This window comes from Apostichopus japonicus, chromosome 18, assembly GCF_037975245.1.
Source record: "Apostichopus japonicus isolate 1M-3 chromosome 18, ASM3797524v1, whole genome shotgun sequence".
Lineage (NCBI taxonomy): Eukaryota > Metazoa > Echinodermata > Holothuroidea > Aspidochirotida > Stichopodidae > Apostichopus > Apostichopus japonicus.
The window spans coordinates 12,149,708-12,221,796 of record NC_092578.1 but is presented as its reverse complement, the minus strand read 5'-3'; the positions used below and the strand labels follow the sequence as shown (position 1 = coordinate 12,221,796).

The 72,089-nt window shown below is 36.5% G+C and overlaps 1 protein-coding gene and 1 non-coding gene across 4 annotated transcripts; both read left to right on the top strand.

The window, feature by feature from the left end:
* Positions 1-6,356: 6,356 nt before the first annotated feature.
* Trnak-cuu (transfer RNA lysine (anticodon CUU)) lies at positions 6,357-6,429 on the top strand. The gene has a single exon. It is a non-coding gene; the product is annotated as a tRNA-Lys (tRNA).
* A 27,253-nt stretch (positions 6,430-33,682) lies between these two features.
* Positions 33,683-64,813, top strand: LOC139958876 (polycomb complex protein BMI-1-like). Of its 3 annotated transcripts, none has more exons than XM_071956282.1 (10): positions 33,683-34,070; positions 49,045-49,179; positions 51,839-51,935; positions 52,826-52,861; positions 54,159-54,214; positions 55,023-55,070; positions 57,865-58,076; positions 58,492-58,590; positions 59,533-59,622; positions 62,851-64,813. In XM_071956282.1, exons 2-10 carry the CDS (start codon positions 49,068-49,070, stop codon positions 63,385-63,387), a joined length of 1,287 nt encoding a protein of 428 aa, XP_071812383.1. In that variant the 5' UTR covers positions 33,683-34,070; positions 49,045-49,067; the 3' UTR covers positions 63,388-64,813. The 3 variants fall into 3 exon arrangements, with proteins under 3 accessions (XP_071812383.1, XP_071812382.1, XP_071812384.1); XM_071956281.1 differs by lacking the exon at positions 33,683-34,070 and adding an exon at positions 36,138-36,177; XM_071956283.1 differs by lacking the exons at positions 33,683-34,070; positions 49,045-49,179 and adding an exon at positions 49,262-49,323.
* The last annotated feature ends 7,276 nt before the right edge of the window (positions 64,814-72,089 follow it).

Here is a 72,089-nt window from a genome sequence, read left to right as displayed (position 1 = left end):
TATATATATATATATATATATATAATTATATAATTGAAATTGTAGTGAGTTGGAAAATCCAGATCCGTGAAAAACTTCCAGCCTCCACCGGGATTCGAACCCGGGCCTTCCGCTTTATACTTTATATGCGGACACCCTAACCACTAGGCTATGGACGCTGATTGTATGTCCAGAGGTTCGAAACCGGTAAGGAAGGTCCTAATTCCACTGTAAGCGTTTGTCACCTGCATGTATCGAACAATACTAGTTCTGTTTTGGTGACATATCTTCTATATATATGTATATATATATATATATATATATATATATATATATATATATATATATATATATATATATTTATATATATATTGGTAAACCTCATGTATTCTCTCTGTTTCATGTAAACAGTCGTAGCCTAAACAAAAACTTCAACTCAATAATTGACTTTCTTTCCCTTCTTAATCATGAGTTCTCAATAATTGGCTTCAGTGAGACGTGGTTAAGTGACCAAATATCACCTTTGTTACAAATAGATCAATATACTTTTATAGAAAGTCACAGGGATAGCAAGAGAGGTGGTGGTGTTGGTCTTTTTATATCGAATAATTATACGTTTGTAAAAAGGACTGACATATCTTTTTTCAATGAGGCGATAGAAAGCATTTTCATAGAAATAGCAATGAATAAGAATAATATAATCGTTGGAGTAGTCTATAGACCTCCACAGGGTTTGACATCTACATTCAATGAATATATAAATATTATACTCAATTTAATATCTAGTGAGAACAAACATGGTTATATCATGGGGGATTTTAATATTGATTTACTAAAAAATGGAACTTCTGACTTCATAAACACTGTGTTTTCAAACAATTTTTTTCCCTACAATTTCCAAGCCTACTCGAGTAAGTGGAACCGTGGCCTCACTTATTGACAATATATTCACCAACAATATTACTGATATCACGCCTGGCATACTACTAACGAATATAAGTGACCACTTCCCTGTTTTCATTCAAACTTCAGTAGAACAGAGTAAATCTGATTCTGGCTTCTACGCTAGGAACTATTCCGACAAGAATACTACGTATTTTAATAAAGTTCATCTTGCTACATTCGCTTATCGCTCTATTAATGGGTATAATCCGCCCACATGTAAAAATTTATTCACTGTTAATAGGGAAATCCATGATTATAATACAAGACAGGCTGGTCACACACATAGACTTTTTCCCCATAGTAACCTGGGTAAACAGAGTATACGTTATCGGGCAAACACTTGCTGGAATTATCTACTTAATCATCATGATCATATACAAAACGATTCTCAGTCACCACGTTCCTTTAAAAGTCAATTAAGCGAGGTTTACATAAGTGATTATTGATCCATATTACATTTTAGAAATCTTTGTTTGTTTATATCGTTAACTCTGATAACTTAATTATTTTCCTTCTTTAGGGAGTGGCTCTACTCGATAAGCCTTTCAGGTTTTTAGATCACTTCCTTTCTCTTTATACTCAATTTCATATCTGTAAACGTTTGTATGACATACAATGTACCGTATATTGAGAAAAAACAAATAAATGAAATGAAATGAATATTTATATATATATATATTTATATATTTATATATATATATATATGTATATATATATATTTATATATATATATATATATGTATATATATATAGATATGTAAATGAACACATCCATTATCATGTGAGCACGTATACAGTTGACTAGTTAGAAAACTATTGACTGCGTTTTTTCTGTGGCCAAAGATGTCGATAATCGATGGTGTTACACGGAAATATTCGGGCATTATGATGCTAAATAAAGAAAATCATTAGGCCTATATTAATATTAATGTCACATGGGAGGGGGGGCACTCTGCCCCCCTGCCCCCCTGCCCCCCCCCCCCGCCTCATACACCTATGCGTGTTATTACCCTTCCATATTGGTTACAATTATTGGGGAAGTCGTTACAATAATAATGATAATAATAATATCAGTTTAACCATTGAAAAAACACCTTACATTATTTTTCTTTCAGTAGGTGCCCGAAAAATTCTCAGCATATTGCCCGAATTTTCACAAAAATTTTTGATTGGGGGGCTGCAGCCCCCCCAGCCCCCCCCGTCCCTACGCCTATGGCATTACGCCGGCAATCTGCAAATATATAGCTTAGTGAAGTTGCAGAGGATTGAAACTATACATTTTGACATGATATTATCGCCAGCCTTGAAATAGAAGGTAGGTATGCAGATGGTAAAAGCATGAGTGATTCGATTCTTTTCTTCTTATTTCAACTACATATCGCATACTTTTGCTTAGTTTGTACATGATCAGTTACAATATATGTTAGGTGGTAACCCTGTCCATACTGTACATTGCGAATTGCTATCTCTCAGCCATCAACATACATTATATACATTACTCAATTATCATGCATAGCGCTTCTGCCCTGGCATATAGTCCGTGTACATATAGTATAACATAGAGCTATATATGTTACACGTCACATTAACATAAAGGTTCGCGTTCCTTGAATGATACCGTTACTACTCTCTGAATGAGTAAATTGCTTAATGCTTGACCGATTCTGCATTGTCGTTAAACATTGATCTACACACACTCTCTCTATATGTAGGCTATATAGCTATAAGCCATTGATTATTTACAGTATATATGGACATGCTATTAACAGAAGGGTTTTTAGTTTCAATTCATTTATCTTTGAAGCATACAAAGTAGGGTTTAACCTAAACGGTGTTATATTTAAAAAAGAAGCAGTGGTTACGAACGTCAACAATATCATTATTAGCGTTATTAAATTATATAGTTATTAGCGGACCTGACGTTTCGATCCTAACAGTTTCTACTTCAGGCTAACTGAAACGGAAACAAAGAAGACATTGAGCGGAGACCCATATGGACATACAGTTAAATTAGACAGATGAGCAATGCAAGAAACGCCTGGTCCTCTAATGTTAACATATTTCCCTATACACAGGCTTTTTGTAGTTTACAAAGTTGCTAACATTTTGTTTCTCCCATAAATAACTACACAGGGGCGAAAGAAATCGATGCTGTATACATTGATTTTTCTTTCTGTCCCTTGGTCCTTTATGAATTTAACAGGTATGTTGCTCAGTACTTTAACCATAGTTAATTTAGCCATTAAATTATTACATTAAAGATCATCGGTATTTCTCCAAGTTTGTTGAATAATAATAATAATAATAATAATAATAATAATAATAATAATAATAATAATAATAATAATAATAATAATAATAATAATAATAATAATAATAATCATAATAATAATAATCATAATAATAATAATAATAATAATAATAATAATATTAGTAATCATAATAATAATAATAATAATCATAATAATAATAATCATAATCATAATAATCATAATGATAATAATGATAATAATCATTATAATCATAATCATAATCATAATCATAATAACAATAATAAGAGTAAGGCAGGGATGCCCGCTAAGTCCTTATTTATTTATTCTTGCAGCGGAAGTTTGTGCATTAAAAATTCAAAATAACCACTATATAAGAGGGATCAAAATTAATAATAAGTAAGTCAGGATCATGCAATACGCTGATGACACAACTCTCTTTCTCGATAATAGAAGAAGCTCTTTAAAGGAGGCATTGAACATTCTTAATCAACTGAGACTAGCTTCCGGATTGACAATTAACTTAACCAAATCGAGTCTTTTCCCGCTAGGTCCGCTTGCCTCGCATTGTCCGACCTTTATTCAGGAGTTTAACATCAGATTCACTCTTGGGCCAGTAAAGTTATTAGGTATGTTCTTTACTGACAATGGAAATGATCTCGTCCGTTTGAATTATGTTCCTAAGCTTTCTCGTCTTAAAAAGTGTTTAAGTGTTTGGAAATGTAGGGATTTGACCCCGATCGGTCGTGATGTTTTGTTGTCAAAACATTTGCTTGGTCGCAGCTTGTTTATCTCTTTCAGGTCCTTCGAAATCCACCTTCCCACTTTACTAAGGAGATAGAAAGTATCATTTTTGATTTAATATGGGCGGGAAATCCTGAGAAAGTGAAATGCTCAGTCATGATTAATTCTGTCGGTGAGGGAGGGCTAAAGGTAACTCATATTTCTAGTTTGATAAACAGTCTTAAATGCACCTGGATTCAGCGGTACAACAGCGACCTATATGGGTTGTTGAAAGTTTTTTTCGACATTTACTTAAGATCTTACGGAAAAGAACTTATTTTCTACTCTAATTGATCAAAGAATGACATCATTAATATTTCAAATCCTTTCATTTACCAAATCGTTAGTGCGTGGTGTGAAATTTCTTTTATGAACCCGAATAGTAACTTTGGAAAACAAATTAACTGGAACATTTCCCACATACGTATTTACAATGATATTATTTTGTATAAGAATTTACTCTTGAAAAATGTTTATTATGTTGGGGATCTGTTTGATAATGACGGGAGACCTCTCCCGTTAGATTGTTTCAAGCGCAAATTCCATATTATGCGTTTTCCTTTCACCCTATATTGGGGTTTAATTGATAGTATCCCGAAAAGTTGGAGAGGGGCTGCTTGCGTTAGAAATAATATTGATAATGACAACAAACTTCTATTCAATGAAGTTCTAAAAGCCTCATCAGTCTCCCAACTAGTTTATAAGCGCCATTTGCGTCGTCTATCAGACATACCACCCGCCATTGAAAAGTGGAATGCGACCTTCACCAACTTAACCTACAAAGACTGGCATCGCTTCTTTCATATGCCGGTATTACACTGTCTCTGAAGCTAAAATCCAATTTTTCCAATTCAAATTTATTCATAGAATTGTTGCCACGAATAGGCTTCTTTCATTGATGGGTAAAAGTGATTCAGATCTTTGTACCTTTTGTAAAATTGAAACTGAGAATATTGAGCACCTATTTTGGAAATGTCCCATAACTGCCTCTTTTATTTTAGATGTTGAAAATATGTTTCTTAAGAAGCAGTTCTTTTTTTTTCAAAGCAGGATAGCTGTTTTGGTTATAACAACGGTAGGGGACATCCCTACAACGTTCTGATACTTCATATGAAATACTATATTTATGATTGCAAAAGGAATGAACGAAATCCATCAATCAATGAGTTTTTCTTTAAATTCATATTAAATTCATAATCAGTATTGAAAGGTTCAACTATTTAAGAACTTCCAGCTTTAGAAAACATAAAGCTACTTTTGTGGAGTTATGGCACGCCTTTTCCTTATGTCCTGATTTATTCAATTAAGCCATATCGATTCCGTTTCCTTTACCCTAGAATTTTGCTATATACTTGCACATGTAGTAGAGAAGTGGTGTTCCATGTACTATATATACTTACAAAACAAAAATTGAAGAAGTTATGTTACAAATCTAAAGCAAATTTCTGTTCGCATTGATGATAAACGATGAATAAACGGAGGAAAAAAAAAATAATAATAATAATAACAATAATAATAGTAATAATAATTATATTCAATACAGTTGTAGAAACTGTTCTCCTTTACACATGTTAAGCATCTAGCCTATAGGGCGGGCCTATTGTCGGTAAGTATCTCGAGTAAGGCCAAAACTAGTAAGGTCGGTAATTGTGATCGCTATAGCCTGAGCGTGAAATAATCTGGTTTGTTCACAATAATAGAACGATATGTACCATTATAACCGAAATATCATAACATCTATAGGCTATGATCTGCAAGTTATCTCTAGTCTACCGTAGCCCTAGACGAAAGAAGTGTAACCCCCCCTCCCCCCGCCCAACCCCCTAATCACCCATTCTTATTACTGTGATGGTACAGTCCAGTAAAGACATTACCGTAACACTCACTATACGCAGCGGCGAAATGACAATAATTATAACACACATAAAGGTGTACTATATACGCAATAAAACTAAAATGAAAGTCGTTATTGATTTTCAGATCCGACTCCCGCGTGTACCCTGTGTGAGAGTATGACTTCCATTGTCCGTAGATAGGATATATATTACAAAGGGCATACCTCCTCGACACGAGGGCATCTTGTTCTATTGTTGACATTTCCACTCAACACTCAGTACTAAGATACGCAGGGAGCTGCTACTACGTATCAAATCACCCACGTGGGTGTACATAGCGGTAAAGGTACACAGGAATTAGTCTGCATTTGTCAAATAATAACACAGCTATGATACTGACAAATGAGGCTAACACACCGTGGAAGTACTCACAAAGGTGAATTATCGTATACTTAATCTGTGGACTTTGAAACTCATTCTTAGAGTTAGTGCATAGATTTCTTTAAAGTAACAATTCAAATATTGCCGCTGATTTAAATCGTCTGCCCGGCTAGCTCAGTCGGTAGAGCATGAGACTCTTAATCTCAGGGTCGTGGGTTCGAGCCCCACGTTGGGCGCATAGTTTTTTTCCTTCTTCTTTTTGTAAACCACAGAGGCGTACGAAGTACTAAGCAGTAAATTGCCAAACTCGTTCCCTGATTGTACCCCAAACCAGTTCGAAACATTATCATTATTATGAATATTACCCTACTGCCATGATTCCGAAAGCAATTCACACACAGTAAAACTTGCCGGTATGGCTTATTCTGTGAAGAAACAGGAAGTAGCTTGAAGTAAATCATTCCGTTCTCGTAATGAAACGTACATTTTGTACGGTATCTTATAGCAACATGAAGAAGTATAGCGATGAAATAGATGACCATTGCGTTAGATTTTATCAAGCTGACCATAATATATTTCCCTCTAAGTCATCAAGTTTAGTTAAAACCTGATGGATTTAATCTAAACTATTTTGATCTGCTGACCTCCTTTTCTTCCTCCACAGCATGATTATTTAATTGGTATTTTAAATTTTCGGTTCCATGTTCAAACACACCATAAGATTAACATATGCCTATACTGGTTTTACACACACAGTGCACGTTTGACCAGACAAGAAGACAAACACATAAATATCTAAAGACTAAAATAGCAATAGGAACCTAGTAAAGGAACTCTTCGATTTCTAACCATTTGGTAGTCCTGGCGTTAATCATGGAGTACTGCCGAGTATTGTTCTCGGAAGTCAATATAAGGCATACAATATTCATGGCTCAGAAAAACGAACTATAAACATCCGATATTGGTTACTGCCACAATGATCATTTCTTTGATACTCAAGTGTAACATAATATTTGGAACGCACATTCACAGATTTGCATGTAATAAATGATCCCAGCTTAACGAATTCTACTCCTAAATTCATTCTAACCTAACGAGTGCAAAACAAGAGAAGATACTGATTAGATTTTGCTGTTGTTCTAGTGTTCATCATGACTTGTAGAATTTCAACATCACACATATAGTTTGTTTCTAAAAATGATAATTATACTCACCTAAACCAGACCAAACCAGACCTTTGGTTACTCATATTTCTTATCCTTTATGATATATACATATTATACACTACCATGCAAACAACTATATCGGTTCATGATAACTATCAACTTGTTCCAGACATATCGTTCTTACGATGACGCCACTGTTTCTTGGATAGCCAACCACCTTTGTTTTTAAATCAAATGAGACATAAAACATCTGCGCATCAATTTATTTTTGGTGTGCATGAGTATCTTTGTGTGAAGAAGTTAACGCCTAAATCTCTTACCTTTACAAGTTTGCCGTACATATCCCAATACTTTATTAAATGCAAGGACCTTACGGAAGGAACGTAACTGCATAAAGCTCTGTTTATTTATTTTTGATATTAATTATTGCTGTTTATTTATATGTAGAAGACACCGTTAAGAACAAATAAAAGGATAGGTTTAACTTGTAAGTGAATGCTCGTAACTCACTCCGGACGAATTCTTTATATAACTGTATACCGCGGTAGCCTATTACGGTAGCCTATATACGCGGTAGCCTTTACACCGCGGTAGCCTATATACGATTTAACCGATGCCGGGAAGACCAATACGTTCACTGAGCATTGTCTATATTATATATACTCTACTCAGCATACAGAATACTGATAACTATGCCGTAAAACTGATGTTTCATTCAAATAGAAAGTTTTTCTTCATTTTCGCGTCAAAGCCTTTCTACTTCTGCAATGTGTGAGCTAATCAACGATAGTTCGTCTCGAAGGCATTTCTTAATTACTGTAAAATATAATACAAAGAAAGCATCCCAGAGGAGTCTTCTCATTGTAGTTTATGTAGGCAATATCCTGCAGAAGATACCAATATGGTATAATATTATTTGATTAAAGAATAAAGCCTGTGTCACACTACAACCATGCATACATGCATGTTGAAGGAATTAACGCTTGGATGGCGTTGAACGCTTCAAGTGAAGAATGCGTGTTCTGACCAGTTCGTAGTTCGGTGAACATCCACGACAGATATACTCGAGCAACAAGGCAGAAGTGTAGTGTCACTACAGATACTTAACACGTCGATGATATCGGTGCATATTGCCTACAACATTATTAATTTGTTGAAGAAGTGCGTCTACTAAAAATACATTACATCTCAATGGAGTCGGCATGCCATGTAACCTATAATGGGCATATGTTTAGTTTATCCACTAGTGCTCACCACCGTGACAGGGTTACCTAGTTGACAGAGGTAAGTATACTCTGATGGTTTACTTTAATCCTGCTTTAAATAATAATAATCATAATAATCATAATCATTATCATAATTTCAATATTTTTTTATGCCATCATTTATTGTCAAGTCTTTTCCCATAATAAAAAACTTATATTAAGACATATATGACACTTTATTACTGTTTGATTACAAATATTCAATATTCAAAGAGCATAGCACAATTACTAAAAGTGTGTCTTAGGAGATTGCATGATGGAGGTCCTCGATGTTTACCATAATCTAAGTATTTCTCAACTTGTAACAGAAATGTTAATTTATACAAAAATTCGTTAACGTTGGGAATGCTCATATTTAATTTCTTCTGGAATATATAGTATTTGATATGAAAAATTAAAAAATTCAACGGATGCTTCAATAGCAGTTGATAGCCGAAAAACATATCCGACCTGGAAAAAATAAATTGTCTATTAAAAATATGTTGCTCAATATCTAAAACAAAAGCAGAAATTATTTTACACTCCCAAAACAAATGTTCAATAGTCTCCTCCTTTAGGCCACAGTAAGTACACCGTGAATTGTCAATTAAACCCATCAAACTCAGAAGATGGTTTGTCCCAAGTATTCGAGGATGAAAACGAAATTGAAAGTATTGTAATTTTGTCTCCGTTAACGACTTGAAAGGAATTTGAAAGATTACACGCCATTGTAGAGAGCTATAGTCGAAGTTTGCATTCCACTTAACAATACACTTTGGAATAGTTACGTGTCCCTGAATAAGCTGCTTATAAATGAACCGAGATAGGGATGCATTGTTATGAATTATATTCAAAGGAATTTCCTCGATACCATTGTAGGCATCTAATGACCTTCTCCAATGACCTGGGATAGCATTTATAATGCCACAGTAAAATGTGAAAGGACAATTTATATCGAATTTTCGTTTAAAATCCAGAAAACTTAAGAACCGGTTATTTGCATCTAAAAGATTATGAATATGAATCAGATTTTTCTCGTAACAATGGTTGTAAAAAATAACATAATTGTTTACTTTAATATTTTGGTTGTTCCAGATAATTTGATCAATAAAATTACAGTGGGATTCTTATAAGCAAATAGGGACCAAGCATATAGTACATCATTTATGAAATGATTTTCCGTTTTAACGTCTCTTGGCATAAAATTACATTCAAATAGCAATTGTTTACCAAACTTTATAAGATAATAGGAAAAGTACATTTTCCAATAAGCCTCAGTAGTGTCATGTATATATCTCTTAACCCATGTACAAATTAAAACATTAATAAAACTGCTTATATGAGTAACGTTTAATCCTCCCTCTGAAATTTAATTAATCATAACAGCTTAATAAGCTTGATAAAATAATTGGGAGGATTTGACAAGCATTGAAATAGATACACCAATTGAGATAAAGCAAACGTTTTCACCAAAATTATTTTACCAAAAGGAGTAAGGTCTCTACGTGACCACAAATCCAATGACATCTTTAGTCGAGACAACTTGGGCATGAAATTTAACCGAAAAAGTTCATCTCCATCATTGCAAATAACAATACCTAAAACAATTACTGGACCATCAGTCCACCTTAAAAAATACTTGTCAATAAAGTGTGGTTTATGAGTAATTAAAGGACCTCAAAACACTAGACTTATCAAAATTAATGTTAAGCCCAGAAGACAGGTTCGAAATCTTTCAGGATAAGAATAACTTCTCTCAATGACTCATGAGAACAATCAAGGAATAAAATAGTATATACGCATACTGGAGGATTTTTAATTCGTTATTTAAAATAGAAATAGCCCTTACCACATAAGCTTGCATTGATTTTCATTGTTAGAATTTCCAAACAAATTATAAATATGTCAGGGCTGAGAGGACAACCTTGTCTCACACCCCTAGTAATGTCAAAAGGCGCCGAGGAAAAACCGTTATGAAAAACTGAAGCAGAAGAGTTTGAATATAATGACGAATCCAAGGACAGAAACTATCATAAAAATTAAAACGTTCAAGGCAATGATAAATAGAATCCCAATTCAGTCTATCAAACCCTTTTTCAAAATCAATTTACACTAGAAGACGAAGAAGGGATTGAATTCAGCTTACAGAAATCGATAGAATCTAAAATACAACGAATATTTTCCCCTTTGAAACGTCCTTTAATATAACCCGTTTGATTGTGACCAATACTTATAGGCAAAACCTTCTTAATTCGAGTAGCTAATGCTTTTGAACAAATCATTTAATCTATATTCAATAAAGAAATAGGCCTATAATTTTTAACAAAGTTATGATCTTTTCCAGGCTTATAGGAATAAGAATGATATTATTACGTGCTGCTCTTTCGAGAGACCCAAATGAGTATACGAGAAATTTAAAGAGTCTGTTATACAACAGTACCAATTAAAGGCCAAAAATGCTGATAAAATTCAATCGACAATCCATCATTACCAGGGCTTTTGCCTTTACTCATAGAAATGAGGGCGGTTCTACATTCATCCTCCGTTAACAGCCCATCACATTAATTAGCATCCTCAACATTTAAGGATTTTGTAATCTCGAGGTCCGTGAAAATGGGGTTAGCTCAAAACGTTGACTAGAATACAGGTCACCATAAAAGGATGCGATCATGCGAAGAATTGAAGTAGTATCAGAAATAATTGAACCACCTGGATCATGCAACTTAGGAATAGCATATCTAGTCTTTTTGTGTCTTTCTAAATTAAGAAAGTACTTAGTATTTTTCTCCCCAATAGCCTACCCACCTCGCACTAGAACGTACAATAATACCACGCAGCTTGTAATCAAAAATATGTTCAAGCTTATTTCTTTTAGAATTGAGCTTATGAAGAACATCTAAGGAAAGGGTAGCAAAATAGTCCTTTTCCAACTTAGAAATATTTTTAACAACATCTACTTCATGTTTTCTACGAGTCTTGCTTTACTATAATTTGACGACACTGTACGAATTTTATATTTTATATAATCCCATTTTTTAGAAGGGTTCATAAAGGTTTCATTTGTACAAATCAAGTGAAAAGTTTCTTCAATAATCCTTATGTACTCCTCATCATTAAGTAAAGAACAATTAAACGTCCAGTACCCTGGACCTCTCTTCTCGCAGAAAACATTTAGATCAATATTGACAATAGAATGATCAGATTTTAAACTGGGAGAAAACGATGTATTTGTTACGAGCGGGCCAAGAGAGCGAGAAATACGGAACACATCAAACCTACAACAGATATCAGGAGAGATATTTGACTTCCAAGTAAAATATTTGTTATGAGGGTTTCTTTCTCTCCAAATATCCAGTAAATCAAAAGTACTCAATAAATCTAAACACTTTGATCTAGCATTGAAATTTGTCCATAAGTTACCCCCCTTGTTTATCTAAATCCAAATTAATCATAATCATGATGATAGTAATCATAATGATAATAATATTAATAATAGTAATTATAATAATAATAATAATAATAACAATAATAACAATAATAACAATAATAACAATAATAACAATAATAGCAATAAATACTATAGCAATAGCAATGGCAATAGCAATAACAAAGGCAATAGCAATAGCAATAGTAATAGTAATAGCAATGACAATAGCACTAGCAATAGCAATAGCACTAGCAATAGCAATAGCAATAGTAATAGCAATAGCAATAGTAATACTATAGTGCTTCAAATGCCACCACCTTTATCCACTCGGCCACAGCACAGGTACTTTTCTTGTCATTCAACCTTTTCATTGACATGAACTACTAGCCTGTATTCTTCTGCATATTTTTCCCTTATCCTCTATTTTAGTTTGTTTAAAAATTATTGCAATTTACTTAGCCTCAAAAAAAATAGTTTTCTTCCTTTCTTCATCTTGGTTATATATGTAAACATTGCTAGGTTGTTTTGAGTCTCATTTGCTGATGGAGGTTGAAAAGAAACCGGAAACTTCCAACCATAGGAGATCCTTCAGTCGTTTAGTATTTTCAGTTGAGTTTTATTTTCCATCTCACTCTTTCTATTTGCGTATTTTGAAAGTAAAATCTGAGAATCTTCTGTACGGATCCAACCACATTGGAAACATTGGTTGCAACCGTCTTTACTTGATCTACCACGACCTTTTAGCCCGATGGGATATAAGGGTCGGATAATTTATATATAAACACAGTAACTTTAACTGTATTGTAGTATGTAAGCTTGGGCGTTCTACATAGTTTGATTTAAATAAAGTCGAAGCAGTTGAAACAGCTGCAGCAGACATGTTTACTTGGACAGAATTACAAGCTTCAGCAAAAGTATTCAACAAAGACTAACTTGCATTCTAAAACAATGATAATAATAATGGAATACCCCAATACTTCGTTAGTGATTTCCGGCATCCAAATGTTAAATTATGAGTCGTAACTGTTCCAAATAATATAAACACTTTAGGTTTCATCAACTGAATTGGAGTAACAGACTCGTGTTATAAGAATGTCTGATGGCGCACTCTGTTTACGGGGTCATGACCTTTAGAGAATGTTCGAGGTAGCTTAATGTTTCCCAGGCCTGGGTAACTAGGATGTCCGATGGTGCTCTCTGTTTCCGAGGTCCTGATCTTTATAGAATGATCGAGGAAGCTCAATGTTCCGAAGCCTGGGTCATTTAAAATGTCACAGCGGTTCATTGTCTCCGATTCTCTAACTTTGTGTAAAGATAAGTCATTCATAAGAGTATTCCTCTCTCGCAAGGAAAGATAAATTTATGCAATCGAAAAAAATGCTTAAACAATCTTTCGGGGAATTTTTTAAAAAGCACATTTTTATTTCCCTAATTTTATTCAGATAAAACTTGAATGTATCTTACCAAACTATTACTAATGTTACTAATGAAGAATCCCTGTGCTTAGTTCGGAATCGCCATGACGTCAACAATAATTGTTTATGCATCGCTTTATAAGCTTTACTTTCGTTTTCGTTCGAAGTTTTTCTCACGCTTACCACCTGACGTATTGTCCAATCGTAAAGCTTACACACTGCACCGTACAAGAGACGCAACTGTACATATATAGTGCATAAACGGTACTGTACGGATGTATACTGAATGCATACACGGGGTAGAGGTTCATTTTCTATCCCACAACCACTATTTTCCAGGTTTTAGTTACCCTATATAAAATTGTTCCGTGCGAAGTGGGAAAAGGGAGGAGGTTGCTTCTGTCACTGATTTCGAAGCAACTTCGTTTACCATGATGGCTGCACTGCTGTGGTGATGACTATAGGGTTCAAGTAGTTAGATGGTGAAGTACATTTCCGTCCGGCGTCCCGGGAGCAGAAGAGGGCGCAACAAATAGACGCCTTACTCGTAATTCTATAAATACGCATCAAATTGAGAAGGCTTGATATAATCTGGTATTCATCCATGATCATCAAACATGGATATGGTTTCAAATGGTCTTCTGTTGGCTTCCTTTTAACCTTAGGATTTAAAATACAAACTAAAGCTTATAGATGACATTTTGTTAATAGATAGTGCGTAGTTTCACCATTATCTGACATTAAATGGATTACTTGAGAGCTTGATGTTGCAGATAAGAATCTTACGGGACGTCCGTATGAAATTTATTATTCCTTAATCAACACACATCGGTCTTTGTATCGTACAATATACTGCCAATTTATAACGTTGCAACCCATAGTAATTCAGCTGCATAGAATTGTATCAAATACAAGCAATCCTGCACATAAATTCTTCCCTTACCTTCCAATATATATTCTTAACAATATTTTCCAGTAATACCCATTGCTCTTACAAGTACTGCGTATCCTCCCTCAGTCCTTGGTTTTACATTAATCTATAGAATGACATGCTGCATGATATGGCAACTTTACATTCCAAACACAGTATGATATAATAAATGTAATATGTAAAATCCTACCTGTGACGTAAAAGGCAGATTAATCGCAATGTGGAATAAAAGTCACTTTACAGTGGGAGTTAACGGTAGAATGACTTTGTTATTCTGTTACCCTTGTTGCCTTTTCTTCATTCAACACGGCACTGTGTATATGTTGGTACAATATCCTATCGGTATATTGTACCATTATCAACTATTGTTAAACTCTATTGAAAGGAACGTTTGGCATTGGCAACTTCAGCTTTACTTTGGACACGTTAATACAGAATGGTTGTAACACGTTTTATCGTCATGTAAGGAACAAGGTGATACCAGCGCCTTTGCACCCGGCTATGTTGTAAATGCGGCTCCCGTTACTTGTGCAAAGTTACCTTCCTCCAAAATCTCATGCAAAAAAATATTTCTAACAGTCGCTACAGTACTGCCCTATATAAATTCAAGTACTACACACTTGCAGAAGGCATATATACACATCAAAGTAATTCCGAGTGTCATTCTTCTCTCCAATCAATATATAAGCCATGGCGTTTCGTTGTATTTGCATGGGAATACAAATTATTGCATGGCATTGTATTAGATTGTGATTTATTTGTATTTGTGTAAACGTGTGTTGTATTGCATTGTCCTGTTTTATCTACATTATATCGCACATTCTTCTTCAATTCTCTTGTTGTTGTTGTTGTTGTGGTTGTTGCAAATGTACATGATTGCAGGAGAATAAGGTACGTAATAAGATATGAAACTATGTGATAAACATTTGAGTTTGGTTTTGTTCAACAAATGGCATGATTGTGACCGTGTGTAAAAACAGAAATATGTATCTAGACTTAAAGGATATATCTTCTTGTATGATTAACAGAATAAATTACTAGAATATTTCACTTACGATACCTTCAAATATGCGTAAAATAAGAAAATAGACTGAAGGCATCTTCTTGTATGATTAACAGCAATATCACCATTATGTCTCCTTGGTATATATCTGTATGTGCAGAATACCAACCAGACTGGAAGGTATCTTCTTCCATGATTAATGGAAACATCCACCAAAATATCTCATCTACGTATCCTTGGTATATGTATGTATAGAATTATCAAACTTGACTGAAAGGTATCTTCTTGTTTGATTAATAGCAGAAATAAACAGAATACTCACCTACGCCACCTTTGTATATGTAAGTATGTATGTATAGAATTATCAGTCTAGACTTAATAGTATTATCTTGTATGATTAACATCTATATCAACATAATACTCACCTACGCCACCTTTATTTATGTCTATCTATCTATCTTTAAATAAATTAAAGATATCTTGAATTGAATAACATATATCTTTATATGTATTCAAAATATCTCTTATGTGATGTGACGATATCCTGAATCAATTAAAGAATATATCATAAATAGTACATCTTAAATATGAATTAAAGATATCGCCAAATCGAATTATAGGTATCTTAAAAGGACTTAAAGATATCTGTAATTCGAATTAGATATATTTTTGATATGACTTAAATACGTCTCTAAGATATCTTTAAATGAATTGCGGATATCCTTGAATGACTTGAGGACATCTGAATTCGATTGGCATTAAGGATATCTGTTGTTCATTTACTGATATCACTAATTTATTTAGATATAAATGTATAGTTATTTAAATATAAGCTATATTGAAATAAAATGATATATGTTGTACGGGGAAACACACTAAGAGCATACTTTTTCTGTATAATATTCATTTCATTCTATTGCCATCGTTCAAAGTAACTTCACATGGAGTGGTTGATTATAAAATATTCCCGACTACCAATGAACAAGTAATATTCTACGACTTTTGCTTTAAAAAACGTGCTATATATATATATATATATATATATATATATATATATATATATATATATATATATACCCAAGTGTTATGATTGTGCATATTGCACTCCTGTTGCTTGTGAATTTGATAATTTACACAGAATTACCACTTTTTATAGGCAGAACAATCCATTTAGAGAAATGAATTTGTAGCAAGTGGTATGACAGATATATTAAACTAATGAAGAACAACACACCACTTCACGACCGGTTTCGTCCTTCAAGTTGGACTCATCGGGCGGAGGAATCGAAAACCGGACCTTGTGTCACAAACCGAAGTCCGTTCTACTTGACCACAGTGATTCGTCTGGTGTGTGAATGCGTTTAAAATGGCTTTGTATAACTATTAAACGAGGGCGTATTTCCCAAGTATTATGATTGTACAGAGTGCGCGTCTGATGTTTTGAATCTGTCATATATACCACTTGCTACACATCCATTTCTTTATTTACGGTTTGGCTTGCCCATAAATAGTGGTAATGCTGAGTAAATTGTCAGATTTTAAAGCACCAGGAGTGCACTCTGTACAACCATGTAATGCAGCAATCATGGATTTATAACTCAAGTATGGTTTGTGGCACTCCTGACGTATGTCGGACTTCCATATTTGCAGTTTTGCGGCAGGTTTTATTAAGACATATTCTAGTCTTCGCCAAATTAAATGCAACTTTCATTTTTAAGGGAAGAGTTTGCTCACTTCATACTATACCGTACTTGGCATTAACTCGCGAAAAAAGAAAGGTAGGTAACAATAAAAACACCTCATATTTGTTTAGGCCGAATGAGAATAAAACTGAAACCATAAAAATATGGTTGTGCAACGATCACGCGAAGAATCGTCCTTGAGGTAGTTTCGGTGAAGCCATTTTCAATATAAATTATATACTAGATCTAACGTGATGGTTTTTAAGTGAATCAATGGCTGATAGGGCAAAGAGGTCGAGATCAATTGATGCAAGGCATTCAACACTATCGAACGCAAATAGACGAAGAGATCATTTGATTGGTTCTCCAATGCATGGTTCTAGTGTTTGAATCACGCTATAGTTACTTCAAAAAAAATAGTCTGAGTAAAGTATAATAGTGTAATAACAAAAGAAATATTTCATCGCCCACCTTCGTCTTTTCGCTTTCTCTTCGCGTGTTTTTTTTACCCTAACATCATTGATCTTATTTGGTTTTGATGTTTCTCGATTCTAAAGTACAATAATAACAAAGGTCATAACAAAGATTGACTTATTTTGTCAATTAATATGGTTTCTTTGTAAAATTCTAACATTTTGAAAATTTGTAATTTGTATTTTCGTTTGATTATTAATGCCTCCAAAATTGTCCTGGCGAAGGACCGTTGACAATCGAACCTACTTCTTTAAATACTTGCGCATTAGTCTTCTGTTGGTAAGACATATCTCCGAGGGTGTCCTATACAGTGTAATCAAGTTTATTTTAAGTAATAACATAGAATTGTTCATATATAGATAAATATAAGGTTTTTTTAAGCAACATAGCCAATGATAATACAACCAGAACCATTCTACAATTGAATTTCATGTCTTCAGCACACTATAAGATTCACATCTAACTCAAGAGGAATAGTATGCATTTCATCACAATTTAACGGTCAAAACTTTCCGTTTATCTTCTAATTCAAAATTCAAGCTTGTCTGCAAATGATACTGAATAAAATTGCATATGAACACATATAAGAGAATAAAATGCATGAAATATCTGTACTTACATATACTTAGCGTTGGATAAATTCATTATGTATTCATCTCTCCTCTGTTTGTATTTGTATACCGTATGACTTTGTGTATTAGCAACTTAGAACGTATTAATTTGTAATTGTATAAGTGCATAAAGTCTCCTTTCATTAGATCCAAAGTTCAACGTGGTAATGAACAGATGTACAGGTTTCTATGCAGTCAAGATAAGGCCGTACTGAGACAGGGGAAATCAGAACACAGAAAACGTTGTTATGAAAAAGAATATATATTGTATGACAAGACACAAGAAATAATTTCAAGAAAGCAACAACTTGCGTTACTACTAAACCTTAAACTATAAAATATACAATTTGGGGCGAGTATAACCCAATAATGACTTGTAATAGACTTATTTGTTTAATAAATGTCACACTTAAGGCTAAACTTCCTTATCATATATACAGACGTAATGTACAGAGAGTGGATTATATACGGGAACAGACCTAAATCTGCATGTGGCTAACAAAGTCAGATTAGAACTACAGGGATAGATCGAGGAGTGGAAGAGAGTCTTGCAGGAATATTTGTTTTCTGCTTTAATTAGCCCCTCCTCCTGCCCCACCCCTCCCCCTCGTTGTAAGGGTAATGTGGTTCCTTAATTGCAACTCTTTGATGTTACATCAGTTGCCAATAATAATCAGCTGCTTCTATATCGGATGTGTTGAGCATCGATGTAACCCCACTAGGTAATAATTCGTGAATAATTTAATATGGGTATGTCTCATTTTTATGTTCTCCCATGAAACTGGGTATACAAGCAGAAAAACAAAGCAAAAATCTTGCTTGTTCCGATTAAACTCCGTACATTCAGTAAAATCAAGACGAATATTTCTCGATGGTACTGTTACATGCAGGTAACAAAGTTAAGTGAATTAGTCTACTTTTAATCTCCTACAAAACTTCATGAATGCAGGCAGTAACGTAAGAAGAGAAAAATACGAGACGGTATTCGTCCGAAACTGAGTTTAAAATCAAGACTAAAATGTTCAATATTAAACGCCAACCGATGAAGAAGTCAAACGACTTTGTTCCGAGTGCTGTTTTAAAGTACGGACGAATTCAAAACTATATAGACAAAATAAATTAAATTGCCAACATACATGTGAATTAAATATAAATCACGCAGCCCTTGCGTACTTACTGTAGGTCACAGTGTTTGGCTTAAGCATCAGCCACGCTGTCTAAAGTTAATGCGTAGCTATGAAGTGCCTTATATGTAGCGCGCACCATAACCCATATGCATGTTATAAGACTATTCACCATTAAAGTATTGACAAAGAATAGGTAGTATTAATTGATGATGCATTCAAAAGTTCCGTTTCTTGTTTATCGAATAAGATTGTGATGACCAAGCATTTAACGTCTTCATACCGTATTGTACTGAATAATAAACTTTTGACAGTATATACCAAACAGAATTGACAAAATGACTGAGGCATGTGTATTGTCTCACGTCATTGTATTTATCTTTTCAAGGAATATAGTAAGGCTGACTGATTTCATTTGCCGGTCGACTCATATCACTGTGTGTGTTAACGGATTTCCCAGCTCATGTTACCAAGTGTATTTTCCACATATGGTTGGTTTACTGTGTCGTTCTGATCACCCACTCGTGATATCGGTCTATAGATTCTCGCAATTATTTTTGCTGTCTGCGGCTATATGTCAAATACCACTATAGGTTAATACAAGCATATGTTTGTTTTAAAGAGGCCGTGTATATAAACATAGCTTATGGGTACATGGTCACCGAATCGTCCGTGATTTAAAAGATACTCTATTTGAAACAAAAAGATTATCAAGGCACAGAAAATCACCTACATCTTTGGGATAATCCAATGAGTGGCATCATCTTACAAGTCAGTTCACTAACTCATTGCTTGATCGACACTGACTCAGTTTACCCATGAATGAATTAATATGATCTGGGAGAGCTAAGAATGATCAGTTGGAATGGCTCGATATTGTGTGATGACAGTTACGTCCTAAAATTAGGCCAGCGTTGAATGTGCGCTATGGTCAGTAGCGCCGGCAATATTATCACTACGTCCTCTTTTTGTAAGTATGAATTAAAGAAGTGTGAACATGCCCTATATAGGTTCATTCATCTGAAGAGAGTGACATAACAAACATTACAAACAAATATATTGTCAGCTGTATTAGTTGGACGGCTAAGAACAGCGCGGTGCTTCAAGTAGGCCTATATGTTAGTAGTAACGGTTGTTTATAGTGGAACTGTTAACAATTCTACATATTTGATGTCTTCCTGCTCCTTTTGCTGTGATAACTCAAAAAATTACTAAAACAAAAGTAAAATATTATGGCGACATCTACCGTGAAAACGTTCCCACAATATAGTTTCTGGATAACAGTGATGGCACTCCGGTCTATATACATGTGCACAACTGACTACAACTAGGCCTTTGAATGCCGTATTTATTTATTTATTTATTTATTTGTTTGCCACAAAAGTACAAAGTGGAGGAAGTCTTCCATAAAGCTTAAAAGCTTAACAATGTGGAAGACTCCCTGAAGAAAGAAAAGAAAAGAAAAGAAAAAACAAAATATATATATGTGTATGAATACATACATAGATATAAGTACAAATTAAATGTTCAATATATTGATATATAGTAATTACATACTGGTATAATTTAGTTTTAGTCAGTAACTAGCTATTATTTCCTTACAAAACCACTTCTTAAAGGATGTGACTGACTTTTTACTCTTTAAATCGTTCATTAGAAGATTCCATGTTTTTGTTGCACGGTTTTGTAGGCGTATATACCGTCCAATGCAATAATTGGCTATAGGTACAGGTATATAGTCTATAATTTCAGGGCATAACAGTAAATGTATTCCCAGCTCGTAATACCAATATTCAAATTCCATTTTAAGCCGTATACTTTGTCCAACATACTGCCTATGGATAAAGCTATCCTTGAACTTTCGCACTCGGTATATATACGAAATTCTGCAAGCGTATATACTTACAATTGCGATTCTATAAAATAAAAGCAAATCTATGAAGTCTTATAGATAAGGGAGATACCAAGAAAAAGAACACAATTGTACTGGTTTCATAATTCTAGACGCTCCCAAGTTTGTTTCATGAAGGATATATTATCATAGACCTCAATATGTGTAATATAACATATACATTACGCGATGTGATTGCTAGGAACATATACCCAGTGGCGTAGCCAGGATTTTTTCAGTGGGGGGGGGGCGCTGGGGGGGCTTGAACATTTCCTGGGGGGCTTGACCATTTTCTTATTACTATCTAAGCGGAGCGCCACCATGCATGAGTTGGCGCGCAGCGTACCGAAAATTTTTAGCTTAAAAGGCCTCCTAGATCGTTGGAAATGACACTTCCCAGGCCTTCTAAGCTGCTCTAAAGTTTTCTCAACATCCTTTATTTTGAGATCCCATGTTTTGTTATGGTCATCAAATAGTTTAGTGAAATAGAAAAAACAAACAATCTGGTAAGTTACTTTGAAATATCATGACATATCTTTTGTGAGTTTGACACCGGCATTGACATTTTTCGACAAATCTGCAAATTGCGCCTGGAAAATAAAGAAAGATTGACTGGGCTTTCAGCCAAGTAACATACTGAAATGACCGAACTATATGTCAAACTGACATCAAAGATTGAGTCTGAAATATTATTAGGGTGATAGACTGATTGGCCGGCAGTGGCGGAGCTAGGGGTATTGGTCAGGGGCGAGAATGGCCTGTAGGGGCGCTTTCAACACTATCTAAGCGGAGCGCCACCACAGGTTGGCGCGGAGCGTACAGAATTTTTTTGAGTAAAGATATTCCCTAGATCGCCGGAAATGACCCTTTCCGGCCTTGCTAATTTGCAGATAAACGAAGAATAAATAGGTGTCATCGCCAATTGTGACAACTCGGAAGTTTATATGGGTGTTGAAAGTACATGCGCCTCATCACAATCCCTGTGGTATCTTTTTGAGTGCTCATGTTTTCGAAAAAATAGATCGAAAACCCCGTACAGTTCTTGGAAAGAGTTTCGTACAACAGAATTAAGTGCCGATAAATTAAATACCGCCGTACGTTAGAGCATTTTGTCAGTAAACTACGCCAACAAAATGTGACAAATGTCAATAGGTAGATGAGAGTGCAATAAAAAAGTCAATAATCGCGAATAAGTAAAAAGTGCTAAAGAGCTGAAAAGGGCGCCAGCAGTCCATATGAGTCCGTCAGGGGGGGGGGTGCATCCGCCCCTGACTGTTTGGACGCTCCGCCAATGTTGGCCGGTAGTTCTCAGCGAGAGTGTTGTCTCCTTTCTTGAAAATTTGGTTTTTTAGCGGTTTTAAGAGCATCAGGGTACGTCCCTGAAGTGAAAACCCGATTGAAAATGTCACAGTGTATCGAGGCAATGACGCGAGCAATGATGTGAGAAACATGTGTATGATGTCAGCATTTTTTACCTTTTAACATCTTCTTTGGCATTCAAGTACCTGGAAACCACCTTTCTATAAGGGTATAGTATTGCTCACTAGCTTGTTTGATCAGTTAATGCGCACTGGTTACAAGATTGATTGGCTGTTTGTATTAGTATTTATTTGTACGTTAGGGATTATGGATATTTTAAAAAGGAGTGACAAAGGCAAAGTTTGCCCGAACAGTCGAAGACACAGATTCAGTAGTATACATTATGTGTGTTGTAGTCTTGTAGAGCAGGAATTATTTTATTCGACGGTCGTTAACATGCGTTTTCAGTACAGCGCGACTACTGTAGAGTTCTCGGCCTATGCGCTATGTCACGTCAGCTTTTTCAGCAACTATAGCCTACTGCCGGTCCGCGGTCGAAGGGTCGTTCATGAGTGGTCATCATGGAGATTCGAGACCATTCAGACCAATGATATATTTTTCGCACATGTAATTTTTTTTTCGACACCCAAAATCCCAGTGGGGGGGGGGGGCGACTGTGGGGGCGACAAGCTTTCATGGGGTGGCTGTCGCCCCCACGCACCCCGTAGCTACGCCACTGCATATACCAATTACTTACAGATCGCGATGGAAAGTCCACGTATGCACTTTGAAATTTGAAAAACGTGATGAGACCAGTATAACGCGCTGGGTGTAGCAGCTAGGCCCGGCCGGCCCTGGGACAATTATGTCTCCGAGACCATATTATATTGCATTATTCTTATTCCTAAGTACATTATGAATATGAGGATACACTCTATATTATCCCATATTTCCCAGGGCTCCTCCATATTTCTCAGCCCCCTTATGGGTCGCCGGGCTACAGCCCTCGCCCCGATCAAGTTACCCTCTAGTTTGTGGTATGACTACGCTGGTTATAATATTTCCTCGGTTTGTACAGCTTCGTCAAGCCTACTATCTTCAAACAGCGTTGAAAATTATTCTTGGGCATACATTGTGGAAGTATAAACATCTTAATAATGTCCAAAAAATAAACTAAGGGAGAATGGTAAGGGGTGGGGAGGGAGGGGAGGTGAGGGGGAGGGGAGGGCTGATGTTATATGCCAGCACAGCATTTTTCCTGCACCATTTAGGGTAAACATAAAACTCAGGTTCTATTAGTACTCTTTGTTAATAAAAAGTGACCATGTAAATATATAAAATCTCATTCCGCATTAACACATGTGGGTTTCAACTATAAAGCGCAGACAAATAGAAAGAAAAGATTAAATGCGTGGATTAACGTAAGTAGGTTGTATTAAACCACGCGATCATCCAATGACTCTAGTTTGGATTAACTTACAACATTTAAAGTATATAACAGATGTCAGTTTCATGATAATTTCAGTGGCAGTACTTCTAGTCTAGTTGCTCTCAAGCTAGCAATGAAAAGCATCATATATCATTACTTTGTTAAGATCCACTTGATATCATCTCGTTTAAAGTTGAGTGTTATGGAAGTATGATGACGCAGTTTTGATTCCATTCATGACATGACTGTACTGTATACACAATATAACATGAGATATATCATGACGAAAAGGAAAATGGATTAACCACAAATTAAATGAAACACTTCAACAACAAGCAGGCATTTGACCACTTTGATGTGATTACTCTTTAACTACTTCGATCGTACTATATTCACCAGGTCTGAAGTACAAGGGACTCGATATTGACTTCTCTTAGGAACTTTGACATAGTACAGTCATTCAAACAATTCACCGAAACAGTCATTACGTTCTGGATGGATATGACACTTTCAGCTCTTTCAATCGTGTTGATATGTGCATGTAGCAAAATTAACAGGCTTCATTATTAACATTTTTTTTTACAAACCCAACAATTAACTTCAGCCAGCGGAATAACCATTTTATGATTTTAGAGATGTTTGAAATCCATCTGCCTTACAGTGTAATATGTCTTTGTGATACACTTCTAATTTACAGGTGTGTTTTACACAATCAGACTGAGGACTCCATTGTCTTTTCCATTGTTCATATCCATGTACCCTAACCTGAACATTAGGCGTACCCCTTAACAATAGAAGTCTTCTGAGGACGTGGTGATTTCTTTCAAATAACGTCTGAGGACCTGTTCAAATCATCAGTCAGAATACAAACCAAGTGGACAGGACACAAGAAAACACAGCAGATCATGTTTTGGTCTCACCCATGCATGTTATACTGTGTGAACCTACAGTACCCTTGCCTAATGTAAACTAACTCACCAAGTTTCAATTCTTGCCTCAAGGAGAGTGTAAATGGGCAGCCGCCATTCTAGCGGCAAAATGCTCAAAGTGATGAGATTAATATATTAAGTTATTCAAGGAAAACTTTAATCGTAAGTTGCATCTCTGTGACAGCTATTAGGAGAACCTCCACTCCGTAGGATGATGGGTAATTTCAAGAAGTATACCGTTGACGGGAAAAGCTATATAAAAAACAAGATGTTTCCAGTATATATTTGTTGATTGCGATACACTTATATATGACATTTATTTGTTTTTGTTTTAGTGAGTGTGGTCATATCTCGATAGTGCGCAGCAAAAGAACAGCAGCGTCAACGAATAAGATACACGAAACTTACTGTAGGCATTTACATACGTCTATGAAAAGCATGTCGGGGAATTACCGTTAATGGTGTCAAATTGCTGAGAAGGGAAATCTGTTGTTTTCTTAGTATGCTTTCTGTTCCTGTTTTCGTAGTGAAAGTAAATAAAAAAGGAGTAGGTTCTTCGATATAGTTGAGCACGAACATTTAGAATACTATATCTGCCAACCAAGGGGTGAAGAAAACACAATTGTAAAGAATTTTAAGTTCGGCAGCAGCGATGTTGTCATTAAGCAAGTGGAATTGTAAATATTTGATGTTATGACACATGTTAGCACAGATAAAGCGTCTGTAAGTTGTAAATCAATGCTCCTCTGTGTCCGGATATAACACATTGCAGTGGTAAATAGCAGTTAATGTAGTTTCCGTCAATTGCCAATTAAAAGAGTGCTCATCTGCAGCATAGGGATATAACATACTTTAACGGTTGATATTAGTAGTTTCCCTCAATTATTAAACAAATGCTTACGTACAATGGTTAATGGTAGCAGCAGTTGCTGTTATTAAATTCCAATTAAAATATATTCATGAGAGCAATAGCCGATGCATCAGTGAAATCTTATTAAATTGTTCCATTCAATACGTCGTTGATGAATGCCACGACAATCTTATGGACGAAATTTACCGCTTGATGTTGTTGAGTGATAAGCTAAATAGTGTATGAGAGGATGCGTTAATTAAAGCAGTGGTTCCCAAACTTTTTTCTAGTTACCGCCACCTTGCCTCCCAGACCACTTCTCCATAGCTCCTCAGATACATACAAACGCACCGCGCCGTGTGGCATGTGGCACGTGTCTATCCGGACCACGTCACCAACACATAAACGTTCGGGGTTTAACTTTGACTTTATACCACAAAATAAAATAAGACAATGCTTTCGTGAATAACTTTAGCTATTGATAATAATATCCATCGACAATAGATAGATATAGATAAAAGGTAGCAAATAACAGATATAATATACGCATAAGAAATATCTATATCGATAAGAGGTGGGTATTGATAACAGATAGCTATTGATAATACGTATCTATATCATGCAACTATCGACACTTACACATAAGAAATATCTATATCGATAAGAGGTGGGTATTGATAACATATAGCTGTTGATAATACGTATCTATATCATACAACTATCGACACTTACACATAAGAAATATCTATATCGATAAGAGGTGGCCATTGATAACAGATAGCTATTGATAATACGTATCTATATCATACAACTATCGGCACTTACACATAAGAAATATCTATATCGATAAGAGGTGGCTATTGATAACAGATAACTATTGATAATACGTATCTATATAATGCAACTATCGACACTTACACATAAGAAATATCTATATCGATAAGAGGTGGCTATTGATAACAGATAGCTATTGATAATACGTATCTATATCATACAACTATCGACACTTACACATAAGAAATATCTATATCGATAAGAGGTGGGTATTGATAACAGATAGCTATAGATAATACGTATCTATATAATGCAACTATCGACATTTACACATAAGAAATAGTTATAGATGGCTATATCGATAACAGATGGCTATAGTTATCTATCAAGGCTGTAAGGAGGAAATAACCATTTAATTAAACATTTAATGCACTTTCAATGGAGGTAGTCTGTGCTATTACAATATGTATCATTCCCCCCAAACGGAGGTAAACATGAATTTCGTGTTTTGGCTTGAAGTCTCAACTGGCATCTATTTTCATATTATTATTCGCTGCTTTTTGATCGCAAAGTCAAAATGGCACTGAATGAATTGCTTGCAATTTATACTCTCTCTTACACAGGAACACTTGTAACATTGCAGTCTCCATATTCGCTGGCATTTCAATATTATTCATAATTTCTCTCTCTCTTAGTTGTTTTATATCTACTACATGAGTATTTTTAACGCAGAGGGAATCATCGTATCAAAAAAACCCACCGATTTTGTAGACTTCTATACTTAAATCAGAATATCACCGGTGAACTGTGTCAAAGTGGTGTTTAATTGCATGCTATAGTATTTATAGCACTTGTTCCCCACAGAAGTTGGTAGGACCTTCCTTCCTAGGAATATAGGTAGTCATGCATAAAAAGCAAAAAGACTCTTGAAGCCAACGCCACCGATAGGTAAGAATATTATTCTAATTCTTTAATAGAAAAGATGGAGGTCTTATAGAATGGAGACAACTGTTACAGTTTGCCGAATGAAGCTCTCCCTACTGCAGTCCCTCCACCACCAGCCCATCCCAGCCATGTTGTTTGGCCTGACGCTCAAAATACCTTGTGGGACATAAAACACAAGGGGGAGGGGGCGGGTTGGTTGTTAGTGGGCCATGCCTCCACCTCCAATGATCAGTCGTGGTGTGGGAATGGTTCAGTCGGGAATTTTTGCATTCTGCCGTGGGAGAAAGGGGACCACTACTTCAGGTGCACCCTCCCCCATCCCCCTTTTCAACCTCACCCAAAGTATTTATTAGGAATATCTTGCGTTGAGGGCTACTTCTGTAGACATTACTTATATGCCTCAGAGTGCACCAATTGGTATCTATTATTCCCCGGGGGAGGACCACCCAACCCCATACATAAGAGACTACTTCAATGACCCCAGATTAAAATTCTCTCCATTGTAAACTCTTCCTTTAGCACTTCCATAAAGGTTTAGGCCCCTTCCGTAATCAGTCGTGGAAAGTTTGACTTTATTATTATTTATTAACAAAACCTTATGGCTCAGAATGACGTTTAAAACTGGATTAATCGCACGCATGCTTTTTTTTTCTCGACCAAAACAGTAACAAATAACGGGACTCCTAGTCTTGGTTTTAAGTTTTCTTTCGCTCGATCTCTGCGAATGGGCCAAATTTTTGGGGAAAACTTACATTGTCATGATTATGTGATTATTTATAATACAGTAGTCCGAAAAACGATTGTAGAGTGAGGAATCGGCTAACTTATAATGGAATGCATAGACAGGGCTTGTAAGGTTTTGACCCAATTGACAAAACTTCCCCTCTGATAATGACAAAATAGAAACACGTTGTATCACATGTTACATGAGTTTGGTTGACTCCAACGTCGCTGTTCGCGCGGCCCTGCAACATGCATATAGTACTCGAAAAAAGGGTTATCCAGCGGTTGGTAATTTGTACAGCAAAGCATAAAAGAAGAACCTTTAATGTGAATAATCATTGATTACTTCCATGGAAATAACCTTCACACTTGTAGCCAAATAACTTACGAATCCTTTTAAAAAATGGAATGCTTATTATCTATAGTGTGGTATATAAATCTTTAAAAAATAGAGAGTTTCATTAAACAATTAATAAGATAATACTTGTATGAAATAAGAAGCAACATTACTAACACAAAAGTACAAGAAACTATTTGCATCTATTAAAAATCAAAACATCCCTATGAAATAACTTCGATGGAAGAAAGAAAAATATTGTTTAGAATATATATATATATATATATATATATATATATATATATATATATATATATATATATATATATATAGCCTACAGTGATGGTCTTTAACGTAACCTGTCACAACAAATCTTTCTGGCAGTCTATAGAGGTATTATCTATATGTTTGCTGTAACAGTATTACCTCTATCATTCATAGTCAGAGATATGACTCTGTAGTCTTTAACAACACACCTTACTGGCTTTTAGAGGTAGCTATGATATGTGCTATCTGCAACAATCCTACTGCTACTGTATGCGTCAGTGATATGGTTCAATAAAATCTGAACAACACATGTTGTTTACATTTTGAGGTAGCTTTGCGTTACCTGTAGAAATTATACCTCCATGCAAGACTATAGCTATATCGTAACCCGTAAAAAACATATCATTCTGGCAGTCTGGTGGTTTTACCTTGAACCTCTCACAGTAATACCTCTATTTATTAAATATTTGAGGTATACAAGTACGCAAGGATGTAATACATCTTAGAAATAGTCATAGGAAAGTTGTGAATTTGGTTTCATTGATTAAAATATGTATTGGTGTTTACCAGCTCTCCTAGTACGTATAGTCGCGTCTGTTTTCATGAAGCATTGTTTCCCTGAGCGATGCGTCGCCTCCCGCCGTGACGTCACTCCTCTGTATAATTTGATGACTCTTGTCATCTCAGTCGCGCGCACCTGTAAACCCTTTTGTGGTCAATCCTCGCGTCGTACGTGGGCGAAATCTGATTTCGTATCAACATTTGCGATAATCATACATTTCTTCAAGTTATACTCTCTTACTTTTTCTTTCCCCTGGAAACAATGACGACAATTAGTTACGTAGTCAATCCCATCGTGAATTAATCTTTGTTTTTCAGCAAAAGAGGCGAGAAGTATAATATATCGAATGTCGTCAACGGTATATTGAATCATGAAGATTCCATTATAAGAATAAAAAGCAGTCAAATCGCAGGTCACAAAATTTTGTGGAATGCGGGAAGCGATAGAAAAACAAATTATCAAGAAAAACGTGTGTGAGAAAATTTAGGAACAATTTTGAACAATGACTGACTTTACAAAAAAATCGTTACTATATGAAACGCCATTATATCCAACTAACAATCGAATTTCAAAGGTATAAACAAAAACTTGGGTTTAGACCAATATCTGATTAGTTTTCTTTGTTTATGATTTGTAGATATTTTAAGTCTCTGCAAATAATGATACATTACCGTTTGAAGGTTAATTGTTGGTTTTGGATATTTTTGTTTTGTTTTGAGAGACATAAGCAACTTAAGCTTCTTTGATGACACAATAACGGCAATGAAGAGAAGTGATTATTTCTTTAGCGATATCCGTTTATTCTATTTCAGCGCAAAAAATACTACCCTGGTATTCGCCAGGGTAGTTTCTCGATGACTTTTTTAATGTTTAGATTGTTTAGTTAACGTCGCTCACGTATTGCACTGTTGTTTATAGGAAATACTGCCAATTAGGCTTTTGATGCAAAAATAAAGCTAACCAGGCTTCAAGAATATCAAAATGCCTAGATGCCAAACGAAGTCTCTAATTCGGCAACAAGGTGTTATGTTGTAGAACGAAGTCGAGAAGTGTCCCATGTATAGCAACATTCACAGCGGTTTTATTTTATTATTAACAAATTGTTTTTCACCAATAGCCTTAATTAGTACTAATTATAGGCAAGACATTGTCGCAATTTTATTGAAGTGTTAAATCTTAGGCTGTAAACACACAGATCGTTCTTGCTTTCTTGTTATTTCCAATTAACCTTAATTATTTACCAGAAGCTGCATTGAATTGTGCAGTAGACAATTACAAATAACGTGTCGAAGTACTAGAAGGCTTTAATATTAACCAAACGAAGAGCTTTAAGTTTTTTTGAAGAAAAAAATGAAAAGAAGTATAACTCAAGGCTGAGGTATTTGTAAGCTCTTTTATCACCATGTAAATAAACTAAACGAAAGTTTGTAGCATCAAAACTACTTTATATATTGATTTTACTATTAATGCAGAATGTGAAATTTCAAATATTTTTCTTTAATGAAAGCAACTTTGTCTCATATACCGGAGTCAAACTATGGCATAGAATTGTAATTCAACTGATTGTATTACGTATTTTCATGCAGCACTACATTTAAATGATGTCACTATAGTCCATTGTGCCTCTTCCAATGCAGTGAATATAAAGAACCTTGTTAAAACCATCAGTTGGTATAAGTAGCAAACACTTAGCAGATTTGTATATACAAAGCAGGCCTGCACAGCTCTTAATGAACAACAAAGAACTGAGTTATAAATATTCATATTCGTGTCATATAATTGATGAATACTTGCATTATATACAATATTACGCAGTATACAGCATATAGTTACTCATTTAATATTTTCTAGACCTACGATAGGTCAACGAGTCCCTTGGTCATTTATCCCTTGGAATGGTTTGTTTGTTTTTCATAATATGAAATTAATTGTTCAGTTCAACCATGTGCACTATGCATATATATTATACAATAACGAATTCAAAGTTAGAAATAACTCTTGGTCTTCGATGACGTAATAGAAACCAAACATGCCATTACCCGGCAAAATATGTATGTTTGACATCCTGCCAGCTTTCCGCGGTCGTAAGTTGTTTCTGAGAATATGTTTGCGGGGTGAGTGCACAATAGCGCTCAAATAACGTTAGGTGTGCAAATCCGTTCGGCATGGACAAACACACATATGGACTTTAAATGAGTACAGGTCCAACCATAAGTGTCATCAAGTTTGTTTCGTCATTGAAATGAAGAATACTTTCGTTTGAAAAGTCGATTCTAAATTATCATCCATAAATAATCCTGTCCATTTAAATTAAAAGTTGAAAATTAAGTTGATGTGTTGTCCATGGTTGAATTCTCGAGTTATAATGACGGCACTTTGAGGTGCATTTCGTTTTGCTATAATAAATATAATAATAATAAATTATAAATACGGAATAGATAATCATTCGAGCCTAATGATCTTATACAGGAAATGAAACTGAAAATATTGAATCATAGGCTCCCTGACTGTAATGAACGGAATAATGAAAACAGACTTCCAATTATTCTGATGACTTTTCTCCCATTTACCACACACACACACACACATATATATATATATATATATATATATATATATATATATATATATATATATTTATTTATTTATTTATATATATATATATATATATATATATATATTTATATATATATATATATATATATATATATATATATATATATATATAGATATATATATATAGCGTTTGAAGACAAATTAATCGATGGTTTTAAACTGCGAAACACATTTTGCATAACGAGTAAATTTTTACAAGAACATAAAATTGTTCACTTTTTATTACTCTTTTCAATCTCTTCGCAATAGAGCGGTTTTCGTATGAATTTTTTTATAGTACACAAAGGTGCGTAAAATTTAGCTTCATGGCATTCAATGACAACAGCTTTCGCCTCGAATCACGTATGCAAATTAGCCTTGGTCTTTACTCTACGAATGTTCATAAAAACAGAGTTATCGTCACGTTCAATTAACCAATCCACTTTTGTTAGAATTTGAATCACTATCTCGAGTTTCTCAGGTTGTTACGTTTTCAAAGACAACCAAATGAGCTTTCTATTGTCTCCCATATAACCTTGGATGTTGCTGTTAGTCACAATTATAGTATTACTGCAGTTACACAAAGGTGACATGCCTAAAACATGAGTCAAATGCTACACATAATGCAGCAAGGAACCCAATAATAATGTAAACAAAATAATGAATAACGATGCTTGTGATTTAGTAAACAATGGAAGTTGTTACCGTACCTTAATTTAGTTAAAAATATATTGAAGCGAGGTATAGCACGAATCTGGTCCAAGATATTTCTCACAAGCTATGTCGAAGAATAGATATGGCTCATACCACATACAGAGGACCTCAACAAACTACACAATCGTTCATAAAATGATAAAATGGCATCCGATTGTCCTTATCGACTTTTCAGTTCTAAATTTGAGTTTTTACCGTTCATTAGGGGAAAACTTGCTTTTTATTTGTGGATAACAAATTCTCTTATATACGGCTTTTATTAGGGTCTATACAATTGTAGCCTCAGTTCAGATAATTAATTACCCTTTCTCGGAAGCTGCTTTACGAGCAAACAATTTAGTCTGTAATACTGCAATATTCGTTACATGTTGCTGTTACTATACTGCCGTCTATAAGAAAACGGAGTCTTTTTACGTAGGAACATAATGAATCCCACAAAAATGGCAGTTTGAAATGAATTTCGTTTTTATTACTATGCCGTGTCTTGTCTAGGTGCTAGCAGGGAGTGTCAGTACTGTGTTCCGTTTACCCCAAACAATTACTCCAGGGATTTAACCAATCTCTGGACAAATTTTGACTGATCCTTTCCGTCCCAAACTATGTCAAGAAAATAAATAAAAGATTCATGTAATCATGATATTATCATGTAGTTTGAATTCGAACAGACATTACAAAGCCTTATGTGGGAATTTCCCAAGCAAACTCCGGGCATTTGACGTTTTAGAAGTGGTCTGGTATTACCCGACAAGTTAACCCATATATAGCTATATATATGAATATGTATATCGTTTAATTGAAGTAAGCTATAGGCCTACTGTTAGCTTTATTATACCTGCAATGCAAACTATAACTAAAACCAACTATGTTGACTTATAAGACTGCTAGCCCAATACTTTGGCACTAAGCAGATGACAGGAAGCCTTACCGGACGGTAAAATCTCAAAAAACTTGCCTGTCTTGTAAATGGAGTTTGACTAGTGAATAAAGACTTCTCCAGTCACGATAAGTCAATAGATCAAAAGCTACATAATACGTACTCCATGAACTGTATATAGTAGGTCCTAAGAACCCTTGTTCCGAAGTTCAGACTCCTTTGCACTACACTAACTAACTAGCCCTGTCATAACCTTACATTTCCTCAAATAATCTCTTCTGTTAAGACTCGTCCCCTTTGCTAACGTTTGTTAAATTTATTACCAACGAAAGAGATACAAAACAGATTATTATCGAAGCCACGGAGCGTTTGAGGAAAGGGAATTGTGAAAATAAAATAAAGCAGTCGAAACTGTGCGGGTGTGTTATTAATGCATACGTTTACGCTGTTAACCTTCAGTTTGGAATTCAAAGTCACGTGACACTATCCGCCATTCACCGTTTCTGTGTGTTTAATCATGCCATTCACAGTGTGGTTGTGAGCTTGCAGATCATACACGCACTGAGCTACGTATGCACTGCTCGAGGTTCGTTGTTGCCGCCGTCTAAAAGGTAAAAACTTAACATTTCTATTCACTATTTTCTTTTTCATTGTAACGATTGCTGACATACTGTAAGTAGAATCAAATTTTAAATGCTTCAACATGTTGTTTTTCGTAATGGTGTCACTTCACGAAACTCTTGGAAGAAAATATTGAGAGATTTTAGACAAGTACAAAATACGTTGCCTATGAATTCACTATTCAAAATGGCTGTTTCGTCGCTAGGTTTTGTTCATTTAAAAATCCCTAGTTGAACACTATGTGGAATGGTGTTGTCTTTGTTTCTCCAGAAAATAACACCAAAATTTTGAAAAATGTTTCTAGTGTCCATCTCTGGCATTACAGTCACATTGGACATAAATTAAATAATTATTTCATCAATCCGGCGCGAAGGAATTTGTGTCTTTGTGACAAAACTTTGTAAGCGGCTTTTATATTGTGAAACAGTGTGCGCTAGTATTCCGATCATGCTCTCAAATTACGTCAAAATTTTCTCTCTGTTCTCATTTGAGGAAAATTTAATGTTGTAAGAAGTTTGCCAACAAAATGGACTCACTAGTCATACTATGCTTTTCAATGTAGGTGTTCAGGACTAGGAATATTTGATGGATTGTTTTGACAAATTCTTTCGAAAAAATGTAAATTCGTCACAAATAGCGCAACGCTTACTCTAAATAGCTAAAAAGTTCACATTTCCCGTTCTGGAATTTGTAGATGTTATTAACTATCATGTTGTGTATATATAATGGTTTCCGGTTAAAAAGTTTGTTTTACAATGAACGCATGTTTAGTCACAGTTTTTTACTTGATTTGTTGCTTAGTTTAAAATTCTCAAACCAGGAACCTTTGGCCACGTCATGCAGGGTGCCGCCTATATTGTGTGCGCTGTTTTATACGTTCACTGAATACATGGCTCGCAATGAATATAAGTAGAGCCATGTATTATGTAGCCTACAGTGGTTTGATTTGTTTAACTATCGATTTATCGTTTTTAAGAATTGTGCTTCAATGAAGTGAATAAAAAATGACATAAAAATGTTTCCCGTTTGGTGTTATTATTTGTGTCCATATTTATGTTTAATGTATAATTTTATCTACCTTGGCTTGGGATCTCCTGACTTATTACTTGGTATACGTTAATTTCATCATTATGGAGATCACAGCTCTAATCTATCCTCTTTTTTTCCTAATCTTCTTCTTTCTATTTCTATGCTTGGGGATTATGAAAGCTTTGTCAAATATTAATTTGTTTTATTTTTCATTGACAACTTCATATCCTTTGACTTCTTTCATAGAGGTAGCCTACCGGTAAAGTCCTTGTAAGTAAATCACATACAACTGTCAATGACTGTTCTGTTCATAGAGTCGCCCTTAGTTGTTAAATTGCTTTTGTGTGATTGTTAATAAGCCTATTAGTGTTATATTTTATTTGTTGTGCTTCCTTTTAATGATTGGCTCCGTGCAGTAATGTTACCGTATCTTATTGACATGCTTCGATAGTGGGATGTTCATTATGTAAAGTCAACCATGAACTAAAAACTCTTGCAAGTATAAAGGCTACCGTTGCGCTGTAATCATTAAATTCAATAGCAAATTCTTAATTGACGAAGTTATGTGTGAGCATATATCCTAAGTTCTAACAAATCAACAGCAACAAGTAAAAGAATACTGTAGAAAACACTTAACATATATTACACATTTGACTGAACCCAACCACGCCTTCTGTTGTTTGGATAGATATGAAACACACCCGTAGTTCGAAGCAAAGATGCCTATACGTATGCCGCCTTAAATAACTTCCGCAAGGTAAATAAATCATTTCACCGCCGTGCTTGCTGCAACACATGTGTAGTTGTTTTTTTCTTATTAAATTACGTTGCTTCATAGTCCCACCAACGTCGCTGAAAAATCTTACATCGGATAGGTAAAAAATAACTCGGACATCTTGATCTACAAGAGCTCTTAATCTATGAATGAACTGCACCCCATAAATGAGTTTTAATATGTACTTTCATTATACTTAAGGTAAACTTATTTCATTTCACCAGATTCACTTTAAGGAACTAGAGCAGTGGTCATCCGGAACACTGTGATGGTTTTGTTTCTCATCCGGAATGGTGAAATCATTTGCATTTTCTGTAATTAATTGTAATAGTTGCATAAGGTGGACCTTTATGCTAGCTCTAGGAGGCACATGTATACCATATTACGGACTCAAGCACTACCCGTCCCAGCACCACCCGCCTGGTTTGCGGGAATGGAAAATCGATGAACATAAATGAAGCCAGAATCGTTCATGCTGCACAAAAAGCGCGCAAAAATTGGAATGGTTTGTTTGATATATTTTTCACATGAACAAATCAGGGGCTTTTTGATATGAATTCTTCTAACCCAAAATTACAGACTACGGGGTCCCCCCCCCCCCCCATTAGCCTGATTTAATGGTGAAAATGGAGAAAGGTGCCAGCGAGTATGGACGAAAGAGGACAAGCAGCGCGCGAAGCACACACAAATTTGTAGTTTCATAAGGAAAGAAACCAAATTTTAAGAAAAGGGTAGAAACAGAAAGTTACAATTATTGAACCCATATTATATACTGACAGAATGTCTGAAGTATGTACTGGAATGACGTTTTATATATGTATGGGGATTTTAAATGGAGATGCAATCTGATAGAACTAATGTTCTCTAAAAAATATTGAAGTGTCATTGTCAGTGGCATGATGTTAATGTCGGGAAGCGTCTGAGAATTGGTCAACAATTCGCGGACTGATTTCCAGGAAAACGTAATAAAACATCATACTTTTCTAAGCTGACATTGCTAAATCTTGTCCATATTGTTTTATTTATAGAAATTGAAAATGTCACGTTTGGTTTGATGCCCGGGGAAAACGTCGAGTGTTTTATACGATTAGTTTAACATAACGCTAACATTCATTGTTGACACTTTTAGACTAATCGACTAGGAGAACTTGTAAAAACCGATGTGGGGAACCTAAGTGCATGCTTATAATTAATATGTAAAACTCATATTGCATCGGCAGTCGACGACAAAACTAGATCGATGAAGTTCAAGCAATTCTTGTTTCTGTACAGAAATTTAGAAATATCTAACAAGCATTGTAGCTCGTCAGTGCATGCATGCCCTTCCCACAAATTAATGCCAACGCCCCCTAAGCTTTGTCAGCGCCCCTATCACCCGTAGATTCTGTAGCCCCCTGATAGTTCCCAGCGCCCCTGGGGGGCCGGTAGGGACCACTTTGAGAACCAATGGCCTAGACTAAGATATAAAGACACATATATCATAAATATTTTGTGGCATAGGCTACGTGCAGGTGGAGTTTATTGTAAGCGAAGAACTGTCTCGCAAGATGTGTCATAATAGTTCTTGAACAGACCAATGATGGTTTGTACATTACTGAGAAATGTTAGTCACAGCAAATTCTTCAACTAAAGTAAACATGATGAAATAAATTGAATGAATTAAACCATTGAACAGTGAACCAACATTGAGCTAGTGCGATTACAGCACTGGCAACATTAAGCTAGAGCAATTACAGGATTGGTTGCATTAAGCTAGTGCAATTACATGATTGTTGCATTAGGCTAGTGCGATTACAGGATTGCTCGCGTTAAACTAGTGCGATTACAGCATTGCTTGTATTTAACGGGTGCGATGACAGGGTTGCTTGCTTTAAGCTAGTGCGATTGCAGCATTGGTTAAATTAAGCTAGTGCGATTGCAGCATTGGTTGCATTAAGCTAGTGCGATTGCAGCATTGGTTAAATTAAGCTAGTGCGATTGCAGCATTGGTTGCATTAAGCTAGTGCGATTGCAGCATTGGTTGCATTTAGCTAGTGCGATTGCAGCATTGGTTGCATTAAGCTAGTGCGATTGAGGCATTGGTTGCACTAAGCTAGTGCGATTGCAGCATTGTTTGCATTTAGCTAGTGCGATTGCAGCAATTGTTGCATTGAGCTAGTGCGATTGCAGCATTGGTTAAATTAAGCTAGTGCGATTGCAACATTGGTTGCATTAAGCTAGTGCGATTGCAGCATTGGTTGCTTTGAGCTAGTGCGATTGCAGCATTGGTTACTTTGAGCTAGTGCGATTTCAGCATTGGTTAAATTAAGCTAGTGCGATTGCAGCATTGGTTGCATTAAGCTAGTGCGATTGTAGCATTGGTTACATTTAGCTTGTGCGATTGCAGCTGCATTGTTTGCATTTAGCTAGTGCGATTGCAGCATTGGTTGCATTGAGCTAGTGCGATTGCAGCATTGGTTCAATTAAGCTAGTGAGGTTGCAACATTGGTTGCATTAATCTTGTGCGATTGCAGCATTGGTTGCTTTGAGCTAGGGCGATTGCAGCATTGGTTGCTTTGCGCTAGTGCGATTGCAGCATTGGTTGCATTAAGCTAGTGTGATTACAGCATTGGTTAAATTAAGCTAGTGCGATTGCAGCATTGGTTGCTTTGAGCTAGTGCAATTGCAGCATTGGTTGCTTTGAGCTAGTGCGATTGCAGCATTGGTTAAATTAAGCTAGTGCGATTGCAGCATTGGTTAAATTAAGCTAGTGCGATTGCAGCATTGGTTGCATTAAGCTAGTGCGATTGCAGCATCGGTTGCATTAAGCTAGTGCGATTGCAGCATCGGTTGTGTTAAGCTAGTGCGATTCAGCATTGGTTGCATTAAGCTAGTGCGATTGTAGCATTGGTTGCATTTAGCTAGTGTGATTGCAGCATTGGTTAAATTATGCTAGTGCGATTGCAGCACTGGTTGCATTAAGCTAGTGCGATTGCAGCACTGGTTGCATTAAGCTAGTGCGATTGCAGCATTGTTTGCATTAAGCTAGTGCGATTGCAGCATTGGTAGCATTAAGCTTGTGCGATTGCAGCATTGGTTGCATTAAGCTAGTGCGATTGCAGCATCGGTTGCATTAAGTCAGTGCGATTGCAGCATTGGTTGCATTTAGCTAGTGCGATTGCAGCATTGGTTGCATTGAGCTAGTGCGATTGCAGCATTGGTTAAATTAAGCTAGTGCGATTGCAGCATTGGTTAAATTAAGCTAGTGCGATTGCAGCATTGGTTGCATTAAGCTTGTGCGATTGCAGCATTGGTTGCATTAAGCTAGTGCGATTGCATCATCGGTTGCATTAAGTCAGTGCGATTGCAGCATTGGTTGCATTAAGCTAGTGCGATTACAGCATTGGTTGCATTTAGCTAGTGCGATTGCAGCATTGGTTGTATTGAGCTAGTGCGATTGCAGCATTGGTTAAATTAAGCTAGTGCGATTGCAGCATTGGTTAAATTAAGCTAGTGCGATTGCAGCATTGGTTGCATTAAGCTTGTGCGATTGCAGCATTGGTTGCATTAAGCTAGTGCGATTACAGCATTGGTTGCATTTAGCTAGTGTGATTGCAGCATTTGTTAAATTAAGCTAGTGCGATTGCAGCATTGGTTAAATTAAGCTAGTGCGATTGCAGCATTGGTTGCATTAAGTAAGTGCGATTGCAGCATTGGTTGCACTAAGCTAGTGTGATTACAGCATTGGTTGCACTAAGCTAGTGCGATTACAGCATTGGTTGCACTAAGCTAGTGCGATTACAGCATTGGTTGCATTTAGCTAGTGCGATTGCAGCATTGGTTGCGTTATGCTAGTGCGATTGCAGCATTGGTTGCATTAAGCTAGGTGTGTAAAGGAATCCTTAATCTAATCAAGCAATGAAGAAAGCTCCGCAGACCCTGACCCTGATATTTAACCACAAATCAACAAAACTGATAGGCTGATCACTACTGATATACACAGTTACATTCAAAACGTTTGAAATTATATGTTTTCAACGATAAATGTTCAGTGAAAAGATTAAGGAAACCACATGTAAATCCAAATTTAGGAAAGAGAAGCTACCCCTTTAAAGACCATAAAAAACATATGCCACAGCCATTTAATGGATACTGAAAAGGCCTTTGAGAAGGCGTGGAGTAATGACATTCGTTATAAGCTTCTTTGATAGTACTGTAGTCAAATATCATTCAGCTCTTCTACTTTCTTACTTAAAGAATAGTTAAAGATATGTCATAAAAGCTAACTCTCCAGCACTATATCAATGAAGGTACCGACCCCACAAAGATCTCAGCCCGTTTTATACACTTTTTCATACAAGATGGTTTTAACTTTTTCCCTTTTGAGTGGCTGTAACCTCGGCCACTATGTTGATGGCGTAACTATCCGGGAACCATTAACCCCCTCCTCCCCCTCCCCCCTCCTCCCCATCTCAATTATATTGTCAAGTATACATCCAAACAGCCACACTCCACCTGGAGAATTGGTACAAGTGGCAGTTTAAAACATTTTGTCTGTCATATTTATTTTTATTCCACGCTCCACTGCAAACTTTATTTGCGTCAATAAAAAATCGTTCAACCGCATCGCGACATTTTCTCAACTGAAAGATGACAACGTTTGCAATGTACTTAATTTCTATCTCACACTCAGAGATGTTCCCCTCAAACCCAACTTCAAATCGATAACTCTAAATTAAGCCAGTCCTAGTGTATGCCAGCATATCTCGTCTCGCCTCCTCTTCCAATACTGTACGAAGCAAGTTTTCGACAAAACTTCCACGCTCTGGATGCCGCAAATACTTATGGTACTCTTTGGTCGCAATTATATATTCTATGCGATTCCAACCTTGGTCACACTGAACTTGTAAGCTCGCAGTTTGATCGCACCTCATGTGACAAGACAGGAAATATTTTATGGGACAAAATTCTTCAAAATTTTTCATGGCTTTAGTTGCATTAGTTTCGGATGAAGAACTTGTTTGCAGAATTGTCGGTTTTTTAGGCTTCTGTCTGCTTTCATGAAACTTAGTACATAACCGCTTATAGAATGTTTATGAACTCCTTCATTGCGATCTCCACACCTAAGGTGAGAGACAATCTAGGCCAACTTTTTATGTTTTATTGCGCGAAAGGTCAGCCTCACCAATTACCCCTTAAATTGTTTGGGCAGTGCACAGATCGGCGAGGGCAATTCGTTGAATATGGTACTCGGAGACCAGGGCAAATGGTTTGTACGAACAAATGTAGCTCAGTAGTTGTTGCTTTAACAGTAAAGAGTTCATTGCTAAGTTAAAGCTTTTCCTAACCATGTAAAACCTCGAAAGAATGAATATTTGGGATCTAGAACGTTTTTAGAAATACAGAGCTTTGCCTTGTAATTTTTCGACAACATTTTAGCGCAGTTGGGTAGAGTATCTATGTTATATATCCGTAGTCTATGTGACTATGCAACACGTTAAGAATTTACATGGCATTATCATACTATAAAAAAAGCGTTAAGAATAAGCTTAGCATTACCAATGTATCGTCACAGAGATGTATCGTCACAAAGATCGTCACAGCATTAAATATCTTTAGTGTGTGTGTGTGTATTTTGTATCTTGTGGAATTTTGAATTTGTATAAGTATAGCTCAGTTGATAGTCATCGTCATCATCGTCATCGTCATCGCCGTCGTCGTCGTCGTCGTCACCGTCGTCGTCGTCATCATCAGTTATGAATTTCATCACAGTAGCCATATGCCTTCACCGGTCATTAAAAAGAAGATTTGACCTTACACTAATCATCGTTGAGTTAATTGTGCAGCTTGACCATTTCCGCCTTCTATGACTGTCTAACTGATAACGAAATCTAATCGGGGGAACACTTTGTTACCCATCTAAGTTTATTATACCAGTAAATTCTCTCGTTGGTTGTTGAGAGTTGGTTGCTTGTTGCATCTATGGATTGATGAGGACATTTTTCTTTTTTGAAACAGCTGAAAGAAAGTAAACGAGGGATTGATCCCCTTAACCAATCGGTCCCTTCTTAATTTGATAATTCTTGTAGGTGCTGAAACAGTGAAGTAAACTTTGTTTGGTCTATAAATTTAAGCCGAGGGACAAAAATAGCGGAGCTAGACGCTTGATATTGCGAGTGTTGCCACCAATTAACACGTGACGCCACATCAGTTAACATAACACTCTAACAAATGGGAAAAGGTCCGGCCAATAAAGACATGGATTGACTCCCAGTAACATAATTTGAAGTGCAGAAAGTTTAATTAAACGAGTTCAAGTTGTACCATATATGCATACATATACAAACACAGCAACGCCAACTTTCATAGGTTTCGATGCCTGCCCTCTGGTGGCAATCAATAATGCGTTCATTGGTTATCAATGCAAATGGCAAATATTTCTTATCACTAAATGAGGAAAATTTTGTCTGACTAAATGAAAAGAATGAACTTTTATTTCATAAGTTCTACAACAATACGCGAGTTATACGTTTTGCTGCAATTGTGTACATTGCATAACCGAGCTGAATACGTACTAGTGTCGGTCTCTGGATTGCTAGCCATCCGTACCGTTACTTGGATGTAAATTAGTGGTTTGGAAGTTTGGCTTCGTAGATCGCAAGTATTCTTATAACTTAGAAAATGTCACATGAAGCATGTTTTCATTATTGATTGCCAATATCTCAACAAGATTGCTGCGTATGGTTTCGCTCGGCAGGGTCACTAGAGCCCTCATGTAACCTATTTCGGAACCTTCAAAGATTTGCTTTATCTGTGGCGCCTAATCACAAACTTTCTTGATCTTAACCGCCCCAAGGAAGGTTTATTTCCCTAGAGCCCAGGTAATGTTGGTGTCAATTGCATATCTTTTCTAAATCGTTGTGATTGCCCTGGCTACAGGTGAATACGAAGCTTGTTTTAATTTGTTTGTTCTTCATGAAATGGTGGTTTTCAAAAGAACAGGATGAGCACTTCGGTTATAACAGGTAGCTTATAGTGGAGAATTCGGTAACAAAAAACAACAACAACAACAACAACAAATGCCTTAAAAAAAAACAAGCAGTGAAAAGCAAAGAAGGTGAAATTCTTTAAAGAACAAATAAGAGATGAAAGAGATAAAATATATCACTGAGTGATTAGTTGGAATAGCTATATATCTCACCGACTACAGTTTTATGTTTGAACACTTCTAAGCAATGTTTGTTGTTCGAGTGTTTGTTCACATTGCTTTCCTGCCTTTGGGTTCTTGCAAATGAATGTGGCCCTGTATTGAGAGAGAGTTCCAACTATCTAAACTAATAATCTGTGGACATTTCAAGACTTCTTCGTGAAATAAAAGTGATGCATTTTCTTGCGTGATAGCGCGACAGGACATTAAAGCTTTTCTCTGTCACTTTCTTCTTCGTGTGAATCGAGAAACTTGTGTAATAATCTTGTACTTTATTCCTTTGGGGACTGTTTCCAAGACGCCTGACGGACAAAATCAAAAAGAATTTAGCATGATTGATACTTTAAAAATATTAAAAATAAATAAGCGCACTAGGTGCCAGACATGTGGTGCTGTAATACATGTAGATAATAACACAGTGGTCTAATGGAAGCAAAATGGTACAATATTTTATAACTTTCTTAAACAAATGTTTAGGTTGCACTGAGTTGTTTATATATATAGGCCTATGCAGACGCCTATCCCTTCCATTTTTTCAACCTCATGACAAAACTTAAAGAAGTGGAAATAAGAACAACCTTGCGTATAGCCCTAATTATATACGTAGTCTAAATATGCTTCACGATGCATCACTTTATGTTATGTTTTGCCTTGGGGAGGACCCCGAGATGCCCCGACATGGCAGTCGGCTTCAACAACCCAACACTGCAGGGCCAATGGCATATCCCCTTCTTTAGAAAATCCTAGATACGTCCCTATTACTTCTATTTTAACTTACGAGGTGGGAGGGGTAAATATATCTTCCAGGGCATCGCCACTTGCCAATATATTAATAATTAACCAATATACCTTAATGCAACAATACCTGGATTCGATCTTAAGAGTGATGGTAATCTATTGTCCAATAAAACCAGAACCAATTAGGAAACGGTAATAATTAAAATATCGCCATGCACTTTTCCGCTGCACTGACCGACGGACACTTCATGCGGCGTTTTTCGATAAAGAGCTTTTATAAAGTCCGAAGCGTTGAGGATTCCAGTATAGGCCTATGCAAAATGCACCCGGTCATGCATGATGGCACCAGTATCTATCATCTTTACCTGTTACCCCCCCCCACCCCCCCATACACACGAACCACCTCTAAAAGAAATGAACTATAGATTGACGTTTCTTGTTGATGCCATGCAGGGACAGTGGCAAATGGAGTCTAATAAAAATATATAGAATCAGGAAATAGTTCGGGCATATTTGAAAGCGTTAAAGTAAACAGCGTGAAGATTGTTATTCAATACAGCTAATCGACTTGATAATAGAGCTCCGAACTACAGATTCACAGAGTACAAAGGTCTACAGGATAAGTTATACAGGATGCCGTTATTGTGATTAAAATGCGTCCTTCCGACTGTTGTCGATACGGCATTGTACAATATACGAACATCCTTCAGTTCCGGTAACACATTAGATGGGAACCAGCAAAGATAACGTGATTTCCATAATAACTGTAAGCAAAACAATACCCTGCATTTTATCTTTCGACTTACGATATTTATAATGAATCTAAATGAAAATTTTATCAGGAAAGAGAATATCAGCTCTTTATTTATCTATTTTTTACCTCATTTTTCGAGTTTCCGGTATCTTCTGAGAACTGAACACCATTCAAACCGCTCCCATGCATGAATTTATTGTCCGTCGAAAATTAACAGAAAACAGCACTGTAAAGAGCAGTGAAAAAAATTCCTTTGCCAGGAACAAGCAGTGTAAATGTGTACAAGCCAGTAGTATTTATTACTTTTGCTAACCATTAATCATATTACATTTTGACTATTTGACAGTTGTCTCTACATGCAAAGGACGCTTTCATCGTCAGTTTTTTTTCAAGGAAGTTTCTCATCTTCGTTAGCCTAATTTACGTTGCGCAAATTACCTATTAATGAACGACTTATGGCACAAGCAACTAAGCAAGCAGTATTGGTCTGGTCATGCCATACTTTATACTTTTCAACAGCGCCCTTGTTAAGATGAGACTACCATATAGAGGATAAATGACCAACCTGCATAATTTTAATCTCACGAATAAATAATAAATCCTGGGTGAATATCACTTAGTTATCTCATAGTTGTACAATGCTCCACCGGTTATCATAGCAACGATTGCCAAGAAATGTAGGCCTATATAGTGTCGAACATGAAGGGGTGCTATGAGATCTATCATTGTTACACAGGAAAGGTGGTATTCGTTCAATTTTGAGGTCAGGAGACGTAAAGTTTCCATTTGTGGTCATGTATACGTGTGTGTGTGTGTGTGTGTGGGGGGGGGGGGGGGTGTATATGAGCGCTTGAGAAGTGTGTCACGATTGACTTCAAACTTCATTGGTTATGCGCACGGGCATTGCGTGCAGTGCATTCGTGACAAATGACGTCATAGGACCAAAGGTCATGCTCAAATAACAAAAGCAAAAGCAATTTTGCCCATTACGCGCATATGAAATGACTGAAACCCTCAAATCTATGTATGATATCAGACTTGAAAGTTAACAGTCCATTAATGTAAAGCGCCACGTGTCACGTAGTAAAGGAGTGACAGACGAAACTAGGGCCAAACTTGTGTGAAAAAAACTGTCGCGAACTCCTCCCACACAGTATCAAGGCCGACTGACTTCAAACTTGGTATATGTGCCTAGGAATGGCCCGTGGTGGCTCCTTACCACGTCTTATGAATTTATGGGGTCAAAGAATAGAGATAAAAGGTAAAACAATCGAAAAAAAGCATTTTGGCCATAACGCGTATACCATAATGCCAAATGGTCGAAACCCTCAAAACCATATACATCATACGCTCAAAGTTAGCAGAATTGATTAATGCCAAAATTCAAGAAGGTGCCACGTTGGAAAAAATGACTTTTAATGTTTAGCGGGTATTAGTTAAAATGTCAAAGGTCATGGATCAATGAAGCTTCACACCAACTCCAAATCGGAAGGTACAGGTACGAATAGATGAAATCACAGTACTAATATGAAGACCTTCAATTGCCGTCTTGTCTTTTATTACTTTTCGTTGGTTTTGATCACGTAAATGTTATGCTATTTTTGGTCTACGAACTAAATTTTACCAATCTACTCCAAAATAAATCAAAGCAGCGCCAGTTTTGTTTAGCAGTACATGTATTATGATTATTGTTTTTTTTTTATATATAAAGTATGAAATGCTGATCAGAGAAGAGTTGGTCATGCATGAAAAGATGTATTGTTTGAGTCAACGCAACGGTATGCACGAAACTATGCAAACCTAAAACACAATGGGACAGTTCTTTGTACGATGCTATAAGGTACAAGCTACAGTGGTAAAAGGCATGTCTTTACTTCAATATACATAGGTTTGATATGTGTGAGATGACCATGTGAACGTAAACACGACTGGTATTGTGACACTCAATTTGAAATGAATATTTGTTTCCATTTTAACAAAGATTCATTAAGTAGTAGAGTTGAAGGAAACAAGTGGCATTGTCTACTGATTATCTTGTATTTCCTGCACATGAATAATAACATATCTGGAAGTGCTAGAAAGACAGTACTATCAATATTATATCAACAGTACAGTATCAATAGTACTATCAATAGAACTACCAATATACTATCAATAGTACAGCATCAATAGTACTATTAATAGTACAATATCAATAGTATTATCAATAGTACAGTATCAATAATACTATCAATAGGACTATCAATAGTTCTACCAATAGTACTACTACCAATAGAACTACCAATAGTATAGTACTATCAATAGAACTACCAATAGTACTATCCATAGTACAGTATCAGTAGTACTATCAATAATACAGTACCAATAGTAATATCAATAGAACTACCAATAGTACTATCAATAGAACTATTAATAGTACTATCAATTGAACTATCAATAGAAATACCAATACTACTACCAATAGTACTATCAATAGAACTACCAATAGAACTATTAATATTACTATCAATATTACAGCTTCAATAGTACTATCGATAGTACAATATCAATAGTATTATTAATCGTACTATCAATAGTACAGTATCAATAGTATAGTATCAATAGTACTATCAATAGGACTATCAATAGTTCTATCAATAGAACTACCAATATTACTACCAATAGTACTATTAATAGTACTACCAATAGAACTACCAATAGTATACTATCCATAGTACAGTGTCAGTAGTACTATCAATAATACAGTATCAATAGTTCTACCAATAGTACTATCAATAGAACTACCAATAGCACTATCAATAGAACTGTTAATAGTGTTATCAATGAAACTCCCAATAGAACTATCAATACAACTACCAATAGTGCTATCAATAGAACTATCAATAATGCTAGCAATAGTTCTATCAATAGAACTACCAATAGTACTACCAATAGTACTATTAATAGTACTACCAATAGAACTACCAATAGTATACTATCCATAGTACAGTGTCAGTAGTACTATCAATAATACAGTATCAATAGTTCTACCAATAGTACTATCAATAGAACTACCAATAGCACTATCAATAGAACTGTTAATAGTGTTATCAATTGAACTATCAATAGAAATATCAATACTACTACCAATAGTACTATCAATAGAACTATCAATAGTACTACGAACAGAACTACCAATAGAACTATCAATAGTATTATCAATAGTACATTGTCATCAGTACAGTATCAATGAAACTACCAATAGAACTATCAATACAACTACCAATAGTACTATCAATAGAACTATCAATAGTGCTAGCAATAGTTCTATCAATAGAACTACCAATAGTACTATCAATAGTACTATTAATAGTACTACCAATAGAACTACCAATAGTATACTATCCATAGTACAGTGTCAGTAGTACTATCAATAATACAGTATCGATAGTTCTACCAATAGTACTATCAATAGAACTACCAATAGCACTATCAATAGAACTGTTAATAGTGTTATCAATTGAACTATCAATAGAAATATCAATACTACTACCAATAGTACTATCAATAGAACTATCAATAGTACTACGAACAGAACTACCAATAGAACTATCAATAGTATTATCAATAGTACATTGTCATCAGTACAGTATCAATGAAAATACCAATAGAACTATCAATACAACTACCAATAGTACTATCAATAGAACTATCAATAGTGCTAGCAATGGTAATATTACTATCAATGGAACTACCAATAGACTTCCATTAATACTATTATTAGTACAGTATCAATGGTACTATCAATAGGTCTACCAATAGAACTATCATTATAACTTTACTTAACGTCTAAATTAGATTCTGCATAAAACGCATTGCCACATTTGTCATTTAATAAGAGGCCCAATGTTACGTGTACTCTTTTATATGTGTAAACTCGCATGCTTATTCCGCATTAAACATATTCATATTCAAAGCATTTCAGTAGCCAACTTTTCAGCCTAAAAAATAAATGGATGATATGGAATCATATTTACAAGACTGCTGAAAATATGACAACGTTTGCTGTAAGACACCATACGGTATATCTCACGTGAAGTTGAACAAAGAAGAGAGAGCTGATTATAACAAAATCGGTCCAAAATGAATAAAGGGACAGCAGCAAGATAGTCTCAAGTTTATTATTGTTTTATGGGACGGGCAATTGTGTTTTAAAATCGTTACTGCGACACACGAATATGCAACAATAATACTAACAAAACATATTTTTAAACTACAAAACATAGTTTTCTCCTCTTCAAATCTCTCTCTTCTCTAAACACAAGCAAAACTATAGTTAATTTCTTCTTGAAATCAACTCACATCAAATAAAGGAGGAGGGGAGGGATGGGGGGGGGGTGTCAGAACATAAAATTATTGAAATCCCTTTTTTTCTTTACGGGGTGGGTAGGGGATCAGAACATAAAATTAATGAAATCTCTTTTTTTCTTTAAATTTTCTTAGAGAATAGAGACGTTACAACTACGATGCACCGGAAAACGAGACTGAAATTGACGGAGCTGAATCCGTTGTTGACATGTTCACTCTGTACTGGGTACCTAATAGATGCAACCACCCTCACAGAATGTCTACACTCATGTAAGTACCTTATAGATGCAACCACCCTCACAGAATGTCTACACTCATGTAAGTACCTAATAGATGCAACCACCCTCACATAATGTCTACACTCATGTAAGTACCTAATAGATGCAACCACCCTCACAGAATGTCTACACTCATGTAAGTACCTAATAGATGCAACCACCCTCACATAATGTCTACACTCATGTAAGTACCTAATAGATGCAACCACCCTCACATAATGTCTACACTCATGTAAGTACCTAATACTAGATGCAACCACCCTCACAAAATGTCTACACTCATGTAAGTACCTAATAGATGCAACCACCCTCACAGAATGTCTATACCATGTAAGTACCTAAATAGATGCAACCACCCTCACAGAATGTCTACATTTATGTAAGTCAACTTAATTTAGGCCTTACAGTGGCGTACCTACATAGGAACATTGATAGTTATGATTGTATGTGTCTGTTTGGTACACATTAGTGGTGAAGTCACAAAAAGAAAAAGCAACGTATAATAAAGTTGTAAGAAATAACATCAAAAAGTCACAAAGTTCAAGAGTCTACATGTATATCAAACAGTGCGCCAGTAAATAGTACTGCTAAAACGGTCGATACTTATTTATTATGTACATCGTTTACAGATATGAACTAATTTGTTACCTTTATCTCTACTCTCCAGTTGTAAATATTCATGTCGTTTCGTCATTTTTCCACTTCAAATCATTGCAAAGATTCTCATAGGAAGGTAAATTTAGTTTCATGTGAGCACAATGTACGTATTGATGATAGCATGTGAACATATCCTTAGATGCAGATCGACAATGCTGTTTCTGTTTTTCACAAATGTTTATCGATGAAATAATGTGTCATGGAAAAGATTATAGTCTCAATGTGTGTTTGCCAAATTTGAACTTCGACCTTCCCAGCTTACTGCCCTAAAGGCTCGGTAAAAATAACACCGTTCTATGCAATTTTAATATTAATAATCATTATTTTTATTGAGTTATCAGTCGTAAAACATTTTGAGCTGAATAAAATTCGCCAGATTTTTAACGAATCGGTAGATTCTACATACTTGAATCAAAATTTGCAAATTTGCAATCAACAGATCATGGGCCAATCAAATCTCTCTGTTTTGTTAACGACCGTTAGGCCTGTGCGCTAGCCTGTGTTAGGTCCACATTTGAATAATATCTTTCTTTCAGTCTTACCGATGTAGCTTGCAAAATTGTGTCATTTCCTTCCATTGCAAGAAATAAACAGGTGTTTTCAGACGTTGCCTCCGTGAAATTGGGTACAAAAAAGTGGACGATACGAGTACATGTAGGTTACATTTGTATAATGAACAAAATTCTGTCATTCGATTGCGACAGCTTTTCTCTATTAAACCCACCTGGTCAGAGTGCATTTAGATAAAGAAACAATGAATCTGCTTCGGAAGTTTGTTTTCCGAAATTCATCAGCAAACACACATTGAGACTTTAAGACAAAGGATTATGTAAAGTGTAACAATGATGAATTTAGGATTTAGATAATAGATATATGGTGCATAACTTCATAATCTCGATTCTTCGAGACGAAAGGACATTCCGCTGTCGTTACAGACAGTTTGATCAAACCAGTACTTACGAGCAAACCAGTACTTACGAGCAAACCAGTACTTACGATCGAACCAGTACTTACGATCAGTCCAGTACTTACGATCAAACCAGTACTTACGAACAAACCAGCACTTACGATCAAACCAGTACTTACGAAGAAACCAGTCATTACGATCAAACCAGCACTTACGATCAAACCAGTACTTACGATCAAACCAGTACTTACGATCAAACCAGTACTTATGATCAAACCAGTGATTACGATCAAACCAGTACTTACGATCAAACCAGTACTTACGATCAAACCAGCACTAACGATCAAACCAGTACTTACGAACAAACCAGTACTTACGATCAAACCAGTTCTTACGAAGAAACCAGTCATTACGATCAAACCAGTACTTACGATCAAACCAGTACTTACGATCAAACCAGTACTTACGATCAAACCAGTACTTATGATCAAACCAGTCATAACGATCAAACCAGTACTTACGATCAAACCAGCACTTACGATCAAACCAGCACTTACGATCAAACCAGTACTTACGAACAAACCAGTACTTACGAACAAACCAGTACTAATGATCAAACCAGTCGTTACGATCAAACCAGTCATTACGATCAAACCAGTACTTACGAACAAACCAGTCATTACGATCAAACCAGTCATAACGATCAAACCAGTACTTACGAACAAACCAGTACTTACGAACAAAACAGTACTTACGATTAAACCAGTACTTACGATGCAACAAGTGCTAACGAACAAACCAGCACTTACGATCAAACCAGTGGTTACGATCAAACCAGTCCTTACGATCAAACCAGTACTTACGAGCAAACCAGTACTTACGAACATATACCAGTACTTACGATCAAACCAGTACTTACGATCAAACCAGTCCTTACGATCAAACCAGTACTTACGAGCAAACCAGTTCTAACGAACAAACCAGTACTTACGATCAACCAGTAGTTATGATCAAACCAGTACTCAGAATTGACCTCTTATATTTATAATAACCTATTATTAGAGATATATCTTGTTTTTCGGAACAGTCTGCCGGAGTTGCCTTGTTCGTTACCTTCAGACCAGCCAGCAGTGTCCAAAGTGCGATACTATGGTACATAAGACCAGGCCTCTCCATAATGCAAGGTGAGTATGCTTTCTTGCTAACCTTTAAATTGCTCTGTTCTTGTACATTATTCCTTAATGAAGAAAATTCGAACATTTGGTTGTATTCCCTTTAACTCGTTCTCCCACCTCTCCCCATCCCCTTATCCTTTGAAATAGCCTACTCTTGTCATTCATGTCCAGCGAAAAACTCATTCCAGGAACCTCCCTTTACAGGAACCTCTCATTCCAGGAAACTCAAAGACTCGTTTATATTTAAGTATGGCAAACAATTCACTGTGAAATCATTTTAAGGGTAAAGCCCACTGAGGTGCCAAAAATCATGAATTTGTTTTACTGTTTTTCGAGGTCGTCACGAAACATAACTACAAACATTAAAAGAAAATTGTGTATGGCTTACTCAAATACCATTCAGAGCAAAACCTGAGAGAATAAAATGTCTAGGAAGAAATAATCTTAAATGTCTTCGTCAATGACGGACGTGGTACATCATAGGATATTCTGGTACCGTCTGTAACTAGAGACCATGTTATGTGTTTAATGTCCATTATGTTATCATGTTTACCTGTAGTCTTCGTTTGATTAAATCTTGCAAATCAATTCGAGAACTAGTTTGTCATCCGTAATGGCACCAGTGACATCATATATGAAGCCCTATCCCCCTCTCTCTCTACCTCAAAACGCTACCGAGTAAAACTTAAATCATGGACCATTACAATGCTGAGACGCATTCAAGCATACGTCATAAGTCAGACAATAACTTCATGAACTTCTCAGTCAGCTGTGAATTCGTTTCTTTAATGTAATATATGTTTCTTTAATGTTATGTTTATAATTGTATGTGTTCTAGCGCTGTATCAGATGATTTGTAATCTGTCTTGTAATTTTTATTTTATGACATCTCTCATCAGTTCTTCTCGGTCAGCCAGGTCACCAGGCAATCTCGGGTAAATATCACATCTTGCTAGAGAGTTTGAATGCGCCGTGCATCCCTCGCTTTTGCGTCTTTGCATCTATACAAACGTCGTGATATTTTCTGTCACCGTGTGGTTCATCGCTTCAAGCATCATCCTCACCATAGCTTTCACAGATTCCTTTCTTGGTTTCGCTCATAATCGCAACCTTTGCATTCATGATGGCGTATATGCGTGCGTTTGTGACGCCCAGCTGGCAAACGCGATATCTCAAGATCGGAAGGTCGGACCAATTTCATATTTAGTGTGTAGAAGTAACACATTCAGTACAGGAAGTCTGTTGTTTTTTGTGGAGGTCAAAGGTCATTTGGGGTCATTAGACGTCAAACTTTGAAAACCTTGTAAACATGATATCACAATATTGGAAACTTGGGCAGATAACATTGAGTAAAAGAAGCCTATTGATTTTGCTTGAGGTCAAATGTTATTTGAATACAGCAAACGCCAAACTCTCTTACCTGTCTCTCTACACTAACGCACCAACCTAAACATAATATCACAGGGAAGCTTAGACAGATCGCATATTTGGTATGTAATTGTACCACATTGATTGCAAGAAGACTAATGGTCAATGGTCGTTTGAGTTCACCAGGGGTCAAATTGTGAAAACCATGTTTTACACAATATTTCAACAAGGACAGATATCATGTCTAGTATGTTGATAAATCTATATTTAATACAAGAAGCATGTGGTTGAGGTCACATTATTTTCATGCAGCAACCATATCTGTCAGTTCGGGATGCAAGAGGAATCGTATAAAATGATCATTGGTTGTTTTGGAACCGTTTAGGATAAAGACACAAGGCGAGCGATTTGACATGGACATTCACATGATGTTCTCGTTCAAATATCGGTGATTTGTTCTAATGTTATTTTCATTTCTTAATAAATGTTTGGAGTATTGTGTAGAAGTTTTTATGAGTGATGACAATTTTTGGAGGTGGAAAGTTATTTGAGGTCAACATAGTTAATAGTCTGAAACCTTGTAAATACGATGATTATGTCAAAAGTTAAGCACCCTTGTTGTGTACATTCAGTTATATATAGTGAAAAAAACTTCCAGCCTCCACCGGGATTCGAACCCGGGCCTCCCGCTTTACATGCGGATATTATTTATATGTGTATATATATATATATATACACACCATACATACAGAACATTGAGCACTCTATGTGGTCAAACAGGTTTATCATGGAGTCAGGGTGATAATTGAAAATATGTCCGATGTATCAGCCATTACAGCAATTGTTTTTTCCTGTTTACTACAGAGTTGACCGAGCACTTCAAAACATTGTCTACAAGCTGGTACCCGGTCTCTTCAAAGGTATGGACCAAACGATTTATACGATTTACTATATGCACATAAACGTCTGCGTGGCTTGATCGTCCTATATAGAATGTTCATATGAATTGTCCAATAGCTTAAATTGGTAAGAATAATCGGTACGGAGCCTGCTTTACCTGTAGGTTTAAAATTACAGCGGAATATTTTCACCTCTCATTTTCAATGGTCAGCCCCCCCCCCCCCCCCACACACACACTGATGGCACTATACCTAGTATCACAAGTAGCCTACACTTACCATTTCTCTAACTCTACAGAACGTATGACAAGTCATAACACAGCAGATGTAGCCAAAACTACAGAGTAACAGCCTACTAGAAGGTACTCGACGCCTTAATCTATATGAGACTTGTATATTTATACAGACCTGGAGATTATAGAAAACTTGAGCTTATAAATATATTTATTCTTATATATGTTTGATATTTCTGTATATCATACCAATGAAAAGGATATTATAATGTCGGGAGGAATCTTTGAACGTCAATTTCTAGCGAAATATTCCGATTTGTGATAGAAATGTCCATTGAAGATGACGGTTGGGCATGGATTTGAGTTTTCTGTGACCCGTCTGATAAATAAGCACATTTTGAATATATTTGTGTACTTTACCAACGGATGTGCTTGTTATTGGTAAATATTACAAATATCAACTTCCTGGAGGCAAGGCAACATCTATTAGAAACAGCAAGTGTTGGGATGAGATTGTGTATCTGTTCATGCCTCTGCACTGCAGTTACTTTAAAACAAAAAGTAAATGCAATATCTCTTATTCTTTCTCTCAACAGATGAAATGAAGAAACGGCGAGATTTCTATACACAACATCCACAAGCAAGTACGTACATTGTAGTAATCATTGATTTCATACAGGCATATTCTCAATTCTGAAGCTAGATAATCTAGACTTTGAGAGAGGCCGGTATGACGTACTGTACATCCTCTTAGCTTTATTTTGTAGAAAGTGGAAAGTTAACATAAGGTGCTTTCTCCCCGGAAGTGACGTCACCAATCTTATTCTAATGAGCTAGTGCATATCGTTATCACATTGTTATCTTTGCACCGGTCATACCTTACTTGCCTCCTATAACGCTGCATTGATATCGGAATAAACTTATTTTCCATAAGAAAAAATAATTTTAACATGGAATTGCTGAAACTTTTCTCAATTTATCCAGGGTCGACGAACATTCTGAGCCTTTTGACTGTGTTATATCAGAGACATCGGTGCCTTTTTTTCGAGAGAAAATTTGTTTAACTGTTCTATACTTAAAAAGATAGTTTGGCTAGCAATCAAACTCAGATACACCAAAGGTGTATACAGGTCTATGGCCACTTTTAGATTAGGAGAGGAAAATTTGGCTTCGAATCAACCACTAGTTCTCGTGGCAATGTCTCTATTCCCCCTTCCATTTCTCCTCACACCCTCGCCCACCTCGAGTACGCTAAAGCGTTGTTTACCTTAGCGAATTATCTGATAGATCATCACTGTTGTGTGTCGTAACAACGGACACTGACAGTTGTATAGTGGATGGTACGTATACAGTATACGTCACGGTAAATAATGTTCAGTTATCAGAACACTGTTCTTTGCATTATTAATTGCACTTCTACGTTTCGAACTGCTATTGTTAAAGATAAAAATCTTGCAAAAGCAGATTTGTGACAGAGTGAAGCATAAATGGTACAACATTCACTGCACCCCATCAAAACAATGAACCAAAAACAGAAGTGAAGCAATCTCATCTTACATCATCTACTACTGACTAGAAGTGTACTCAGTCAAAACGGGATACCAGCAAACCTAATACAAGGATTGCGTAAGGTTTCCATGAGCCAACCTGTTTATTATTTATTTTTTCTTCATTTGGACCCTAAATGATATCCAGATTTACCAGAATAGCTTAGTTATATTCAACGTGCTATACCCAGATACCAAATATTAGACGTGTTCCAGCTTTCCTTTCCACATACTGGTTTACATGTTAATCACCCACGATAATAGACACACACAATAGCATGACTAGATAGATTAGGATTTCATAAAAACCAAATATGAAAGATAAATACTTTCTGGATAGAAAGAAATAGTTTTTTCTTTAGCACGGTGACACTTTGCAGCTATTGGTACCACAACTACTAACACTACTGCTTGCTGTATTAATATAACAGCCTTAACGAATTTAAATGGCTGGTTCGGCCTAGTTCTTAGTACCTACAGGTTACAACGTTAGTGCCAATGTCGTTCTACTCTTCAGTGACTATAGCCTAGGCCTAAGTTACTCTACCACGAACGTTTGGCAATCGTGCGCATTACTTTTTGGAAAACAGGCAAAACAAGCACAGAGCAATGAGTTCGGCTTAAGCAAATACTGGACAATCCTTTTATAAATCGCACAACAATGTCTTCTCTGTTACAAGCCTAAAAGTTGTACTCAAAACAACAACGGTTCACAAATCTCTGTCGGGTTCACCTGGGGTAACGTCGGGTCAAACCTTGGTCAACAGATGAGCGACTACAATGTTTCAAGTTTTTTTCAATGTTTCGCCCGGAACCAAAAAGCGCTCCAGAAAAGTCACCCGGCCGCGCACGTGTGTGTTCTCGATCTTAAGGCGTGAAGTATTGCCGCAAACCTCATTGAAATTATTCAAATATGAAACAGCTTTATTTGACCCAAGTTGACACTTCTTTCTTCCTTACTTTTCTTACAAAAGTTGTCAGTGAAATTTCAGCTTGTTATGGGAATCAGCATTAAGGGTAGGATAAACCACTGACACTAGTGTCATATATAGTAAGAGGCCTATACACCTGTAATATATAGACTACTGAACATGTGGTCAGAGTGGTGAAAGTACGCAGAAAATCTCCCCGCCCCTCCCCGCCTTCCTAAATAAACAAATTCCTTTTTATTAAGTTCTGAATACAATTATCAAATAATCAATTGTTAAACATGGAAAATAATATATACAATAATTTAGAAGGTATAATATCGTATTACGTGGGGTGTATGTTAGCAAATTGATGACACTTCGATTATCCGAAATTTTTCGATTATCCGAAATTACCTTCGCTCCCGACCAGTTCGGAAAATCGGGGGTTTTACTGTTAATTAAATTGACATTTGTAAGTTTCTCGTGCTCTGATTGGATGAAATCAACGACTAGTGTGCCATAAGTCCTGAAATCGACATAGCATATGTGACATATGTCGAATTGAATTGTCATATGTCGGTTTTCGTGCTATGGTTAAATTATATATGTATATTTATAGGCCCAAGAATCCAAACAGTTGAAATAAGAATAGATCAATTTATTTGCCAACAGTCTCATCGATAGGCTTGTAAAGTCATTCACATAAGTCGATTTCTTCCAATCAGAGCACTAGAAAACACAAAGTGACATTGGTCGTCCAATGAGACCACGAGAAACCGACATATGTCAATTTAATTTTTTTAAACTATTATATGTACCAGATCAAATAGGTACCGTAACAATTGAGAAGTTACGATATAGAAACATGTTATAACCTCAGGCTCCACCACACTTCACCTACGGTGATATACCATTGCCACCGTTATGATGGTGCTTCAATTTCTAACATTAAATTACCACTCTTTATTTCTTTTCTGCAGGTACGAGCTCGGGCAACTCTCCAGTGGACCTCGAGGCCCGAGGAGAGGTGAGCGAGGAAGCTCTGGTGATTTACTCTGACGATGAGCATATGAATCTATCACTGGAATACTACGTACCTTACAGAAGGAAAGTATTGGAAGAGAAGAACCATGGTGATAAGGAAAAGAACAAAAAACGAACTAACGATGATGATTCCATGAATGGTGATGACGTAAGTGCAAGACAAATATGTTCTCTTAAAACTAACTCTAACCGGTTCAGCCTCAGTCACCTCACTTGCTTTCTGATACTTACTTTCATCATGGCGTCCGGAACTTTTAAGTATTTCGACCACCACCCCCCCCCCCCTCCACCTGGCCTCCTTGCTCCTGCATGCTACAGGTTCTAGTCCAACAAATTATTAACATGCATTGAATACTTGGTAATGAATAATGTTCCGAGGTAGCTGTAATAGAAATGTAGACCTCAATTGTATATATATATCTGCCAGTCTATTGTCTTAAAGTAGCTATGTTTATAGCTGCCATACAGTCGATTATGTATAAGTAGCTGTGTATAGCTATCATACAGACTACCTACCTGAGTGCTAGTACTGCCATAGAGTAATAAGTTCCTTTATTTTACAGATGGTTCACAAACGGTACCTTCGCTGTCCCGCGGCCGTCTGTGTCAAACATATCAAAAAATTCATCCGGAACAAATTTGATTTAAGAACAAACTACCAGGTTGGTTCCGTGAAACTTTATTAACAATTTATTAGACCTGAATTATCACAAATTTGTTATTTGATTATGAAATTTTCTCAAGAAAAGTTGAAATTGTGGTTTTCAGCTGCCTTACCGTCATTAGTGCTCTGTTGCTTTGGCGGTATAAACTTATCGAAGAGTCGGTATTGAGTACAGCCACGTCCACACCTTTGAAAAGTTTGGGGATGAATAAATGATCTTCATTAGAAGCTATGACATATATCAGTAGTCCGATGCTGTGAAGCAGCACTCCAACCCTTCCCCCACCCTCCCCCCTCACCCACTTACTTTAACTATATAACAGTTCAGTCGTGAAACTATGGTAACTGTATGGTATTAATAAAGTTGCCGGAAACAACAAGGGTTCGCCCTCATTGTAGCAAACACAACAGCGAACAGATTCCGTACCTTTATGAAACACATAACTGAGAATTTTCCGATGGTAACTAAAGTTATTCTTGTTAGTATTATTAGTGAGAAGAGATATCCAATCTGAGCAATATATCACAAATTGTAGTCTGGAATGCATTTTCCTTACAGGAAACTCAACTAAATTAATATTTTATATGTGAGGGGAAGTTTGTACATTGTCATTCATTGCTTTGGTATGTTTCCATTCGTGTGTTTGATTGAAAAAGCGTTAAAAAAGCTGCCCTTAAAATGGTAACGTTAATTATGTTTCCAGCTTGGCAATTTTTAACAGATATGTTTACAGGGAATCATTTCAAGCTGTAATCTCAAAGATTTCATTATCCTGCAAAAGAAAGTGTTAACGTTGCAGAACCATGAACTATTGCATTGGTTATGTTGACGAAGGAAAAATGTCAATAAATAATCAGAAGTAGAAAAAAACTTCTTACACGCGATAAAGATCTGTGCTAAATGTGAAATAACGTGTATGCTTGACTTAAATTGTCGTAGATTGAAATTACTCACATGGACAATGAAGACGATTCCCTGCCCGATGATTACACTCTGATGGATGTGGCTTATATATACACATGGAGGAGGGTATGTAAATTTATGAATATTAATGAGTTATGTAAATATAACGTATACTGTATAGCTAAGACGAAACGCATGTTTATACATATGGGGAAGGGTTTGAAATTTTATGAGTATTAATGAGTAATGTAAATATAACATGCTACTGTATAGCTTGGAAGAGATGCCGATATATATAGATACACATGGAGAAGGGTATGTAGTATTATGAATATTAATGAGTTATGTAAATATAACATGCTACTGTATAGCTTGGAAGAGATGCCGATATATATATAGATACACATGGAGGAGGGTATGTAGTATTATGAATATTAATGAGTTATGTAAATATAACATGCTACTGTATAGCTTGGAAGAGATGCCGATATATATAGATACACATGGAGGAGGGTATGTAGTATTATGAATATTAATGAGTTATGAAAATATAACATGCTACTGTATAGCTTGGAAGAGATGCCTATATATATATATATACATGGAGGAGGGTATGTAACGCTATGAGCATTAATGAGTTATCAATTATCAACTGACATACATTCGGGGAGAGGGGATTGGCCATCGATTGTCAGTGATAATGAGAAATGATTCCAAAACCAATACCAGGTAAGTCGCAAATCGGAGCCAAATTCAGCGTGGTTTACACCCATGAATGTAAGAGTGATAAAACAAGAATAGAAAGAAAAGCAGTATCAAACCGTTGACCCTGTGTCACCCTAATAAGTATACATTTCCCAGATTAGGGGAAACTTATGACATGACATGCATCTAGTTCCACCTCGGAAAAACTGGAATGAAAATGCCAAGATGGTAACTTCACACTCATTTGAACAAAGTGACACCTGATTTCGGAGAAACGTCAAAATCTGTTTCGGGTGTCACTACTAAAAAGCCATAGAACTTCAATAAAATCAACATGAAACACGAGCGAGATAAGACAAACCTTGAAGAAATCAAGAAAAGTATACATCCATGAAGATCGGGTGGAAGGTCCAATGTTTTGGAGCCACAACAACAAAAGAACGATTACCATAAGGGGAGGGAGGGGGGATCTTTCAATATTTAAAAGCAGTAGATCGGAAAATTTTAATCTACGAATTGTAACAAACAGATGTGTAAGATATGTAGCCAGTGGTGTCATATTAGTAAGTGGCTCCCAAATCAAGAGAAGAATTTTGAAACATACTCGTTTCCAAGTTGGCAACCAGTGCAATTATCTGAGTACGGCGTGACTTATTAGTAAAACAAATACCCGCCGAATCAACTTAAAGGATTAACATTCAATTTTACGTTCCATTGAATAACTGTCCTTTTTCGGACTGAGGCTTGCTTGGATTGATGCTAAAATATATAGCGCTGTGTTTAGTAAGGAGAACGAGGTACTTCAACAGCTCGTCCGTCGTTTTGGGTAATCACCAGATCAAGTATGACCGTTTATTTGAGTTAGCTCAGAATGGTAAATTGTGAAAAATTTTCAGTACCAAGGATTTCTCTGAAGTGTTAATATATCCCAGGAGAAGAAGTCACCGGCTATTGGGTAGAATGCTTAGATGGGGAAGACAGAAAAGGTATCAAGCATTCAGCAAATTCATCAAGAAAAATGCGAGGTGTTGATCTTTTCCTTTTGCTGTATGGAGGACGATAAGCGATCATTACTTTTACTGGCGAATATGATCCCTTGAAATTTAAATCTCAGCTAATGCTTCCAAAGGTAGCAGGTTGTAGAGGCGCTGTAAGTGAACCTCTCTTAAAATGAACAATCCAAGTGGTTATAGAAAATGTTGTGATCATCCAAAAAAACAGAAATGCCACACTGGTAACTTCGAATCCATATTTTTAAGTTACGATAGCAAATTCGGTACCAGTTTCAACGACGGATACATTCGAAACCCACTCATGAATTGTGCATAACTCTGGAAGTGTGACATCATCCGTTCACTTTGTTTTGTAAACACAACAGTGCATATACGCTATGCCCACGCTGTCACTACTATGACTATGCCGATGTGCCAAGTATTTGATTGTACTAGTATGCCTTAAAAACATGAGAAATTCCTGACCCACAGAAAGATCCAAGTTGATGTAAAGCATGGATCCATGCCATAGGTACTGACAGGTTTACGTTTGCCACCCTACCGAAGTAGGTTCGTCTGAGGACCATTTTTGAGGATGCGCGCTTTCTGCAATGGAGTTTCAGCAGTATTAGTAGAACTGGTAGCAACGCTATTGCTACTAGTAACGGAAGTAGTTGTCATCACTGGCACTAGGCGGCGAACAGGATCAATTCGTAGGGATTCGATCCAATTTCCGTGCTCTTGAAGTTGAAGCCCTTTATATAATATTTTCAGAGCACTTTCGGATATGAAAAATGTAGCCTACAGTTCTGATAAACGGAGTTTATGCAACAAAGTGAGTGGTACCAATACTGAAAAGTATAATGTAAGAACGTATGGTAGGTTTGTGCCATGTCGTAACCTACGCTCTCTCAGGTATAGCTTACATCAAACGGAATCCAGTATAGTTTGAATAGTACTGCGCTAGCTAAACTTCTTTAGATGATCTTAACAACGTCATGTTCGACATGGTATAGTGCAATTGATCTAAGACTTGGTTGTCGTGGTACATCCTATAATTCAATTTGAGTGCCATGGATTATTCTTTTAATGGGATGCATATGTAATGGCAATCCCTTCACATGGTGAACGCAGATATGAAAATCTGTCGGTTTGGGGAACATGAATTAGGTCAAAATCAGGCGTTGACAAAATACTGATTGAATACTTACACCCTCGATCACTCCCGTCAAAAATTATGTATGTATAGCTACACCACTGAATATGACCTGCAATTGAAGCTTCATATTGCAATTATCCTTGAACGATATGATAAGATATGACCAGCCCATACTGTGTGTGGTTCATGTGGCATGTACATAGTACGTTGATAGATCCATGAATGTGTTTGAACTTGAGAGACATTGGTGCTCGAGTTCACCGACCCGATGTTATACATATAATTATTATCACAATTGCATACATCCGGAGTAACATACACATCCGTAAACAAACTAACGCATTTCCTTGTCATATATTCTTCGCAAACAGCAATACTTGTAACATGGATATTTGCGACCGAAGATGTGTATCGTTAGGTCGATTATTTATACAATGTTTGAATAATCTTGATTGAATTTTGAAGCCTTGACACCTCTTGTTTTTGTTTCTTCTTCAGAACGGTCCTTTGCCACTCGTCTTCCGAGTATTTCAAGAAGCTAATAAGAGACAGAAAAGTAATTACGTGGCAGAAGTTGCAAAAGAATCCACCAGACTAAGAACAGATAGCGATCTCAGTCGTCCTCCGGTTGTTGCTTCGGAACCAATAGCCAATCAAGAACGTTCCCGGCAGGCCACGCCTCCTCCTCCAGAATTGGACAAGGAAGAGACGTTTGTGGAGGATTCGAAGAACAAAAATAACTTAGATGAGACAACGACTGATTTAGTAGAGATGAGTGTATTGCAAAGTTCCAATGAAGATATAAACAAGAACGATAACGGAGGTCACAAAGAAGAATCACTAAGGGAAGTAAGGAAACAAACAACAGAAGAAGAAGAATGTCTAAAGGCAAACTCATTGTCAAATAACAATGACAATACTGAAGTAATTACGACAAACGGACAAACTAAAGATCACCTGCCAATAGACTTAAAAACAGGAGCTTCTTCTGTAGATGCACCACCAACACTAACTACAGTGGTACCAGCCAGATAATATTGATTGATAGAGATTGATAAACTAATCACCTGAAAATATGATGCAAATTGGAGTCATCCTGCATATCTGCTAAATATGGTGGAAAATATTTCAACAATAATTTTATTTCAGCATCAAGTTACTAAAACTGAAGAATATCCAACCTTGAAGTCAGGGTTTTCGGCTTTTGCAAACCAATCTTATTAGGATTAAATTTGGGCCATTAGTGTTCCTTCCATGTTGATACATTGTGGGCACTTTGACGAACGCTCCCAAAGTCCTTGCAAATGGTAGAAACTATTGTGCGGAGAAATATAAGACCATGTAGGATTCATTTAGGGTTATGTTAAATATCGTTTATTGTATTTAAGTGGATACAATTTAGTGTATGCATAGGCACCGTAAATCTACATATAGTTGAATGCTAGGCAAGATACGATATTTCTATATTACAATTCAGGGCATTTATGCTCAAACTTTGAAGCTGGTAAGATTATATCATGGTTACTCACCAAAGAAGTAGGAGTGGTTCAACTTGACCAAAGAATCATTATTTCATATCGTGTGATATGATTGTATTGTGCATTTTGAGCATTGATCCTCTACCAATATACCGTACTTACCGTATACCATGAAGGTCTTCTGTCACGATTCAAGAAATTGTGAAATAGGAAAACGTACGATGTAACTATACAGTTAATTTATCATTCTGTCTAAATTAAATTGTCCTGTACTTAAAACATTCCCTGACCACAGCACGAGTCCTTTCAAATGATTACATGTCACCTGTCTACATAGGAGTATGCTGTTAGTAATACTGGCAACGCTTAACTGATCAATATAAATAACCGAAGATTATATGAAGAGACGGCGAGTATTGTACAGGCTAGGTTAGATCTCTAGCTTCAATGGTGAGAAAAAATAACATTTATTTTAAAGAAAGATTATTCTAGGCTTGATGTCTCAATTTTATTTGTTACAAAAAGGAAGGTAGACTAATTGGACGTACTTCTATCACTTTGATAATCTCATTCGTACTGGAAAAGCTCTTCCACACATAACGTATTGAAATTGACAACAAAATCCCTGTCATGAATTTCTCGCTGATAATTCTCGACTATGCTGAGCATATTCAATAGCCTTCAAAGCGATAGTCTCCTGACCACAGGGGGTAGGAGCCGGGGGAGGGGGCACTGGGTGCACGTGCCACCACTTTTTCCAAAATAGCAAATGTGCCCTACTGCTACTGGCAAATAAAATGTGCCCATTCTGATGAAGAACTGTCTTTTGGATATCTTAAGCCTTTGTTAATTTTAATATTTTATTTTAATAATTTATTTTAGTCTGTACATGCTATTTTTAATATGGCATCCAATATCTTTTTGTAGCACGGTGAACAATAAACAATCTCAATAAATAGTATTGATAGCATACTATTACATCATATATATTTAAATGATATGTCCGGTGTTTGTCGGTTTATAGCATTGTATGTATGTATATGTATATGTGATCTTCCCGCAAGCAGGAACTCGCGAAAGAAGCCATGGAGGCTTGTAGACTCGCAAGCTGACCGAAGCCAATCTCTCGGCACACATCCATTTAACGTCCATGTCGGGAAGTTGTTATTGAACAACACCCTTGCCAGACGACACACATTGCTGTCGGCGGGGAATCGAACCGGGGATCTCATGACTGGGAGACGCCGGCGTTAACCACTAGGCGATACACTACGCATAACGAGTGGTGGTTGTGGAATGGGAAAGTGCCCCTTTGATGTTGTGCCCCCACCCACTTTTTGAAAGCTTCCTCCCCCCCCCCCTGCCTGACCATCTGATGTACGTATGTAGTTCATTCGGAGTTGTTCGTAATCGCGCAAGACATGTTTGCAACGTGCTTTGCGAGCTTGCCGGGTGATTTAGTTTCACTTTCATGGTGGGGTCAAGGTGCGAGTTTAAACAAAAGCAAAATAAATATATTATTTGTTAATAGATTACACATGGTCATACTGCAGATAACATGGAATTCGATGTCTTTATCTCAAAACATACGGAAATAATTTTAATGGATTTGCCTCAATCTTAAGATGGTCCATACCATATTTTCAATATAACGTAGGATTGTTTCTTCTAAGGTTGAACTCTCACTTCAATCGATATAACCAGAGCAGTTTTTTGCAATAACTTTGGTCAATTTCGCTAAACATCGGTATTAACATCCCATGAGCTATATGCAGTTCATTAGTTTTACTACATTATAGAAATACATTCCAAATAGTGATGTAAATGGCCACAGGTTTTGCAAATTCTGACTTGTTCTTTTCTGCGTGACTAATACGATATACACAAGTGTCTGTTCGACAATATCACAATAAAAAATACTAAATCTCACACTAGATTGTCATAGTCTGAATACTAGTAATTTGGTAAAATGGCCGACCAAAGAACGAAAAGCCTGTTTAAGTGTCATGAGTGTCATGCCGACAAGTCAGTGTCAAGTCAGCATTACCACTCCTCAGTGTCTGGGAATAATTTGAATAGACACAACCTCCAGAAAAAAAAGGTTTTCTTTTCTTCTAGAAATGTCATTAAATGACACTTTTAGTTTTCCCTATATGCAAATCCGAATTTATTAATTACTGCAAAAGGTTATTCTGACTTTCAGAGAAACGTAACTACTTTAAAAAAAAAAAAAAGACAAGTCAGTGATCCAATCCTATGAAATCTTTATATATACATTGTTAGTTATAGTGGAACTTGATTGAAAGAATATATGCTATGTAGTTTCTTAATGAAAAACAGTCCCTACTGGATCACACGTTTTTTTAAGTTGAGTGAAATGTTAATATGATGCTGGTGATGTCTCTATGTACCTACAGAGATTCACCAGCAGTGCCAATAGATAATCTATAGTTCTCTGCTGTTACTATCGACTCATGTTAGCTTTTATAAGCATAAACCTATTTAGGATCTCTGGTATCATGTAATAGCCTACCTATAATTTACAAAAAAAAAATCGTAATTAATATCTACGATGTAATTTATTCTCTTACCCTTGTCCTCACAAATAACATATGTAAGGTTTGGTGTTCCCTCCCATCTACACCTACAGGAAATTGGGTGAGCACAAAAAACAAATCAAATCTATCTGAGGAGTCTGGCTGTCTATTCTGTAATGCAATATTCTAACAAGCCTTCAAACGTGAATCTTACAATGTCTCTAAGTACTCTGAAACCTTTCTGGTTATCACCCGAAACACTAACAACAAACAACATCAAGAAAACAAATACCAAAAACAGTACTTGCTAGCCCACACCCACCATATAATATATGAACATAATACTGCAGCTATCGGCCCACACCCCACCACAGAATTAAGGAACATACTACTGCAGCTATCAGCCCACATCACACCATAGAATATAGGAACACAATATCGCAGTTATCTGCTCACACCCTACCACAGAATATAGGAACATATATAATACTGCAGCTATCGGCCCACACCCCGCCACAGAATATAGGAACATAATACTGCAGCTATAGGCCCACACCCCACCACAGAATTAAGGAACATACTACTGCAGCTATCAGCCCACATCACACCATAGAATATAGGAACACAATATCGCAGTTATCTGCTCACACCCTACCACAGAATATAGGAACATATATAATACTGCAGCTATCGGCCCACACCCCGCCACAGAATATAGGAACATAATACTGCAGCTATCGGCCCACACCCCACAATTGAATATAGGAACACAATACCGCAGCTATCTGCCCACACCCCACCACAGAATGTTGGAACATGATACTGCAGCTATCGGCCCACATCCCACCATAGAATATAGGAAAATAATACTGCAGCTATCGGCCCACATTGCACCATTAGGATACAGGAACATAATACCACAGCTATCGGCCCACATCCCACCTTAGACTATAGGAACATAATAATGCAGCTATCGGCCCACATCCCACCATAGAATATAGGAACACAATACTGCAGCTATATCGGCCCACACCCCACCATAGAATATAGGAAAATAATACTGCAGCTATCTGCCCACATCCCACCATAGAATATTGGAACATGATACTGCAGCTATATCGGCCCACACCCCACCATAGAATATAGGAAAATAACACTGCAGCTATCTGCCCACATCCCACCATAGAATATTGGAACATGATACTGCAGCTATCGGCCCACATCCCACCATAGAATATAGGAACATAATACCGCATCTATCATGAGACTGACTCATTTTAATTCATCCCAAATGCACTTAGACAGCTTTAACCAGATATTGCAATATGTGCCAAGCCAACTAATACATAAGCCTCACTGGAGCAATCTACCATAATTTTCATTTACCTAACCTAACATGCAGGGTTCAGTTTCTTCCGGAAGAAACCTGCTTCTTCCGAAAGAAACTGGATTTAATTAGTTTCATCCAGTTTCTTCAGGAAGAAACTTGAACAAAGCGGAAGAAACTACCTATGTATCTGGAAACAATGAAAAATCAAATAGGAATCCTGAAAATTGGAGATAACGTTTCTTAAAAGTCTATCTCTATAATAATATTTTTCAAGTCTCTGGTGACGGATGATGTTCTGGTGATATAATCAAACATATTTAACTGGGTTGTCTTAGGTTGTTAGGACTGGGAGGACCTGTAGGAAGTGCACTTTAGATTACTGGATTAGTATTATAATTCACTGTAGAGATGGTGCTTGTGGCAATATCCGACATAATGATACTGTCTCTACCACAGATTTCTTTGATGCAGGACACTGATATAATGTAGTGCTTTTTCATTCGATCATGCTTTGTGCTATGTTTGTGACCTCTGGTCTTTATACAGCTTTCCAGGAGTCCCCTTCTTTCAAAGTATTCCAACACTGGATCTGTTTTGCGACCTTCTTTACTCATGATAATGTGTTTTTAAATGTTACACTGATTAGCTCAGGTAAACAGTGGAGTTGTTGTAGCAACTTGTGTAGGGCCCAAGAACCTACAATAACGAAGAATTGGACCAGCGGTGGTTAATTTAATCCAGATCATGCAAAATTCAATGCATTGAAAATCCATGTTTGTCTCCAGGCTTTAAGAAAGAAGTTTTGGCCAGTGGCTCTATGCTCCAAGACTTATTGTTTTTTATTAGCCGATTTATTGAGTTGTATCTGTGCTCTGGGTTACCCTATGGCTCAGTTTTGTTTAGTTATTAGATTTTACATTAATCACTCAGTAAACAAAATAATTGTGCTAAAACTTAAAACAGCGATGTCCACTTCTTTGAGTTTCTTCCAATTTAGTGGAAGAAACTGAAAAATACTTGTTTCTTCTGTCCGAAAAAAAACATGTGTTTTTCCGCCTTGGAAGAAAACTTGCGATCCCTGCTAGCATGTAAATAAATTGTTTACGTATCATATGGCCCTACCCAATAATGCAACACAACGGCATATTAGAACTAGTAAACGATACACATTGTAGCATGCACCTCGCATGAAGCGGAACCTACATCCACACAGTAACTCATACACTATAGCTTAAATGCAGGGTTACATCTGTGCTGCTACAGATATATTCTCTTAATAAGTGGCAATAGATGCATTCAATGTAAACATAGAACTCACCGGGAGAGTCCCTGAATGATCTACTTTGGTACAAGAAGGCAGTGGATGCTACAACACGGCCAACAAATGGCAAACTTGCCTGCAGACAAACTTAACAAGAGGGCAATTCATGGAGTTGCAGATTTGATTTCCTCCATGATGAAAGTGATTGGTGTGATATTCGGAATGCATCTGGTTGCTAACTTTGTTAATCGGCTGGAATCCAGTTTTTAACGTATAGTTTAGTTTTAAGTTCAATGTTGTTTCATCCAAAAAGCATATTCTAGTATCTGTTCGTCATTCTCTACATATCGTGTGGTTTAATGGCTTTTCCTACATGTTGACAAGCAGAAAATGATTAAAACCCGGTATATACCTCATTAGTATTCATGAGTGGGTGGATCTAAATGGGAAATCGTGGAAAACATCTTGTAAACACGATATATCTAAAAACCACAAGTTGACTCAATGCCATACATGGTATGTATAGATGCATCATTATGTGGAGATGTGCCCTATTGTTTTTGGTTCCCATTTCTTGAATATTAAAATGTAAACAGTTTGTTGCTGCTGGACCTGTATTGCTGGACGTAATAACGTGTCTATGTACGGAAGTACACTGCACGTTTAACGGCGTTTTCGAGGTGCCAATAAATTGAAATGCGGCTTTGCACTGAATATACAACTCGTAGGAGGTAACCTAAGTTTTCATCGATTAGTAGTAGATTACCGCTAGACTGCCTCCATCCTTTGGCATTTCACTGGCAGTGACACAGACTGGTAATAGCCTGTATGGCTCGCCTAGCCTAGCTACATATGGTCAGAATGAAATCCTGATCGAGCTCCTGCAGGTTAATTATAAATTATTTTGGAAAAAACTCAAACAAGGCAGACGATAGAATTTGTTCGACCGTTAATGGTGAGGTAGACAAGCAACATACACATTTTGGAAGCATTAATATTAGATACAGAGAGCTACTATATTTTATTCCAAAGAGACCTATCAAATGGTCGTGATTATCAAAGATCGCGGGATAAGAGGGCGTCAGTATAAAATAAAGGCCACGCCCATTAAAAGCCCTATTGACTTACACACTAAATCCCAAAAGTAGTGTGGTCTAGATAGCAGTTCTCACTAAGCTAAACGCTACCAATCACTGGATAGCTGACAAGTTGGCCTTTCATGGCACCATCAATTTTCCGTATCATGACCATGCAGATGCCTTTTTCGTCACTTATGAACAAACCTTTTCACTCAGTAGTAGATAATTTCGCACGCTGCTCCTGGGAGGCCTAAAGGGGTCGAAATTGCCTAAATCTGCCCAATGTTTGCACCACCGGTACTTCCATTCACGCTCTTCAACATGCAAGACACAAAAATCCAGATCCTGATTGATAACATATCGAACCAGAATGCGAAACGCATTGAGGTTTCAATGACTTGATTGTACTAGATTCCGCTTGTTAACCAGAAATAAATGTTTCAATATAAATTACCCGAACCACTATTTTGATGTACAATTACTGCATGATAAACACAGGTCAGTCTATTGTACCTGGCAATAGGGTCTTGTATAATGTAATCAGGCGCGTATCCAGGATTTTCTAACCCGGGGGGCGCGAATTACTATCTAAGCGGAGCGCCACCATCAGTTGGCGCGCAGCGTACAAGAAAATTTCTGGTTTTTATACCACCCAGATCACCGGAAATGGTACTTCTCGGCCTTGAAATGACCAACCAGATGTACACTTTTGCCTGAGAACGAAGTATTTCCCAATAGTTTTTTTTTTCCATCCATAACCTTTTTGAATATTGTCACCAGTCACAAATCATGTTCGACCTCATCGCATGACCTGTGGATCATTGCTTCTGTAGGTGATTCTACGTCGCGGCCCACAATATCCGTCAGCCCCACTTTTCAAGGTTTCAAGCCCATTATTTGTTCAGAATTTGAAAATTCACATTCTCACTTCAAAAAATACCCATAATGTCGCACATAATTTCATCTATGGACAACCAATACAGAAAAACCTCCATCAACCCCTAACAGACCGGTCAAATTGCATAGCTCCCAACTCTTGAGAAGGCAAAAGCTGGTCCATGCCACGAATCGCCGTCCTGGGGGAGGGGTATAAGGGGAGGGGGTGTCCTCCTCCCCTTTTGATTTTTTTTGAATCCTGGTGATGCCTACATATAAAATGGTGGCACTTAGAAAGGCTTTTGACATCAAAAATTTTCTGAGAACTATGCATTTTTTTGTGTGTAACATCAATAAATTGAATAGTAGGTGATAATTCATCTTTTCCCGTGGCATGAAAATGTTCGCTGCTCGCCCCAATGAAAAGAAATAGAGGCTAACTTGAGGTTCAAATGGTGCTGTAAAGAAGGTTTTATACTCTATTATGCTAAATGCTTAAGAAATGATGGTTGCTAAGTCAAAATTTAATGCAATTTTTTTATGTATACTTGACAATTACAATGTGGGTTTTTCGGAAGCTTTCGCGGGTCAGCGGGTTTGGGTGTTAGAATGCGGGTCCAACCCGCGAATTGCCGGTCAGTTGGGAGCTCTGAAATTGCACGAGTAGAGGGAAGTGTGATGAAGAATGATGGTCAGAAATTTTCGAAAATTCAGACTCAGTTAATTTATTGGTGTACAAATATTAAAACCTCTTATAACGGCTATTATAAAACTCCGAAACCGGACACTACACACAAAGGCGTAAGAGGCGAGGGGTGCAGGAGGCGAGGGGTGCTTGCTTATATGATATTGACATCAACATGTTGAACGCGCGAAAATTTTTGGTTGTTTTTTTCGGGCAAGTCGGACAGTTTTGAGGCTGTTCATCCTGGAACGCCATTTTCATGCTCACTGATATGATGTGATATCTGCTGTTTGCTTTACAAATTCGAACACCGGGCGCGTAGCGAGGAATTTGCCAAGGGAGAGGTGATGCCTGTAGGCAAAGTATCTAAGTGTTGCGTCACCATAAGTTGGCGCGAAGCGTACAAGAAAAGTTTGGCCAAAATCCCTCCCAGGTCGCTGGAAATGGCACTACCCAGGATCATTTGTTGGCGCGAAGCGTAAAAGCAAATT

Bases quoted from the DNA above. Each gene is read 5' to 3' on its own strand.
- LOC139958876 (XM_071956281.1), top strand. From the start codon at position 36,153: ATGGTTTTGTTTCTCATCCGGAATG. The intron at 36,178-49,044 runs GTGAAATCATTT...AAATTTTCTTAG, and splicing joins TTTGTTTCTCATCCGGAATG to AGAATAGAGACGTTACAACT. The intron at 54,215-55,022 runs GTATGGACCAAA...TTCTCTCAACAG, and splicing joins GGTACCCGGTCTCTTCAAAG to ATGAAATGAAGAAACGGCGA.